We start from the raw sequence: 72,089 nt of genomic DNA on the forward strand, positions 1-72,089 counted from the left end.
TGGTGCTTTAAGAGGGTGGAGTTGGGGCAAGGAGGGAACTCTGTGGGGAATGTGATGCCATAGAGTCCACCCTCTAAGCCTTCCATTTCTTCCAGGGGAACTAATCTCTGAAGTCTCTGGAAGTTGTAATTCTGAGAGAATTCTAAACCCCACATGGAAGTTAGTAACCCTGCTTATGAAGTTGACCAGTTCTGTAGAAGGTTTTTAAATTAAGATTAATATCTACAGTTGAATTACTGTGATTGTGCATGCTAGTCATATCACTGTCATATTTAATTTCTCAGAAAGCAAAAAAGATAGAATGGTACATTTGCAGTGTAACCCCAAATAGAGTTACTCCAGTCTAAGCTCATTGAATTGAGTGGACTTAGACTGAAGTAACTCTGCTTAGGATTGCACTGTTGGTGTGTGCTGTCATTTGCATGTTGTATCAACATCACTGGATATTTTTTCATGGGAAATATATTTTTAGCAAGGCCTAAAATGATAGTCAAAGAACTCATAAACGGATACTTACACTGGCATCATAACTCACATAGCAAAAGAACAAAGTTTATTTTTCAAAATTCTAAATTAGGATGATTTTTTGAAATAAATACAATTTAGATTGCACCTCAGTACTTTTTTAAAAAAAAGTTTCTAGTCCTTATGGATAGCAAGATATTCTTGAAAAGCAGGTGGATAAGTCCAGTTGAAATTTCAGAACCAGAGGAATAGCTCACACACATTTTTCAGTTTCTGAGAGTAGCTTCATAATGCCTTGCCCCTCCCCTTAGCTTGCAGAAGCCAGAATAAATTATGCAAAAGAGCAAAGTATATTATGCAAACCGGCTGAGTTTGCCTAGCTAATATGTTGCAGAATTTAGCTCTTTTTTGAGGGTGCAGAATTTTATTTTGATTTTCTTAGTGTGGCATATTCATTGCCCTGCTGATATAATTTGGAGGCAGAACTGGCCCAACATGATTTTCATCTCTATTCTCTGTTACAATGAAAAGAAAAAGATCAGTTTCTTTATTTGGAAATGAACGTCTATTATTTTATTTCCATTCATTCTACTGGGTGAAGTTGATATGCAGGTCGGTAAGCATATTGTTTCATAATATAAATTACAACTTTAAATAGTTAAGAAAATTGGTCAGGTCCTTCACTCCCCCCCCCACCTCCCCCCATACAAATAAACATCTATTTGAACAGCATTATGCTCGGGAGTTACAAATGTAGTACATGTGAACTTATCCGGTTAAAAATCAATGAGTTTTGTTGGAGGAGAGGTGGTATGCATGTCACGAAAGTTCATCAAACTTTTACTGGCCTAAATATAGTGGCGCTGGGAGTTAGTCCCTTGATTTGACGGAGGTTCTGGCAACTTCCCTACCTGCTACCTTACTGACCGTTGCCATTGGCTGTGAGCCAAGGGCTGCCAACTGTAGATTTACCACAGGGTCAGATTGGACCAAGGGTCCCTCTAGTCTAGCATCCAGGAATCCAAAGGCATAAAGGCCAATGTCACCCCCTGCAGTTACCCACTCTAGCAGCTGGTATTCAGAGGTTCACTGCTACTGAACATGGAAGTTCCTTTTAGCTGTTATGGCTAATAGTCATGGGTGGGCCTGTCCTCGATAAATGTGGCTAATCCGGTGATACACACTCAGTGGCTTTGGAGCTGCATGCAGCTCTTTGGCATGCCAGCGATGGCTCTTCTGAGCACCGCTCCCCAGTATGATACCAGGAAATTGTTTCAGGAAACTGGACAAAGCTGTTGCACAGTGAGGGTTGGGTTGTCAGGTTGTTCCCAAATTGAAACAGCCACCTCAGGAGAAACCAAAGGATGGGTAAATGGTGGGCCTCCCTGAGGTGCAGGTCCTTGTGCCAGGGTTGGTAAAGGGCCTGTCCTCTCCAACTCCTTCCTCCCTCCCCCCCACTTCTCTGCAGCCTCTGTACTCTCCTTACAGCACCTGGGCAGCTACCAGGAAAAGAGCAAGCTGGCCACAGTGGGGTGATAATGGTTTTACTTAGCAATCTCATTCTCTGATCTGAGCTGCTACACCTCATGCTGCGGAGAGAGTAAGAAGGCAGAAAGGGACGTAAAGGGGGCACAGGTTCACCAGTGGTGGAAAGACACAACCCTACACACTCAGAGGTCCTCTGTTAATTTAAAAGGTTAGCATTATAATGTATATATTTAATATTAATTGTTGCATCTTATATTATTCTCTGTATTTGGTGAGGTGGCGTAGCAAGAAGGGGACACAGTAATCTTGTGGCTCTTTTGGTTGATGATCATTGTGAATGTGGCTCTCTGTGAGCTGCGGAGTGAGTACCACTGGTCTAATCCTATTTTAAAGCCACCTAAACGAACGTAAGTCCTTATAGAGGGCTTGGAAAGGCTTAGTTCTCACTGAGGTGGTAAGCTTGTGACTGGGTCTTATCTCTTCAGACTGCAGGTAAAGGGTTACCTGACAGAATATGCTACCCTGCACTCCCCTCTAAATAGAAAACTAGCTTTTCAGGGGGAAGGATTCCAGCTTAGCCTTCTCTTATGTTCGTTTTCTATGTTTCTCAGTGAGAAGTAGGCTGAAAAGGGACACTTTGGAGCACACTGAAATACAGTTGCCATCTTTTCTTTTGTTTTATTGGCCCTGCCCCCCTGGCCTCAGGAATAACAGTTTCAGAAATGCAGAAAATTAGCGTGTCAAGCTTTTTATCTGACATGAAGAAAAAAAGATAATGAAGTGATGAAAAAACTTCACCAATTCTGGGTAAAAAGCTACTGCCAATGATGCAGCAGCAGGACCAATAAAAATAGTTGGCAATCCCAAAATTGCACAAACCCCACAATGTGCACATATTTAAACATGAATCTTTTCTGTCAGATAACACACGATAACATGCTACATACACAAAGTGGGATGTACTGTGCATAGAAAAAAAAGGGGGGGGGGAATACAGATTTTAGAGAGCTAAGTACATATAAAAAGAAATACCCTTAGATTGAGAAGCATCTAGATTGACAAAAAAATGAAAAGCAATCAAACCTTGGTGCTTTTTAAGGCTGAGCATGGCTTTAATATTAGTGTTCATTGACAGGCAAAAAGAGACCATATTTGGGACTAACTTGATCAGCATAGTCTAACTTGTGACTCCACTTGTCCCCCAGCAAAAAGCTACCTAGCTGCCATCTATTTTTTAAACTTCATTTCTACCCCACCTTTTCCCCCAAAGGGAATCCCAAGGTGGCTTACATCATTTTCCTCTCCTCTACTTTATTGTAATATTGTATTGTTGCCCGCAAGCTGTTTGAATGAGAGAGCAATTTTAGCTGAGAATTCTTAGTGGCTCAGTGATAATAACTTTTAAGTTCAAATTCCAAACTATGCCAAAGGGAGTCAAAAGCAATTGTTGTTCAAGACAGAGGGCCAGGCAAAATGTAAAATACATGAAACACTTTGAGAATTAAAACTTTATATAATGCCCCTTACTTTTCTTCAATCTTAGATGGATAAGACTTTATTCATTAAAAACATAAACCTCAAGGGATTTTTATAAACTACAATATACTAAGAAGAAGGGCTGAATTTTGATGTTGTTATTAACATCACAGTTTAACCCAGATCTGCACAACCAGCAAGCCACCCCACCAAATGTGGCTCAATAATCTTCCTGGTTTTTGCTTCCAGCCAAGGGTGTTCCCTGGAAAGATAGTCAGTGAGCTGAGCTGCAAACAGAACTGTCCTGCTCTTGTTCATTTAACAATGGAGAAATCAAATTGGCATGGCGTGGTGATCAGTATGATTGTTGGCTGATGTATTCAGACCATGTGGCTGTTAAAGGCACAGGCGCCAGAGTCGGTAAACACAATTGGCAAACCAGTTGGTTGGGTATTTCAGGGCTAGTTCAACTTTTGCATTGGCAGTCTGGTAGAGACTGGAGGGAGTGCTGACCTTTGGGTCAGACCCTGCATCCCTTTGCTTGCCTGATTCTGCAAAGAAACCCTGCTGTGCTCCATGATGCTGATGCTAATGATTCAAGGTCCTCCTTCTACTTAGACTCCATCCCCTCTGTTCTCCCCACGAGGAAGAACAGATGAAAGAATAAGGCTTTCATCTAAGACTTTCTTGGGGGGGGGGGATTTGCTTCTTTGAAAGGAAGAAAATTAGGTTGAACAATAGCAACAGGAGGGAAAAAATAATCCAAGCAACAGAAAAGCAAGGACCGTAACAGTGGGGTGCTGTGGGCAGTCATCAGATCATCTCTTTAACTAGATCCTTGTGTGTCATTGGGATACACCAGCCATGATCCGAGCTATCTTTTTAGCCAGAACCCAACCATTGTTTCTTGCCCGTCTTTCCCAGACTCGTTTCTAAAGAAGATTTGGGATCTGAAGCCCTTTTTAACACAGCAAGGCGAACGTCCCCCTCCTGGTTTGACCTGCTCAGGAAGTGAACTGGGAACAGTCAACAAGGGTGCCACGACGTCACTGACCAAGATATCAGAGAAAGATTTTTTTAAAAGTTAAGTTGGAGTTTCTGACAGTTTCGTATGCAGCGGTTGTGATTCAAGGGCATGAAAGTTTAGATCAGTTTTGGCTGAATCTTCATGGAGGTTGATTCAAAGGTAGTCCGTCACTTTTTAAAGCTTAATTTGGAATGGTTCTACTAGCATCAGAATCTATATCCCTCAAAGGGGTGAGGTAAGAAAGCACCCCACTGTAGCATGATTATTGAATGTTGTCTTTGTGTCCTGAGCCAATAAGCCCCAAGTCCATAGAAAGCAGAAGATGGTTATGCTGTTAGGATGTCTCCATGGCTTTCCCCCAAAACCAAGGTGTTCCAGGAATCTTGCTTGGAGCTAGACTGGGGAGACTGGCTGATGCCTGGCTGGTAACCTTGCGGAGAAAGTTTTAGGGCCGAGATGGCAGTGTGCAGAGCAGATCCATGCCCAGGCATCGTGGTGACTGAGAATGGCTGCGGGTGGAAAGAGAAAAGGGCAAAAATGAGTAACATGAGGGTAGGAAACAATCCATTATCATTTCATTAATTTGTATCTCCCTTTCTACCTCAAAGGGGCTACCAATCATTCTGGAATAGCTCTGCCTAGGATTGTAGTGTAAATTTTATGAGCGGAGTGATTTTTTTAAGACTGTGTTCCAAGGAACTTTCAGAAGCCAGTCAGTGGTTCCACTGTGAGAAGCTTGGTAATGGCAGATACAGACAGTTGCTCCCCGTCCTGTCCCACCTGCTGGGCTGCCCACTGGGAGTTCTGCTCAGTGCAGCTGGCAGGGGAGGGAGTGGATGACCGGCTCAGGGATGGAACAGATCGGGGAGAAAATGCGACTGCTGCTTCTCCCGTTCCACTGAGTAATTTCATTAATGCTTTGGCTTTTTAAAAATGTTGTAGGCTCCCTTGAAAGGCAGAAAAGAGGATGTAAATATTTAATGCAAATGCAATAGGTAAATAGGGGCTTTTGAGGAGACACATTTTGTGCTGGGTGATTACTAGACCCAACCAGTTTTGTTGTCCCACTGCATACCATACAAAGAAGTGCCAAATACTTGGCAGTAGCAGATGGGCAGTGGGTTCCTCAGCAGCTAAATCTGTATGAAAATAGTACCCTGAGTATAGAAATAATCCTTTCAGACATGCTTTTGCTGTCTCTCAGGCCTGTCACTGACTGTTTTTTCTTTAACCTTTCCTCTCTTCCTGCTTTGCCTTCTGCCTGTCTTCTTACTCCACATTTTCAAACTAAGAACCCTAATGCCTGTTTTCCCTATATCCTGCCCATCATCCCATATCATTCCTCAACCCACCCCTTCCAACAGTGCCATGCCACACTTTCTCTGATTTTCAACTTCTTCCACCCATTCATATTTCCTCTCCCATCATCATTATCTTTTTCCTCAGAACAGTATATTTCCCCCCCTTTCCCAGAACTTTCAGTCTCCTTCCATCCTTCTTATCTCCTCATACTTTGTTTATACATTTCAACCACCACCAACCCATACCTTCCTATCACCCTTCTTCTTTCCAGCCCTTTCACTGCACCCCTTTCTTCCCCTCTTTATTCTGGCTTCCCTTCTCTTCAGTTCCCACTTCCATTATCCTACCCTCCCAGGCAGCAGTCACGAGGAAAGACCCTTTATGCCATTGCCCCTGGAGACTCGCTGCCAGTCAGAAGGTCGACAACGCTGAACTAGATGACAAGTGTTCTGAGGCAGTTTCATATGCAGTGCAAACTAGTCATCCCTTGACTGTTCAGTGATCCCTAGTATGCTCTCTCATGCTGCAATTTGGTGGACTGCAGGAATCCTATTCAAAATCCAGCCATTAAAGTTTCAGCCTGCCCTGCACTGTTGGCATAGTTAAAAGCAGGCATGTTGCTTTGAGCTCCTTAGAGGAGCTAATAAACAATGTCCAATAAGATCAGGCCTGGAATCTCTTGTGCAACTGCAGCCTCCCATCTAGGGACTGCGTTTTCCTCACCTGGGAAAGTGGGCTCGGGTGCCCATAATGAGATGAAATCCCCGGTTCTGTCTTGATGGGGCGCATTTCTTCGGCAGCTGTGGTGGTTGTGGTGTTGGTGCAGGTGGCAGAACTAATGGTTGAGGTAAGGCTTTCGTTATTGGCTGACCCTGAAGAAGTGATGAGACAAAGAAAAAAAAAACGTTGAGAGATCAAGTTAATGCATAAATCGGAAGCTGCTTTAGGACAGCAAGGGTCCTCTTTGTCTCTATCCTTTTAACACAGCTTCTGGTCCTCTGTGGTACTTAATTAGTTTTTTCCCATTCACTCCTGGGGGCCCCAGCCTATCTAAATGAATTCCTGATTGTTTGGGGGAAGGAGAAGCTTTTCATTATTGTATTTCTCCTGGCTGGAAAATATGCTTGTTTAATTGTTTTTTTATGCATTTAATATTGTAATTGTGCATTTAGTTAGCTGCAGTCTAATTTTGTAATACAACTTTAGTCGTACATGTTTCACTGCTTTAGCTGTGGGGAGGCACCACTGGTGCCCTATGTCTTATTGCAATAGTGAGATTGGCCTTGACTCTCATCGGTGCAGTGACTAGAAAACTAGTAAATGATACTAACAACAACATTCAATTTATATACCAACCTGCAGGACACTTAATGCCATACTCAGAGCAGTTTACAAAGTATGTTATTATCCCCACAACAATCACCCTGTAAGGTGGGTGAGGTTGAGAGAGTTCCGAGGAGCTGTGACTGACCCAAGGTCCCCCAGCTGACTTCAAGCGGAGGAGTGGGGAATCAAACCTGGTTCTCCAGATTGGAGTTCTGCTCCTCTTAACCACGACATCAAATAATATGATGGTACACTTTTAAAAATAATTAAAGTCTCTCCGAATCTCTTCCCCCACCTAGGTCCAATTAAAAGATTTGTTTAGACACCTGCCTCTGAGCAGCAAAAGCAACTTGGAAAGGCCTGGTAGGAATAAAATGCCCTTTAATAAAAGTTTAACAGTATGTAATTTACCAGGTGATGTTGTTTACCAGGGTGCCATGAAAGTCTTCAGCTGCTCATGTCCACCCATTAAAACTGTTACAGGGAGAGGTCTTTTTTTTCCCTCCAGGCCTTTTGGCAACCCTCTCCACGACATAGACTGAGTTGGTCTCGATTACTGATGAACCCACCCCAGCACCATTTTTTATTTTTATTTTTAAAATATTCACCTGCTGATGTCTTGGATTTGTTTAAGTTCTTCGGCTTACGCTTCCTGGTTTGGATCCCCTCTTTTCTCATCGCTAAGGGCCTTGGGACCTAGGAACAAGCATTAGAGAACAGCTTTATATAGCATGCATAGAAATCTTTTTTCCTCAAGTTTGCTGAGATCCATCATGGGACAAATATTCCCTTTAGACTCCATCCAACACATGACAAAATCACAAAAATTCTTATTACATGTTTTGCCCAACTCTGCGTGCCTCCAGGATGACTGAGGCCCCCAGAATTTTGTCCCCCTGCTACCCATCTCTCAGCTGCCCTGCTTCCAACAGACAGTAGCACTCAACAAACACCACCACAAACTGGGCATCTGGTACAGAATCCTGTGCAGGTCAGCATTCTTTTTTTAAAAAAAAAAGTTTTGCAAGGTATCAAGTGGTCAGAAAACTTTGTTTGTTTGTTAAATCTAGACCTTACAAGTTTTCGGTGTGGCAGATTCTAAATAAAAACATCTAAATAAAATAAAAACATTATAACCCAAAATAGAAAACCATATAAAGTACCACGTGAATATAGCAAGAGTGTGATGATCATAAAACACAACATGCACGCCCCAAATCCAATCAGTCAAAAGCTTAAGAAAACAAATCTGATGCCCGACGCTGCTTAGGCTGGGTGCCAAGTGAAGTGCTGCAGCAAGGGAGTTCCAGAGTTGTGGTGCCACCATAAAGAAAGCCCTGTCTCCGATGATAATCCCTCTCACCTCTGAAGGTGGGTGCGTGCAGAGCTTTACCAAAAATCCTAACTGTTGAGGCAGCTGCACTGCGGAGCAAGCAGTCCTTCAAAGACAGCCCTGAAGGATAAGCTGCTCTGTGAATTATATGCTTATCAATAGGGTTTATATGGGGACTTGGTGTTCTATAGGGGCCGTGGCTCAATGATAGAACATTTGCAGCTGCTTTCACACATGTTGGCTAATGCACTTTCAGTGCACTTTAGCCATTGCGTGCAACTGGATTTTCCTGTTTTACACAGGAAAATCCAGTTGCTAAAGTGCATTGAAAGTACATTATCCAGCATGTGTGAAAGCAGCCTGCTTTGCATGCAGAAGGTCCCAGGTTCAATCCCTGGCATCTCCACTTAAAAGAGGAGTAGGTGGTAGGAAAGAGTCCTGTGTGAGACCCTGGAGAGCTGCTGCTAGTCAGAGTAAGCAATACTGGCTTCGATACACCAATGGTATAAGGCAGCTTCATGGGGAAGGGGCATGGGTTATTGGGGAGCACCTTCTTTTGTGCAGAAAGTCCCAGGTTCAGTTCCTGGGATCTCCGTTTAAAGGCTCTTAAGGAGCAAATATTGGGAAAGGTGTTTTCCTCTTTAAGACACTGAAGAGGTACTGCTGGTCAGTGTATTGAGCTACATGGATCAATGGTGTGGCTTTGTAAAAGCTTCTGACTCTTTCCTTCCATCGCATCAGCCTTGCCACCGTCACTCTTTTCCTCAGATTCAGTAGCCACAAGGAATTGGTTCCCACAGAAAGGGTCAAGCATAAGGACCATTTCCAGAGGCAGGATGGAAGCAGTTGCTGCTGCTTGGTTTTGCAGCTCTTACCCCATGGAGCTTCATGTACAAGCCGCAGGCATTACAGACTGGCTCGCCTTCAGCATTCCGGCGCCACAGGGTGGTTGTACTCGTATGGCAGTTGGCACATGAGAGCCCAACCCTACGGGAGGCTGACTGTAGGAACAGAAGTCCAAAGAAGAACAATTGACTGTTAAAAACAGAGGCTAAAATATAGCAGTTCCCTATTTGCCCAATGTAAATAACTCTCAAGCCCGTATGTATTCCACTCAGTTTCCAGCATGAAATCTGCTACGCAACAATGAATTCTGCATCCTGAATGCCTGTGCTTTCTTTTTTAAAAAAATCAAGTTTCTAGGTCACATGAAGACAAAGCAAACACTGCACCTAGTACATTCTCAGAGGCAAAGATGGTGGTAAAGCAGGATTTCCAGTGTTCTGTTTCTTTGATGCAAATTCTGGGTTTTGATTGGTATCTTAGTGCATTTTGGGAACACTCCAGGAAACTGAACAGGAATGCATGTGCTCCAAGTTTTAAAAAGAACTATCTTCTTAAAATAGCTGAATTCTGTGATCCTTATAAATGGTGCAAATCATGCTTATTATGCATAGTCGCTTGGAATTTATGAAGCATTCCCCAGATGGAAGGATTTCCACCTGTGGAGTGCAGCTTTCTGACCTCCCCCTGGAGCAACAAGAGGAAATCCTTCCATCTATGGAAATGTTCTGGTATCGTCAGGTCACTGTGTTCTGCTTTTGTTCCTTATTAATCATAAGGGGCGAGGGTGGGATGACAAAGTGTGAACCCAGTAGTGTTGTCTACCACAGCTCAGTCTTTCCTTACCAGCCTCCTCTGGGGCTTGATTAGCGGTCGGTTTATGCCATTCATCTTGTGGTATAGCCCACAGGCGTTGCACAGGTAGTGGCCGGTGCCATCTCTCCGCCACAGAGGGGTTGACATGGCCCCACAGTTCACGCATTCACGACCTTCAGAATAATCCTCAAAAAACTCTGTAGGTAAAGAGGGAAAGACAAAGAGGAAATGAAATCAAAACCATCAGAAAAATGTCCTTTTATTCAGATATTTTGTAAAATTACTGACGACTACAAGTAGACTGTGCTATACATTACTGCATTTTCAATATTTGCTGTATGGAAAACTTCAGGTAGTATACAACACGGTTACAACTCAGTGGTGTAACATGCAGAAGACCCCAGATTCAGTCCCTGGCATCTTTATTTAAAAGGCTCAGATGCTGTGATGTGACAGGAAAGACCTCAACCTGAGACCCTGAAGAGTTGCTGCTAGTCAGTGTAGATATTACTGACATAGATAGTCAAATGGCCTAACTCAGTATAGTCATCCCTAACAAATTGCTTTCATTTTCAGGTGGTCTGCTATCATCCTCTGCAGTATTCAGGAGAACAGCAAGCTCTCTGTGTATTCAGGAGGAGCTCCCATGTTCTGCAGTGGCCTGATCCAGGCCAATTTGGGTCCAATCTGGGCAGATTTGGGCCTGATCTGGGCTGGATCAGGCCCACGGGAGCACGCTGCACCGCCCAGGAGCATGCCCTGGGGAGGCTTGTGCCTCCTGCACTGGCCAGGTATGCAGGGGCGGAGGGTGGGAGCGAGGGATCCCTCACCCTCAGCGGGGACTGGCAACTCTAGTGCCCTGAACACCCAAACAGTTGAACTTTATCTTCCCCACTCCTGTCTCTGATTGGGAGCCTTGCCATGGGAAAACTCTTTGTAGTTCCAGCCATTGAGCTGGGCCTAGGGTTGCCAGGTCTCCCACTATAGCAGGAGACTTCCTAGAAACCTGACTTGTTGTCTGCTGGCTTCTGAAGTACCAGTGAAAGGAAATGGCAGTGGGGGTGGGGGTGGGGTGCCCAGCATCGTTCAGGTGCACTGACATCACTTCCAGTGGAAACTGTAAGTGACATAATGGGATGCTCTAGAATTAGCAAAACTCTATGATAAGACTCTACAGTTTTCACCAGAAGTGACCCTAGTACACTGGTGTGACACCAGCATGCTATTTCCCACCCCCTAAATGTTCCAGGCTACAGCCTGAAAACCCTAGCTGGACTAGGTCGAATTATGCAATGCCAGCTGTTAGTTGCACAGTGGGGTACCTGCAAGGACTTGAGCGAGGCATCTCACTTTCCACTCTATCTTTCTCCTCACACTATTTTCTCTTTTCCTTCTCCTGGCAACCTCCACATCCTCACCTTTCTCTGCTTCCTTTTCTCCATCTCTCCGACCCACCAACTAAACTTATCTTTGCACTCCATTTTCAGCAATATTTATTTACATCATTTATACTTTCCCTTTCTCCAGAATGGGGATCCAAAGGAGCTTACATCATTCTTCTCTCCTCTATTTTATTCTCACAACAACTCTGTGATGTAAGTTGGGCTGAGATGTGTGATTGGCCCAAGGTCACCCAGTGAGCACCGTGGCAGAGTGGGGGTTCAAACCTGGGTTTCCAAGATCCTGGTCTGAAACTTTAACCACTATTCCACACTGGCTTTTGCAAGAGGATTGCTTTTGAACCGTAGCAAGTGCCAGGCCTGAGCGAATCATGCAAGTTGGGTGTCAGCAAGCAGCCAGGTGGTTGCGGATAGGCCTGGCCCTAATGAGTCCTCCCTCAAAGGCCAAAGCAGCCCCGGAAAGGGCCATACCCTCTTCCCCTGCCTTTCACTGACAAAAACCAAGACTTGAAGGCTGGTAATACTGTTGTGGTTGCCTAACATTAGTAACTGAGAAGGCTTTCATTTCTTAAAGCAAGTAGCAACACATGCTGCTTCAATCGAGGGGGGTTGTGTTAACTCCTGATTTTTTAAAAAAATATAAATTAAGATTTTTCTGTAAACCTAAGACTTTTCTCAGGATTGTAGAAAGATCTGTTACCTGTCTATGGCTCCAATCTCCAGATTTAAGTATCCACACATAGGGCCATGTTGAGAATTAGATACATTGCCAGACCCATCCTTCATGAATAGATCTATTTCCACTACTAAATCCCACTTGGATATCCTATTTTAGAAATAAATATGGTAGATTAATCTGCGCACCCAGCTTGCTAGATTGCCATATTCCAATTCTTTAAATCTTAATTCCCTAATTTTGGACAGCCACGTTTGCTTATTATGAATCAATCACATTTTTTTCTACTCTGTTCTCAGCAACTACCACGATAGATTGAGGCAGGATCAGGGGAAGCCAAAATTTCAATTTGCTTATGTCTAGATTTACTCTTACTTTCTTCTCAGAAAGCTTATCAGAGATGTAGCAAGCCTATCCGTCATAGCTGTGACTTCCCTTATTGGTTAGAACACTGAGGGCTGGGCTTGTTTCTCATTGACGGTTTGTGCAGAACACTGCCTATACATTTTGCCCGATACCTCTGGATCTACAAAGGCTAGACAATTTTTAAAAAATGAAAGTGGGAAATCTAGCTCGCCTGCCAGTCCAAACAGGCACAGGGAGGCATACCCAGAATCTGGGCAAAAAACAAGCTTTGCAGTAGCTGTGTTAGCCAAGCCTTTTAGGTGTTGGGGGGGGGGGAGGCAGTCTCTCCATTGCATTGAGAACAGAATAAAAGCAGATTCTTCTGTGCATAACTCTAAAATGTGTATTAATCAAAGAAACTATCTACAGCATCCAGGGAAAGCTTAAGGCTCTGCAAAGAAAAAAACACAATTTTCTGTGTACTGATTCGAACAGGCTCCACAGCAGCCTGTTCCAGGCCAATTTGAGCCTGATCTGGGTTGATTTAGGCCCGAATTGGGCCGCTGTGGAGTGCAGGAGTGCTCCCGCACTTCACAGTGGCTGGATTCAGTGCGGGAGCGCTCCCAGGGCGGCCACAGCCTGCACGATGATGTCACTTCCCGGAAATGGCATCATCACATGTGCGAGAAACGGGTCCAGAGGAGTTAGCTGTGTTAGTCTGTAGTAGCAAAATCATAAAGTAGCACCTTTAAGACTAACCAACTTTACTGTAGCATAAGCTTTCAAGAACCACCGTTCTGTTCGTCAGATGCATGGAGGGTATGAAGAAACTGGAAAGCTTATGCTACAGTAAAGTTCTGCAGTAAAATTGTAAAGTAAAGTAAAGCACAGTAAAGTTGGTTAGTCTTAAAGGTGCTACGATTGTGCGAGAAACAGAAGATAAGGTAGGTGCTGGGTCCCCTGTCTCCCACTGGGAGGACAGGGGGACCTGGCAACCCCGTGTTCAGGAGAGAAGGAAGCTGGAAAAGGGGAGACGCTAAGGGGACTTGCAGAGAAAGGAAAGAGGAAATAGTGTGGGAGGAGGAAATGAGATGCCTTCTGGAAGTCCATGCAGGCACCCATTTGTCCATAACTATGAGCTAATAATGGCTGAATGGAATCTCCATATTTTTCCACAAACCTCCATGTTCAGAGGATGTGTATCTCCCAATAACTGTGGATGAAAGAGGAAGGGTTGGGTGTGCCGTGTCTGCAGGCCTTCTGGAACTATTTGGTTGGCCACCATAAGAAACGAGATGCTTGACTAAACTTTTGGCATCCAGTGGGGCTCCTTTGTTCTTAAGTGGGAGGGAATCCTGGATAGAAAAGAGTATGTAATGGTAGATGTGATTTCCTGGACTTACTAGACTTTGTGAAGGGAAGCTATGCTTGGTAATAATAGCCCAATCCTGTGCATGTTTGCTTGGCAGGATATCCCAGAAAGCAATGGGGCGGACTCCCAGGGAAGTATACTTAGGAATAGAGCTTTAGAGGTGATGCCTGGAGGAACACATCTCCCCGTGAGTCTCCAGAAGCGGCCACTAGAGGGAACCCTCATCCCAGTCTATACCACAACAGCCTAGTAATCTTAATATTCTTCTGTAGGTCCACCAACAAAAGAAAGTGTTTATTGTATCTCGGCATATCTGTCTGCTCTAGGCTCACTTCCATCTAACCAGCCTCTACTGTGAGTGGGGATGGTCAGTGGATTAATTCTTCTCTTTCTCTGCACTAGATATGTTTCAAACATTCGATCCAGAGGTGCATTCTCTGCCTTCTGAGGAGGCTGCGTGTTGTGTCTCTCCATGAGTCACTGTTCTATATTTGCTTCTTTCCTGTCAAAAGCACATTCCAAACACTGACATGCATAAACACAGGAGAGTCTTCTCCAAACCTTTTCTGCTTCATCAATAAAGTATATCTCCAAGTTTTGCTCAGGAAAGTGTCTCGGAGGACTAGAAATTATTGTCCTAGATTTTGGTTGTTTTCTTCTTCCACCATCACCCTCCTGCCCTGGGTGTCTGCTTTGACCTTGAGAGGGGGCTATTTCTATGAAGGCTTTACATTTTTAGTATGGAAATCCACTTTAATAATTTTGCTTATTTGCCAAACGTTTTGGGGTTTTCAACCAACAAACTGTAGAACAACAATTGTATGACAGCAAATTGTATAACAACCTTTTAAGACAAGCTGGTACCACTGGAATTCATATATGAGGATGGGGGTTTGAGAGCCTAAATCTCCCCAGTGAGCTCATGGTGGGGGTGAGATTTGAACTAGTCTGTAGCTCACACTTATGAATGTCTAAGCACCCTGGGTGAAAGTAAGCTGGTACAGGCCAGTACAGAGTATCAGTAAGAAAGTGGCTGCAGTGGTACTTTACATCTTCTACTTCAAGCCCACCCAGTCTGACAGTACTTCCTCTGAACACAGTATTTTGATTATTAAATGAAGAAATAGGCTTCTGACACTTAACGGTCATTACAGCTGTTTATTATCCTATGCAGTGCATTCAGTTGTCATTATATGATGAGTCTGGACAGTCTTGATTGTAGCAAATTGATTGACTATTATGGTTTCCCCTCCTGTGGGAATCAGAGACTTTACTAAGGAAACTAAAAGGTCCCAATGGATCAGATCAGATAATCTGCTAGAAATGAGAATTAGTATTGTTGTTGTTATTGTTGTTGTTATTACCAGGCCCTCTTCAGACTATGGTTTCTGATTCTAGTTTAGAAGGAAAGCACTGACTGCTGTTGGCAAATTATGGTTAGTAGAGTATTATGTTTTAGAGAATCAAAACCATGCTGGTGCATGCTTTTTATGAATGGGCAGTCTACTACTGACTATGATGGGTCCAGGGATCCATGCTCTGCAGGTACGTGTGAGTAAACGAGCCACTGGTGGAACTACTGGCGAAACTGAGGTATGGCTGTGGGGAGGGGATGCTCGACAAATTGCTGCCTGGGAATCTGATAACAGTTTCAGAAGTTTCCTGCTTCCCACATGTGTTGTATATTTACGAAAACAGCAGATATTACAAAGAGGACCCCAGTTGTTCAGTGTCCTCTCACCCACCCCTGGAATATTAACCCAATCAGAATTATGGGAGTGAAACAATAACATTTAATTGATTGGTTTATTGCATTTCAACTGTGCTTTTTCTCCAAGGAGTTTAGGGAATTGTATTTCTCCTTCCTCCATTTTATCTTGCCAACAATCCTGTGAGGTCAGTTAAGCTGAGAAACAAGACAGAAAGAGGCCTTATGACAAGCAAAAGAACACTCAGAATAACATGGCTGGCAGAGAGAATTCCTTTTAGAAACATAGTTCGGCTTTTGTACTATAAAAGACAAATTTGGCCCATAATAAGTTTTTTGTTTATTAAGGATAGATTATCCTCAAACATGAATCACCCATAAAAAATACAAAGCTCTTGCTCTCGCTCTTTGTGTGTGTGTGTGTGTGTGAGTGAGTGAGTGAGTGAGTGAGTGAGTGAGTGAGAGCACACTCTTTGCATTTGCTACAGATGATTCATGTTTGAGGAATATCTACTCTTAATACACAGAACACTTATTATGGACCAAATTTGTGAGATTTGGAATGGGGCATGGGGAAAGGAGGGAAGGGAGGCCTTGCCATCTGCTTCGTTGAGGATTTATATGCAGCACACGCTGGGGACGCCTGGGATTTATCATACCCAAACAGAGGGCTGTTTGTGCTGTGTACTGGAATATGGAGACAGAATATACATAACGTCCAGGCCTGGGTTGATAAGCAGTGCATTTTTGGAAGCGATTCAGACACAGTCATGCCAGACAGAAGCTGAGACTGGAATAACTTGCAAAGCAGATTCTACGAAGGCTGACCCTGGAACTGGGCTTTTTGAACAGGCCTTGGTTTTCAGTAGCTCCAGCAGATCACATCTCATCTTGATGAGTATGATGGAATAAACAGACAATACTTTTCAAGGAGGTATAACCTGGGCTTGCCAAGCCAAATGCATCCCACCAGCCATAGTGGCCCAGTGTGAGACTGCAAAAGTGAGGGTGAGGGGTTGCCATCTCTGGGCTTGGAAATTCCCGGAGATTCTCTGTTGTTTGGAAATCACTTGGAATTCTGGGAGACCTTCAGGCCCTGCCTGGAGGTTGGCAACTCTATGTTGTCCTGACCAGAGCACACATTCCTAGATTGGTTAGTCACTTCCTGCCAATAAACAGTTTCTCCTCTGTAGTTTTAACAGCCCCATGTCTTAACCCAACCCCAAAAAAGTTTTTTACTGACATGGGGTTTGAGGCTGCATTCAGACGTCCCAAACAAACAGATTTGTGTGTGCGGTGCATGAACACAGCTTACTGCCATGGCTGTGTCCTCATCTTGCTCCATGATACTCAAGAGTGCAACTGAAAGCTTTTGAGTTTGGGAAGATTTGAATAAGGCTCCAATTCACTGTGACTTCCAAAGGCATGTGCCAGGGCCTAATGGAGTTTGTCTCCTTGGTCCCAAATGGAGATGGGAGTTGCAAGGAGAATGGTTGAGCTCATGGGCACAGCATCAAGCTGGCAGATCACACGGTGGAGTCTGGTGAGGAATGAGTGGTGGCTAGAGCCGAGGCAATGGGTGGTGCATGGTCAGTCAGGGGATGCGCTTTGTTGTTCTGTTGTGTGTCTCTATCTGTGTGCGTGTGTGTGGAGCAAACGTCCTGAAACCAGACAGAAAGTCACCTGCCCTCTTGATTCTCCAGGCATAGTGGAGTAGGGATGCACCGAAACACAGCTACAGGATTTCTACCAGGCCTGGAGTGATGAACTCATCAACCACAGCTCATGGCGGAGAGGGAGGATTACTTAAAAGCAATTTGTGCTCTCTCCCTCTCAGAAGTAATCCTGTCCTGGGATTTGCAGTACTAGTTTTAGGGGGAGTATGTAAGGCTCTGGCTGGCCACTGTGAGAAACAGGATGCTGAACCTAGATGGATCCTTAGTCTGATTAACTCCAACTTAAGTGGCTTCTGCACTGGAGGAAGTTGGAGGAAGGCTCTGCCCCCAGATCCACCAGAAAGCACCTTGAGTTGCCAATGCTTCATTTTCCTCCGGGAAACTGATCTCTGCAGTCTGGAAATCTGTTGTAATTCCAGGAAAACTTCAGGCCCACCTGGAGGTTGACAGTCCCAACTCCAGGCCTACCCCAGGCCTACCTAATGGCAGAACTCCACTCCTGACTTCACCCCTTAGTCTGATCTGGCGACTGTCCCCAGGTACCCCTCCCTTCCCATCAAAACTATTTTGAAAATGAGCAGTTCTGTGCCTGCCCCCAACACAGCTACGAGCCCTTCTATGGTCCCATGTCATTACAGCAGCCCCCGGTCAAAGATACCTTCCAGAAAGTGACAGACAGCTTTTGGCTCCCTGTAGCCACTCTAAATCCAGCCATTATGAGACCTCTTGACATTTATTCTTTCCCATTAAGTATCTGAACAACTTGGAAAGGAAATGCTTATTCAGGCAGCAAAAGGCCTGAACAGCTCCTGGCCTGAGTCAGAACAATAGGCTACAAGCGGCACCCACATCCTCTTCAAGATTTATGGGTTTCTAATGGTGCATTTTAAAATCTCCCTTTTTACCACAGAGGTCTTCCAGAAGCAGTGATTTACACTAGAACCCTCCAAAAGAGCAAGAGCAAGTTTTTATGTTCTCTTTCATCAGAAACCCCTCTGAGACTATCTGGAACACATAGGGGGTCTGCAAGGCTGAGAGCAGTTGAAAACAGTGGTAGTCCTTATATTCACAAAGCTGGACCGTGAAGCCACTTTTTACCTCTCTTCCCCTGTTTTTGTAAACATCCAGCTCTGGTGAAGACTTCTAAATAACTTGAAAGCTGGTGCTTAATATTTTGGTTTGGTTTGGTTTGGTTACAATGTTTATCTATTTTGGGAAATAATGCATTAAAGCGATTCTGCAACTAAAGTAAGAAGAGGAAGATCTTCTAATGAGACTTTGCTTATGGGGGGGGGGTATCGTGCCCTCCAATCACTGTACGGGTCTCCCCGTTTTAAAATTGTGTAACAACAAGGGAAGGATTTGGCTTCTCTGCCATGCTTGATGCCCTGCATTTAGATGGACCATTGGTCACATCCAGAACAGCTATTCATATATTCTTCAAATTTTAATATCTAGTTTTGTCAATATAACACTATAACACAAGGACCATTGTGGTTCAGACCGTGCTGGGAAGGGTTCTAATAAACTGCTGGCTTGTATATGTCATGTTGTACTCAGATTTAATCGATGTCTGTCTGTCATTCTTTGAACTAGACTGGATATTAGCGTTGCCAACCTCCAAGTAGGACCTGGTCAACTCCCAGAATTCCAACTGGTTTCCAGTCAACAAAAATCAGTTCCCTTCTCCCCTCCCCAAATCCTGCCCTCTGCCAGGTTACAACACCACCCAAATCTCCAGGAATTTTCCAATCTGAAGTTGGCAACCCAACTCGGTATTCTTTGGAATATCTCCAGCTTATTCACAGAGCTATGAAATCGCGCCAGGAAGAAGCTGTTATCACAGAAGACAGCATCTTCTCGCACAATTTCACGCGACAACAGCGTCTTCCTGGCGCGATTTCACGTGCAAAGATGCTGTCTTTTGCGATGTGCCGGCATAAGGTAAGACATATGGAAATGGCCAATGTTGGCCAGCCTCGTTGTGTTCTTGCTCTTGCTGTAATCATTTAGCACCCGTTTTTCTTCTTTTGTTTGTTTTATTTGTAACCATCCCCAGCCACCATTACTTTGTGGCAAATGAAGTCGATCTATGTCGTTTTGAGGATGTAGGGCGTGATCGGCTGTCATGATTTCCCTCATTTTTCAGTCTCATGCAGCCAATTCGGCTTGTGCCCAATGTACAATTCCAGCACAGTATCAAATCACTGAGGTGGCCCAAGTGTTTGTAGCACAAATTGTATTTCCACTGTTTAGTTTCAACTTGAGTATTTTAACCCGTTTTATGTATTTATTAAAAATCTTATTTATAATTAAATAAGACATTGTTGTTTTTTGCCTAGGAACCTTAGCTTGGACCAAAGCAACATCAGCCAGTAGAGGGGGATCCTGAGCTGCTACCTACTTATGGTCTACTTGGTGTAATTCCACCAAGTCTGTCAGCTCTTCATCTTCCTTGGACTGCCTGCCTTCCTTTTATCACTCCCAAGTCCTTTAATCTCCAGCCTCTTCTCCTATGCTCTAGGTGGCAGTGGGCTTTCAGTATTACTGTCCTAGTCCTCTGTTTACAGAGGGAAGGAAATTTAATATCAACATTCCTGCAGCTTGCAAAGCACCTTGTCAGATTGGCAGAGCACTTCTGCCAAGAAGGAGCCATACTTAAGGCCCCTGTAAAACACTTTGGGTTCTAAACAGAGTATGAGAGGAACCTCTTCCCTCTCTCAGAAAATATGGCTTTCCTAAAACAATTTGTTACGATAAGGGAAAGTGAGCCAGAATTCTCAGGACAGCCTTGATAAATGGGGCTGCCAGGTCCAAACCAAACCTGTGGAGTTAAGCAGAAATGAATATCAAGCACTGCTCACGGAGAAGGAAAACAAAATAAAATTTCTGAAAGGCTGTAATCCAGCAGAGAGGTAACACATGAGGTTTCAAGCATGCCTATGCCTGGCTATTTTCTCTAGCTTGTGCTGTAGAAATTCTCTGTCCTGCTACTAGTTACTCTTTCTCAGGCGTGCCAAGCAATTAACTAATTCATAGGTTCAAAATAACCCCTCAGTATAGGTGTTGGGTTTTTTTTGAGATACTGAGAGTAGTGTGAGAGCCAGTTTGGTGCAGTGGTTAAGAGCACGGTACTCTAATCTGGAGAGCTGGGTTTGATTCCCCACTCCTCCATCTGAAGCCAGCTGGGTGACCTTGGGCTCGCAGGGTGTTTTGTTGTTGGGATAATAATGACATTGTAAACCACTCTGAGTGGGCACTAAGCTGTCCTGTAGGGCGGTATATACATCGAATGTTGTTGTTACTATTATTATTATTATTATTTCATAATGGAACACTGCCACTCATTGCTCTAAATTTGAAGCCCAGTCTCTACATGATAGTCACATATCTGCCCATGAGTATGGTACAGTGAGGCAAGGAAGGAGGCAAGGTATTTCCTGTGTACTCTTTTCTATTAAAATAGAGTCTTCTCCTTCTTTACAGATGATTGGCTGAACACATGAATAACACATGATAGCGCCCCCCCCCCCCATCATGTCTACTTTCACTATCAGTGAGGTGATGGACCTGTGTCTGGGCTATACCACTACACACCACTGGTGGAAGTTCATATGAATGTTCTTCTACACTCTAAAAAAAAACCATATACACAGAAAACTAATAATCAGAGAGAAAGCAAGGTTTTCCTAACGTCCTAGCTATTGACACTCAGGGATTTCTTTTTCATATGGAGGAGCATTCCATTATTTGAGCTGCCACCTGCAGTCTGAAGGGTACAGCCTAAGCACAACTTTGCCACCTCAGGGAAAACATGCAGCCTAAGTGAAGAATCTTAAAGTCCTATTGATTTCAGCAGGTGAGCTAAACATGTTAATCCCCATATGAGTTGTGTAACATAAAAGGTTTAATCATGTTAGCATCATACCAAGTATGCAAAGATACTGTAGATATGTGGTCTCAGATCTTGATGGAAAATGCTAACATGGTACAGGAAAGTATCACTATGTTGAAGATTGGTTTGAAGTTGAAGACTTTGAGATTTGTTTCTCTTACTAACATTTTCTATTGATTACAAGCAGAGTGGCTGCTAGAACATTGGACTTGGAATCAGGGAGACCTGAGTTTCCAATGAGGAATGGGGCTTTTCAGTTTAGAGAAAAGATTACGGCGGGGTAGGGGGAGAGGGAATGATAGAGGTTTATAAAATACAAAGTACTTCTTTACTCGATGAGTAATCCAAGTGTGGAATTGACTGCCAGTGGATGTAGTGATGGCCACAAGTGTAGATGGCTTTAAAGGGAGGTTAGACAGATTCATAGAGAAGAGATTCATCAAAAGCTACTATCTATTGTATAATGATTAAGAGAACCTCCATGTGCAGAGACAGCAAACTTCTGAATACCAGTGCTAGGAGGCAACATCAGGGCAAGGCCTTGGCCTCCGTGCCCTGTGTGTTGGCCCTCCAGGGAAATCAGAAACAGGATGCTAGAACAGATGTACTACTGGTCTGATCTAGCAAGGCTATTTTTATATTCTTATGAGTTCAAATGTGATTATCTCTGCTCAGGGGCAGTCTTAGCCAAGAGGCAACAGAGGCCTCCAACCACCCACAGGTTCACTCCCCAACAGAGTGGGAGGGAGAGGAACAGACTCCTGCTGCCGCTTGTGTCTGTCCCATTTAATGCTCTGCCTGGCTACTTATGGCAATGGCCACTTGCTTCTGCCCTGCCCGGGGGCTCAGGCAGCTAGCTCCCAGCAGCAGCTGTTCCTGCCTGCCTCACACAGGGCAAAGGCAGGGGAGGGCAGTGGCTGGGGCAGTGATTCCAGAGGCCCACCCTGGACTTTTGCCCAGGGTGCCAGAATCACTTAAGACTGCCCCTCCCTGTGTTACATCTCTTAGCCTAATTTACCTCACAAGTTTGATGTGAAAATAAAATGGACAAACTCGGTGCAGACCACCATCGGCTCCTTGGAGGGTGGCCTACAGTTCAGAATAATGGTAAATAAAAATTATAAAACAGTCACCTCAGCAAATCCCAACTATACAATCACATTGGCCATATCTTCCTTCTTTGACTAGGGCAATCTGTAGCATGGGAATTGCAGAAACTCTTTAAAATAAAAAGGTTAACAGAATCAGGTCCCCGCTAGACTCTCAAGGCCTCCCTCAGCACTTATTCATTTTTTCTTAGCATCACTTGCCACATACTATAAAACCATTAATTCTCGGATAGTAAAGTATTAGTGAGCTGCTGTAGAATAGCGGTTAAGTGGCTGGGCTGCAAAGCAACACTCTGCTAGTTTGAATCCCTCTACTGCCATACGTTTGCTAACTCCAGGTTGGGAAATTCATGGAGATCCAGGAAGAGCAATAAGGAGGCATGGCCTTTGTCTATATTTAGACGGAGATCATCCACTAATGCTACTAGTGCTGTCTCTGTCCCATACCCTGGTCTGAATTCAGACTGGAAAGGGTCTAGAGCGCTAGAGTTTTCCAAGAAGATCTGGAGTTGGTCAGCTACTGCTCTCTCAATCACTTTGCCCAGAAAGGGCAGGTTAGAGACTAGGCGATAATTGGCCACAACAGTTTTGTCTAGGGATGGTTTTTTAATTAGTGGACAGATAACTGCCTGTTTGAGTGGCCGGGAGAAGGAGCCCTGAATTAGCAGTTGATTTACAATAGATCTCGGTGGTCCACTTATGTGATCTTTACTTGATTTTAACAGCCAAGATGGGCAAGGATCGAGCGCACAAGTAGTGGCTTGCATAGATGCCAGGATCCTGTTAAAGTCTATCATTGTAATTGGTTCAAAGCAGTCCAAATGTAGACCAGATGATGTATTAAGCATTTCTCCTATCTTGTTTGCATTGCAGCTAACATCTAGATCAGAGTATATTCATGTTATTTTATCAGTGAAAACCTTAGCAAAGGCCTCGCAGCTAATTGTCTGTTCTTGGGACTGCAAAGGTTCAGATTTAGGGGTTAGAAGGTCTCTGGATATCCTGAACAATTGGAATGTTCCAAAATAGCCGAAGCAGTGGTTGGCACGACCTCCTCACTGTAACCCCCCTTTTTCCATAGCATTTTGTCCACAAGGATCCCCCACACACTAACACTAGGATAACACTGGCTTTTCTTGAGAGTAGGCTGATGGAGGAATAGGGAAAAAGTGGGAAAGTTCCACCACCATGAATGTAAGATCCAGTCTGTAATGGTAGATTAGATAAATGTTCATCTGATCCAGCAAGGCAATCTTCATGTCCTTACTTTCAGGATGAGCTTCGGTATTTAGTCTCCTTATACAGTAGTAGGAATAAAATTTCACCTTTACCACTCTGCAGAATTTAACTGCCAACACCTGCCATGGAAAAACTAAGGTGTGTTCCTCCTTTCTTTTTGGATGCATTTGTGTTGGAAACAAGTCAAAAACAATCTCTGACACATGATTAATATGGTCTGTTAGAGAGAAGGGGAAAGGAACCTACAGAGTTTCAAACTATTCAGGCTATGATCTGGTTTTAACATTAACAATCAGTTATGGATTTTAATCATACCTTAAGGCACAGTATCACAGGTTTTAGTACCTTACAGCAAGTCTGCTGAACACCGTCCCCTATAACACTTTACAAAAGCAGACAGGTCTACCAGGATGTGTTTATTTTAAAATGGAAATACCACTGTTAGGTGACAAATCTGTGTATGAGCAAGATTGAAGTTGTATGTTGGATTGAAGAACTCTGAGCAGGTAAATAAAGAACCTTCCTCTGGTTCAAGAAACTTTTAAGGTTGTTTGCACTGGAGGAAGAATTCACACTTTTCGCAGGGGAAATGGATCAAGTGTAAACTCGCCTACCTTTTCTCCAGCGCCCCAACACAAATGTTGCTACTCAAATTATTGTCAGTTTTTTTTAACCATCTTTGTCCCTCTTTTTCTCATTGTACAGTCCTTCCTTCAGAAGTTTTGATTATCCCCGGAAAATGCAGGCAAAATACCAAAGGCAAGCCTGAGAGTTGGTTTCACCAATATCCCCGGTGGCTGACTTGCATAAAAACACCGCTCCCATGAACAGTGTACACTTACGTGCAGTGCAGTGCTAGAGTTGGAACCCTCCTGAGATGAGGCTGATCTTTCTCAAGAAGAAAAAAAGTATCTGCCTGTTTTTCTTTTCCCAGAAGAGGATCTGTGATAGCACAGGATTTTACAGTGCGAATGTTGCATTGCTTACACAAGGAGACCATTCATGTGAGCAGGTATGCAAGCAATTACTGCCGATGTGAACAGCTGTTTCCAAAAGTCAGCTGCCAGGCGCATTATTGGAACCAATTTTGAGCTTACTGGCTGGCCTCTGTTGGAGACAGAATTCTAGGCTAGGTGGACCTTTGGTCAGATCCAATAGAAATTCTTCTTCGGGTCTTTGTAACCAGCTCTCAGCCCTGTTTCTGCTCCTTCTGTCAGTATTATCAGAGGGTCATCAGATAAAAATTTCCTTAATAACAGTGTAGTCCAAACCAACTTTGTTGGGTTGGATCAAACTAGCTCTTCTGCTGATGAAAAAGGAAGAACAGGCCCACTCTGACCGCCAACAAAGGCTATGGTGTGGATCATAAGATTTGTATGTAGAAAAGCTGGGGGGGCGGGGCTGTAGTAAAGAGGAGGACTAGGTGAGATTGACGGAAAAGCGGGCTGGATCCAATTCAATATAACGCCCTAGAATGAGAAGCAATGGCTTTAAAATAAAAAGGCATGCAGTGAAAAGACACACAATCAATATCCTGTGTCTGCCCTAAAATTTTTCAACTGCCTACTTCTCCATGGTCTCACTCTAAATATTTATTCATGCCAGTCTTTCTCATTTTTGTGTCTGGAATGAAAAGTAACACCTAGAGATTTTGCTTTGGCTCTTTAAACTGAGTTTAAAAATGGAATATGGAATAAATATCCAAAATCACGACAATAATTTAAAAATTTGAGCCTCACGGTTGACCTTTTCTAACCAAATCTCACACCAACATTTGAGTTTTGTCACTCCGTGATCTCCATCTTGCAAACAAGAAGCTTCCAATTTGCAGCTCAATCCAAAATCTAAATTTTGAGAATTGGAAGGTACTTAAATTGGTCTTAACACTAATCTAAAGCACACAGCTTAGCAATTTAGGTTCATTCCACAGAGGTCAGCAGGGCGTAAATATATTACATTACAGTCACACCCGGGCATTTGAAAATCCCTGGGCTGGCTTTCAAATCATGAGAGGTTTTTTTAACTTTTGACTGTCTAAGTCAATAGGTTTCCTTTATAAACTTTGTTCTTCAGCTGCAAGGACTGGAAAACAGATGAAAGCAAAGATTCTTTACCTAATCATAGGACTTTATGGGCTGGGGCTTTCGAGTATGAGACCAAAGTCTGAAAATGTTGCGTGACAACATTTCAAATGAGCAACGGTTGATCTAAATCAATGGCTTATGGGCCTCTACAAAGCTTCCTCGCCAGGTCCCAGCAAGTCCAGCTGAGCTGCTGCAGTCGCCTAGAGGCTTAGGAAGTTGAAGTTTAACTAAAAAGAATCCAATGAGATGCTTTCGTGAATGGTGGCTGGCCCAAGACCCGACCTGAGCGTTAATGAGTGAGTGGGAAGGACCCCAAAACCAGAGCCCTTTGATAGTAAGCCTTCCTAAAGGATCTAGAGCCTTTGTATGTTAAACAAATAGAATTAACTTAACTGTAAGTCTGTCTTTGATGGTCTTATCAGGAATAGTTGACATATTTAGGCCTGTCTGTCACATGCTGGCACATGCCCCAGACACACCATTGGGGCACCTCTCTGGGCTATCTTTTGCACCCTAGTTATCCCTTGCTACAAGGAATTTGGGGTCCCCTTCTCTATTTTATCCTCCTGACAATCCTGTGAGGGCTAAGAGACAGTGATTGACTCTTCCAACCCTCTTTCTAAGCACTATACCACATAGGCTTTCAGGTGATAGCTAAAGGAGTAGAACAATACCAACCGCTTCCATCAACCTGTCGAAGCTCACAACTAAGGTTGCCAACTACCAGGTGAGGCCTGGAGTTCTCCCAGAATTACAGCTGATCTCCTCCAGAAGAGTTTCCCTGGAGCAAATGGCAGTTTCAGAGGGTGGGCTCAATAGTATATCATAGATTTTAGCTACAATCCCCCCAAACTCATCCCTCCACAGGCACCACCCCCAAACTCCAGGAATTTTTCAAGACAGAGTTGGCAAACCTACTCACAGCTGAACAATAATTCTTATATGGTGCATTTGGACTGTTCAAAGTCGTTGGTTTGGATCCCGCTTAGAATTTCTGTGTGTGCAAGAGTAGGGTGTGATTTTCTCCTCTTGCAGCAGCCCCTAATGTCTTCCCAAGTGCTGCTCCTGGGAGAGGGGAGAATCAGATATCTCCCATGGGAGCAAGGAATCAGTAAAAATCGCCCCCATGCACCTATGGAAATTCTAGGTGGGATTCAAGCCGTTACCTATGTAATTCTTATAATCCTGTTAAGTAGCTCCATATTATTATATCTCAATATTACATTTGGACATGATAAAACTGAAAAATGCTATCTTGGCTCAAGCTTCTTCTTGAAGTTAGGGTTGAAATGACATTGGAGCCAAGGACTTCCTTGGCCATACTTCAGTTCAGTATAGGATATCCCCCTTTAGCGATGCCTCCAAACTGGTGTCAGAACACAGTGGAATATATGTGTATCTGGACTGTAGAATAAATGTGCATTTTGAGATCATCTGGACTGGAGAGACCAGTTTGTTTCTCTGTTGGTGTTTAGAAGTTTGTTCCATTACGGAGTCTGTTGCTTGGCGGATTAGGACCCCCCCCCCATGTTCAAATAGAAAGCAGAATAGGGAGAAAAAATAAAGATGGCAGAGAAAGTAGAGCAGGAACTGTAAGACAGAAGAATAAAACCTTGTGCTATAAATCCTGCCTTGTGCTATCTCCTTGCCTGCACCAAGCTATAAAAATCTTACTCCACCCCCAGGATCTGTATAATGGGAATATTGCTGACTTGTTTCGGAGGACTATGAATGATGAATGCTCTTTTTAAAGAATATTCTGAAAATGCTGAGTGATACCCAAGCACCGGCATAGGATAAAGCACCCCTCTGACAGCTTCCAGACCCTAGTGTCCTTAAAGATTAAGGCAAAAGATCACATATCCTGTTGATTTCCTGGGATGGGAGGAAAAAACATTTCTAAGAATATCCTTCTCAAGCCTGTCCATGAACTTTTGACAGCATGGCTGCAGCATTTTCTTCACAAGTGGACACAGGAAAATAGTGAAATTCTTGATACTGAGGGCATGGGTGGAGCTTGTGGAAGAAGTAGGCAGGGCTACTTAGCCCCACCCACTTTGGCAAGCCCTTCCCATGTTGGTTTCTCAGGCCTACCACGGTGTGAGTGAAAAGCACGACCTAGGAATCTCCATTCCTTGTGATTCTGAGACTGGAACTAGTGCACAGCTCAATAGCTACAATTGGAGGTGTGATGTTGCTACAGTCCTGCGATTCCAGTTGTAGCCGAAATTAGTAAGATCAGGATTCCAAGGAAGAACAAGATAGAGAGAGAGCAAGAATTTGAAAACGGAGCAGTCCAATTTGCTCGGAGGGCTCAGCTGGAATAGATAACCTTGTGTTCCCAAAAGGGGTTTTGTTCAGTTATATGGGTTCTTCTTTTCAGGATCTTGGAAATGTAAAGTTCCATTATTTGTTTTTTTAAATAAGGACAAGATCAAAGAAAGAGCATTGTCTCTAAGAGACTGTATTGTTACCAAGGAAATCCCTAATTCAAATCCTCTCACTGCCATAAAATCAGTACGTGGTCTAATATTCAGCCCCCTCCCTTCTGCAGTATGTGTGTCATACCTCTGTTCTTTCTTAGAGGTTGGCTACAGCATGGTATGCTATGCGCAGGCAGCAGAACAAGGCAATAGAGCAGATTGCATTTTTCAGAGTTCTTAAACATTGAGAGCTCCCTGTAAGTAGGCACATGAGGCTGCCTTATACTGAGTCACACCGCTTGTCTATCATGGTCAGCATCGTCTACTCAGACTGGCAGAGGTTCTGCGGGGTCTCAGGGCCAAGCTACACATGACGAATGACACTTGAACAGCAAGTGTATTTCTCCCTGTTCACTTGCCCTCCACTCAATCCACTTGCCATTCAAGTGTCATTCGTCATGTGTAGCTTGGCCCTCAGGCAGAGGTCTCTCCCATCACCTCCTGCCTGATCATTTTAACTGGAGATGCTGAGGATTGAACCTGGAACCTCCTGCATGCAAAGCAGATGCTCTCCCACTAAGCCATGGCCTCTCCCTAGCACAACATATGAAAGCTTAAATATTTCTTAATTATGTACTTCTTTTTAATTGCAGGGAATTTGTACATGGGGGCGCTTTAAGAACGTGGCTTCCCCCCACTTACAGTCTAAAATGATGCATCCCATTCTATCACTTCATCTTGCTTACATATGTAGACAGAATGTATGGCACAATGATCGCAAAGTACTTTAAACGCTCTAAAGCCCTATGTAAAATGATATTCTTTATTGTACAGCTATTTATTTCAGCTGAAAGGTTAAATCTTACTCACTGAAATCAATGGAAATTTATCTATTAACTTTATTTATAGCCCACCTTTCTTGCTGTAATTTAAGGCAGATTACAAAATATATTTTAAAAAATTCAATCAGACAGCATAAGCACCCAATAAATAATGCAATAGGACTAGGATTACAGAATTAGAAAGCAATGAAAACAAGCAAAACTGCCTAAGGCATGTGGCTAGATTACACCCTACATTTCTAATCTTCATTGTTACAAACGGCTTTTTTTCAGCTGGAATGCGGTGGAACGGAGTTCCAGAACCTCTTGACAAATGGTCACATGGCTGGTGGCCCCGCCCCCTGATCTCCAGACAGAGGGGAGTTTAGATTGCCCTCTGTCTGGAGATCAGGGGGTGGGGCCACCAACCATGTGAATATTTTCTCCAAGGGCAACCCACTGAGTTCCACCACCTCTTTTCCCAGAAAAAAAAAGCCCTGATTACAATCAAAGATTGGACTAAAAATACGTCTCACAGTGCAGAGGCAGAAATATGCTAATCCCCATGCAGCTGCGACTTGTGCAGAGTACTGCAGGGGTGGGTTTGTTGTCAATTAAATAAAAGCAAAAGCAACATTTCTGGAAACGACACAAAATTCAGGAGATCTGAGGGAAATATATGGAGTGTTATTCTAAGATCACCTGGTAATGTAGTACAGTAAAATGAACAAAATTTAATGCACTGGATGGTCAGATCATACTCTGCTAGACTTGTGATTTACCAGACTTGTGATCTCGCAGGCCAACTACAGCCGAGCCTTCAGGTATGGTGGCCCATCAAGGATGACACCCCAGTTTCTGCTTTCAGCCTGGGACTACAATAATGGTTGGAAAGGTTGTCAAGTAAGGCAGGCTACAATTTGTAGCTGGTGGGCTGCTACAGTTTGGCAGATCGCAACTTGTGCAGGCCTGCACAAAACAAAACAAAATATGGACGAATAAAAAAGGCAAGCAATTATATGAGATTTTTTAAAAACAGCACAGCAGCTGATAAAGTATCTGCAGAGGTCAGACTCGATCTCTCGGCCGACACACACAGAATGCTGACCTATCCGATAAAACGGCAGAGACCAAAGCTATCAGAGGAAAATATAACTTGTAGTTTTCTGACTCAATTGATTGGGCTTTTTATCTAGAATAACAGACATTATAAGATAGGCAAAAAGCTTTAGATAAGGAAGAGAAGAGAAGCAGTCTTGAATCCAGATCAGATTGGCGGGTGGGGGATGGGAGAAGGTTCAAACTCCTATATCCACCCTGGGCTGATCAATGAAAGTTTCTTGGCAGTGTCCCAGGGTGGTGGTGGAGGGGTTCTGAAATGCAACTAAAGTTGGGTGAACTTTGAAACTTCAGAGTTTATTCTGTGATTATCATTAACTTGGTAAACGAGTCCCTATTGATCAAGTCTGAGTTGGAGGTGACAGTTGGAATGAGTGGTTTGGAAGAAAGAGAAATGAAGAATATGGTGGGGGCCGGGGAAGGATAAAGAAATATGGCAAATCCTAAATGTGCTCAGGTAGAAATACCAAATATAGGGAATGGATATTCACTTAGGGATAGATAACTAACTTGGCAACAGGAGGTAAACCTCTGACAGTAATTGGCTGAGTTGCTCTGAGGTCACAGAGCAGCAGGTTAGGAAAAAAGACTACAGAGGGATGAGGAGAAGAAATAGTGGTTGAAAAATGCCCTTGAGAAAGCAGCAGGCCAAAGGAAACAACAGGATTTAAGATTACAGAGTGGTAGCCACGTTAGTTACAGCATCAAAATAAAAGAGGAATATCTTAAAAGACTAGCAAAACTTATTCCAGCGTAAGCTTTTCTCAGTCAGAGCTCAATTTATGTGATGAATAGGAGTATAAATCCATCAGGCCTAGTGTACAAACACAACAGTAAGGCCACCATCAAGCCTAGCGTATGTTCACCAAGTCCAGGGATTTCTTGGAAGCTTTGGGAGGGGGTCTTTAATATAAGAACAATAAGGGCAAATCTGATCTTCCCTTACAATATGAAGTTTATTGGGGAACGCTTGATATGTTCAGAGTGCACACTTGGTGTCCCACCCACCCACGAAGCACTGGCTAACGGGCCAGATAAAGTGAGCATATCTCTTTGTGGACCTTACATGTACAAAGCAAAGGCTACTGCTTAGCTGAAGGCCTTCTCCTTTTTGGCTGGTTCTCACGAAGACAGATTTCCAGCACTTACTTAGATACATACTTTATTATGACTATCGCAAGAAAACATTAGTGGCTTTCTTGCAGCAAAAAATAACAGATTATACCTGTGCATGCCTTAGGGTTGCTAGTCTCCAGGTAGGGCCTGGAGATCTCCTGGAATTACTGCTGTTCTCCAGATGAAAGAGATCAGTTTTCCTGACAAAAAATGGTTGCTTTGGAGGGTTCTCTGTGGTATCCCATCCTTGCTGAACTTCCTCCTATCCCCAAACCCCACCCTCCCCAGGCTCCACCCCCAAATCTCCAGAAATTTTCCAAGCCAGAGTTGATAGTTGTATAGAGCCTCTATCTTTTGAGTCTCTACTTTGATCTCAATGCAGCTTGTTGCTTGTATATGGGAGCCGGATGGCAGCAATGACTGAGCATCTTTCCTCAGCTATCTGCAAGTAAGAGGTTGAAACTGGGAATATTATTGGAAAATGGAATATACCTGTTTCCAGGGCTTTTTTTCAGCTGGAACGCGGTGGAACAGAGTTCTGGAACCTCTTGAAAATGGTTACATGGCTGGTGGCCCCGCCCCCTGATCTCCAGACAGAGGGGAGATTAGATTGCCCGAAGGGCAATCTAAACTCCCCTCTGTCTGGAGATCAGGGGGCGGGGCCACCAGCCATGTAACCATTTTCTCCTAGGGCAACCCACTGAGTTCCACCACCTCTTTTCCCAGAAAAAAAGCCCTGCCTGTTTCCTCCCCTGTTGCCCCATGCAGTAAAATGGGGTGGGGTTGTATTCTAGGATATTCCTGTTTTTTTCTGAATTCCTGCACCCTAAGCAACTGCCTGTACAGACTACTAGGACTGGCCTTGTACACACATCTGAAATACATGACTGGACCAGTATCCCTAGACACGCGTACTTGGGTGCTAAAGATGAGTCTGCATATGTTACATTTTGCTGCCAAGAGTCCTTTGTATCCTGAAGTCCATTTGTAAGAATCACAAGAACGGAGAGCACTGCTTGCTCAGCTCAGAAACGGAGGGGGAAGAGGAAAGCAGAGGGATGTGAAAGAGCACTGTTTTGGAAAGTCAGTTCCCTTCACTGGAATTCTTTGGTCGATAGGAACCAACCCCATTTCAGAGGAGAGAATGTTGCTTGGAATGCTACATAAGCTCTTAAAATTTTCCATAGCATCCGGCTGTACTGCTTGTGATAAAATTCCTATACTGAAGGCACAGATGATCTTCAGAGCTGAAAATTCCAGCATCTTCCTTTTGCCTTACCAAGAGATGCACTTGTAGAGAACAGGAAAGGTCTTGATCCGGCCAAAGTGCACCTAATTGAGCATTCTGTTGCCAACAGCAGCCAGGCAGATTTCTCTTGGAATTCACAAGCTGAGCATGGAAGTGATGGCCTCAGTTGAAGGCATGCTGCCATGTATCAGGATGGAAACCTCTCTGTCCCTTTGCCTCTGTAAGCATATAGTGATACAAAACATCCTACCTTCAACCTAGGTACTGATGGGGACTGGATATGAAATGCCTAACCAGAATTGGGATTATGGGTTATGGTGGATGGTTTAATGAAAATATGAACAGATGGGTGGCTGAGAAGAAAGGCAGAATTCATGCTAGGGATTGTTAGGAAAGAGGTTGAATATAAAACTGCCAATATCATCAAGCGGACAGACAGACAGATCTCGTGCAGTTGTATTTGAAAATGTAATGTTGGCAAAACAATATTGCATAGCTGGAAAAGGTACACAAAAGAACAGCCAATATGATTAAGGGGTTGGAGAACTTTCCCTGCCCAAAAAAAGGCTAAAACATTTGATGCTTTTAAATTCGGTGAGTGGTGGGAGATAACAAAAGGACATGTGACAGAAAGTTTTGTAAAATTGTGCCCAGAGCAGAGAGAATTTTTTTTAATTTCCTCCTCTCATAATGTTAGAATTCAGGGTCACCCCATAAAACTAATGGATGATATATCCAAGACAAACAAAATGAAGTACTTCTTCAGGCATCATTCACGACTAATGTATAGAGTTGCCGGCCACAAGATGGCCACTGACTTAGATGGTGCTATAAGAGGAATACAGAGAATATGTCTATCAGTAATTACTAGAGAGCTGTAAGGAGTCTCCATATGCAGAGGCAGTTGTTGAAAGTGAGACATTGGCAACAGCAGGGTAGGGTTATTGCCTTCATATCATGTTTGTGGCCTACCTGGAGCCGTGTGGCTGGCTGATGTTGGGAGTATCTGGGATTAGATGGAGCCTTGGTCTGACCTAGCGGGGCTCTTATGTCCTTCTTACTGTGATCCCCTCGTGTCACCTCTTTCAGTTCAACAATCCCTTCATGTGTTTATAACTGAGGTGCTCTGTGTCATGGGCCTGAAACAACCTTTAAGGAAAAGATGCCCTTTTTTAAGCTTTGCACATAAAGAAAGATTTTTACCAACAGAGCAATGTTCTTGTTGAGAGGTTTAAAGGTAGAGGTAGGTATCAGGGAATAAGCTTTGGATTCATTCTCTTCCCACCAGCCAACTTATGTCTGCTTCATTTGAAAGAAGCCACTTTCTCAAGTCTGCAAAAGAAAGGTCAGCAAATGGAGGGGTAGGGAAGCAGAAAGGGTTTGAGCCATTAACAAGATTACGGGAAAACAGACTTTAAAGAAAGTTCTTTTTCATGCATTGTATGAAGCTGGGAATTCAAGAAAACAACATAGAAACAATTATGGGTCTCTGCCTGGGAGGTGGGGTGGAGTAATTCAATCATTGCTGGGCAAGACTTCGACTTCAAGCAGTTTCACAGTGAATATAAATGGAACTTGAATTTGCAAATCAATGCTTGCTTGCCATAAGCCCTGCTGGATCAAACCAAAGTGTCTGAATCATTGGGTGTAGCATCCCTTTTCCTGCTAAATGTGTCACATTTTTTGTCCCCACCATCTGAAATGTAAGAGGTATACTGTTTCTGCAGAGGCAGGCAATGGCAAACTACCTCTGTTCCCCTTTTGCCTTGAAAACCCTCTGGGATCATCATAAGGCAGCTGTGACTTGATGGTCCTTTACACACACACTACTGCCTCTGAACATGGAGGTTCCATTTAGCCGTCATGGCTAGCAATAACGTTGTATGAGTTATGCTAGTGCCTCATCCTGTTTCCAAAAGCAGCCAGCCAGATGTTCCCATCAGTTAATATGTTCAGGGGGCTCACAGGGTCTTCATCCTGGAATGTGCCTTCAGTATTCAGATTTAACTATAGAAACCAAGAAGAAGCTTATAGATCAACTCAGCGAGCATCCAAGCACATGCCTTTTCCCCGCTGGGTTAGCTATCTGCAATCTCCTCATACACAACTGAGGACAGGAATAGGGCTGTAGCCAAGGGGAGGCCAGTGGGTGCATCACCCTATCTAGAGCACTTTTTCAATTTTGGGGGGAAAATACAAATATACGAATCTATGGTATAACACCTTTCATTTAAATAACATTTATAGAACAGAAACCATTCTGTGGTAAATAGGGTTGCCAACTGGCCTGGAGGAAAATATTCTGTCCCTTTAATAGAGGCTTAATGGGAAAGGTCAGGTTAAGCTGCTAATGGCATGGAAGTAAATATCATCACCTGGTAAATAATATCCTATTAAGCCTCTATTAAAGGGATGGGACATTTTTCTGTCTTCCTATTGGCAACCTTGTAACGATGCCTCACAAAAGGTGTAATTATCCAAACTTCACCCACCCAGCGCTGTCTACACAGGTTTCCCCCCTGCTCAGGGTATATTTTTCAGGATCATCTTTATTGTGTTTTGATAATGCAATATATATATGCTCACTGCAGCGAGCATGGACATGATGCTTGGTAGTACCTTCCTAAGAATTACTCTAGTCTAGGCCCACTGTGAAAGTGGTAACTAAGCTCATTGAAATCACTATAGAAGTGGTAACTTTTACAATAACTCCTTGATATTGATTGTACTAATCTCTCACTATGTTATCTGTCTTGAGTCTCAGGGAGAAAGGTGGACTATAAATGACATAAATAAAAAAAATAAACTTAGATAAATTATTATTTGTTTAAAGAAAGTACCCATTTTAAGAAAAAGTTTATGGTTGAAGAGTAATTCTCCTTATTTAACTTATACTGTAAGTTCATAGATACCAAAAAAAAAAAAAACTCCAGAGAGACATTTGGGTTTGGTGTCAGAAAATCCATTCATTTCCTTGAAGCTCCTGCCTGGAAAGATGGCGGCACCATTTAGTGAGGAAAGACTGGCTTGGGCCTTGAGTAGAGTGAAGAGCAATACCAAAATGCCCCAGCACATCTTTACAGATGAAGATTTGAAATGTGTACCCATTAGCAGTTTGTGTTTAGAATTCCCATATAAAGTGGTGCTAATGCAGCATAGCTGAGATCAATTGGCAGTTTGGTATTAAATTAGACTGGCGCCTTGATGCCAAACATTGACACTGGTTCAACAAATGTTAAGGTTCAGGCTGGTCATTAGTACTGAAGGAGTCACCCACAGTTACCAACTCAGTTGCAAATCCCCCTTCTACAGTGTGCCAGGTTAATTTAAATGTCAAAAGGAAGTGCAAGACAGAGTAATCCCTACTCCTCGCTAGATCCAGAGCAGCTGTAGAAGGAATAGAGACCCACTGCAAAAAAAAGAAAGAAAAAAGAAACAGATGACTCCCTTATAATATTCACAAGTAACATAGATATGTAGGAATAAGATACGTATTTGAAATTGTCGCTGTATCGTCCAAGATCAAGTTTCTAGCTTTCTGCCATCTTTCTTAAACTGCATTAGAAGCATGAAATCAACCATGATGACAGCTATACAGCCTCCATTCACAGAGGTTTTATAACTTGGATCAGCAGATTTAAAGAACAGTGTAAAGAATATCTGTCACAGACTACCCACTCAATGGCTGTAACAAACTCAATTGTCTCTCACATTTTGACAGTGCCTTGCTACGAAGGCTTTCGTAGGTGTAAACCCCACTGAACAGAGTAGGCTTCTGACCTGCTTAAGATCACACTGTGGGGCTGTTACCTATAGTCACACTATTACTTACAGTGTGACCCTCAGTTATGCTGACTGTAACATGGTCCAATCCACCCAGCATTGGGATGCAGTTAGATTTCTCTATTTTAGCACATTTTAGTTATTCTAAAAAGAAGTAAAGCTCCTAAAAACTTTTAGGAAAGGAAATTGCTTTCATTTGCTTACTTCTGGCACAAACAAATACACACTTATAGTTAACTTTGGCAATCATTCAAAATGATTGCTAAAGTGAGAGAAATCAAATATGAAAATAATGCACTAAAATTGTAGAATGGGCTACAAGGTTGAGATTTTGGGGCGCTGGTGGTGTTTCTCACTTGGGATTATAAAGGTGTAGCTGTAGCTATGGTAGTTGGTCGCGACAAAATAAAACAAACATCCAGTGGCATCTTAGAGGATGCCATTTGGTTTAAGGCTGCCCTGATACCAAGGCATTATTTGTTTCTTTATTTCATTTATAGCCCACGGCAGATAACAAAATACAAAAACAATGCCATCAAACAGCACAAGACATCCAGTGAACAATGCAACAGGACCAGGGCTGCGAAATTAAAAGTCAGTGCAAACAAAAAGACATGTTATACAATAAACGAAGCAGAAAATTGATTATAAAAACTGAAGACAAGTTGGGCTGCTTGCCTCCAGGTGGGGAATAGAGATCTCCCAGAATTAGAACTGATCTCCAGCCAATAGAGATCAGTTCCCCTGGAGAAAATGGCTGCTTTGGAGGGTGGACTCTATGGCATTATACTCTGTTGAGGTCCCTCCCCTCTCCACCCACCCACTTTCTCCAGGCTCAAACCCCCTCCCCCTAATCCACATATTTCCAAAGCGTGTGTTGGCAACCCCAAAGACAAGGCAACAAAAGCAAGATAATACATACAGTAATCAATGCAGTAGACTACATTCCTCTATCCTGACACAAGCACCTTTCCGAATCATTCCATTATACTATAGCTCTACTTCCTTCATAAAAATGGCCGCCTGAACATTTCTGTTTTGCCTAGTCTGCACAAAGCATTACTTTGTTCCTGCTGCTAAGAACAGGAAACCTTTGAGCTTATGGACTTGGATTCAGTAGGTTGGATACAATCTGCTTTTCCATTGCTGAAAAACGGGAGAAGAACCTTTGATCACCGAATGATCCTGGGACCTGTATGTACAAAAACCGTGTGGGATGGGGGCTCTAGTAAGTAGGGGTGAAAGAGCTAGTTGGATCCAGCTGTCTGGCCTCCTCCTTCTTGTTGCAACCCCCAATGCCCTCCAAGAGCTCTGTCTGAAGGATGGAGGACACTCATTGTGGCATTTGGCATGCACCTATCACAGTGGAAAAGGGGACTCAGTAGGAATCACTCCATCCACCCCTGGGTAGAAGTGCCATTCCACCTGTGCCTTGGCTCAGTTTGCCAACAGGCCAGGAAAAAATATCTTGTCTCTTTATGGTTAGCTGAAGCTTTTAATGGCATGGAGGTAAATAGCATCACTTGGTAAATAACATCCCTCTATTAAGCCGCTAGGTCTAAGCTTTTCCCCTCCTCCACGTGATTAGAAACCCAAATAAAGCAAATAGGGATATTGTTAATTGTACAGTTTATTGCATGTATTATCTTTTTTTTTACAGCACTGTCTTCTTAATCTTGTAATCCAGTTTTGCATTGTTTATGGTATGTCATACTTTTTATTGTGTTATTTTCCAGTTATGTAATCCATCTTGAGTCTCAAGGAGAAAGGTGGATTATAAATAAAGTAAATAAAAAACAAGTAAGTAAATGACTTGCATGTTAAGTGGTAATAAAATTAGTCGGTTCTGTGTAAATTTGCATTGGGCTGAGTGATCAATAAATTAATGACACAAATTGATCTACATTTTCAGCCTTTTGTTGTTTTAAACAAAACAATGTACTTCCCCCATGCCAAAAAGTGTGTTTCTTTCCATATGTTGTCTGCATTCTGATCTCCTAAAATCATTTCAGCGTTTTGGGGTTTTTTTGCCCATTTCACACTGGGCTATTCCTAACAGCTGTTCCTTCCTCTTAGCCATTTCTTCCTACAGCTTTGGACATGTTCCATTCCAACACCTTAAGAGGTGGTTGTAGCTCCCCTTGGGACAGAAAATGGCAATGATGCTTGTAATCATTTCAATGGTATGAAACTGCCTCTGCAGGCAAAATTCTAGTGGACATTTTTTTTCCTCCTGGAGTAAGAAATGATGACTAGCTGATGAAAGATCCAGTATGATGAAGTATTACTTACGAGCAATCACCAGGACATTATTAATAAAAGAAAAGCACAATTTACAGTACAATCCTAAGCAAAGTTGTATCTTCTAAGTCCATTGAAGCCAAATGAGTTTAGGAGGGTATAGCTCTGTTTAGGATTGCACTGTTAATCATTCTGGCCACTCTCAGGTGGGGTTGCCAGTTTCCAGATGGGGCCTAGAGATCTCCCAGAATTACAACTGATCTCCAGAATACAGTGATCAGTTCCTCTGGAGAAAATGGCTGCGTTGGAGGGTGGACTCTATGGTACTATACACTGCCGAGGTCCCTTCCTTCCCCAAACCCCAGTGTCTCCAGGCTTTTCCACAAATCTCCAAAAATTTCCCAAGTGGGAACTGACAACCCTACTCTTAGGGCATGGATAAAGATGGCCTGACGACATATCATCTGACAGCCAATGCGGTAACAGGGTTAGCGTGTTAGACTGGGAGTAGGACGGCCTCAGTTTATAGCCCCCACTAGGGTTGCCAGGTCCCTCTATCCTCCCAGTGGGAGAATTGGGATATGGCGCTTACCTTTCCCCTGTTCCGCAGTGACTGAAGTGCGTGCACATGCCCCGGAGCTGGCACGATGATGTCACTTCCGGCAATGACATCATCACGCCGGCTGTGCAGCACCAGAACTTCCGAAAGTGGCGGTGGTGGCAGCAGCCGTGCAGGTGAAAGGGTGCTCCCCACACTCATAAGGGACTGAATTGCCTGCTGCGGAGCCCGGTTTTACCCAAAACTGGCCTGCTTTGGGGTGCAATTCAGGGCGCGGGGGTGCGCTGTGCTGCCTGGGGAGCATGCCCCCCCCAGGCAAGTAAGTGGGCATGGGGGTAAGTGTGGGAGCTGGGGATCCCCCACCCCGGGTGGAGGAATGGCACCCCTACCCCCCAATCCAGCATAAAACCTGCCTTACAGAATAGTCTCTCAGCCTAATCTGCTTTACAGAATAGTTGTGAAGTTAAAATGGAGAAGATGTCCATGTATACCATCTTGAGCTCCCTAGAGGAAAAGTAGGCTAAAAGTGAGATAGATTTTCAAAAATATATCCCAACGGCTCTGACATGGAAGCCCACTGGATTACCTTGGATCAAGTCACAAACTCTCAGCCTAACCTAACCTACCTCACAGGGTTTGCTGTGAGGAAAAAATTGAGAGAAGGATGTAAGTTGTTTTGGGTCCCCAATGCAGGAAAGGCAAAGTATAAAAAGGGTTTTTAAAAAAAAATATGCATGAGGCAAACGGAACACTTACTGCTGCGTATTCTGTCTCTTCAGGCACTTTCCTCTCAGACTGACTCAATTCCAAAGTCAAAGTCAGGGGACAGTTCTGCTCTCCTCACCTGTGTGCTTTGTACGTGAACAGAACATATACTTGGACAACAAACAACATGGCTTCCTCTGTCTTGTCTAGTTGGACACTATGAGAACTCATCTTTAGTTGAGGTTAACAAGCTCTGTTTATATCAGTAGGACATTAAAACTACCTTTTGATGGATGGGGTCTATTCATATTTTTAAAGACAAAGAAGTACCAAAGCAATGCAGATTAAAACCATTGTCTATTCTTCCTGAGGCTGAAAATACCCCAGGAGGAATGTTATTAAGAGGTAACTCTCTTCATTTATTGTTTTACAGTGGGAGGAACCATAAAAATAAATTAAAATGGATGGAACACATGTATATGTGTCTGACCCACATGTCTATTCAGACGAACGATTCCTTTTTTAAAGGAATCTGAGCTGAAGTTCAGCCCCAGGACCAGTTTTAAATGCCAATGATAGGCACATCAAAAGTAAAGCATAATCCTACACAGAATGTATTTTCTTATTCTCACCTCCCAACACCACCACCACCACCACCCATACCACAGTTTGTCCTAGGAGGAATTTGGCAACTCTACTTCTTAAGCACCAAACAACCACAGCCAGTAACATCTGTTAGAAAGCAAGACTTTTAAAGCAGAGGGTATGACTGGAAGACAAATTTGAAACCCAGTGCATTTGTTTTAAGAATTCAGCACAGCTCTTTACCTGTCCACCCACGCAGCAAAACCTATGCCTTTTCTTCCTCTGAACATGCAGGAATTGTTGTGATCACAGACAGGAAGAAGGGTGTGTGAGAGAGAGCTAGATGGGACATTGAAACTATCTTGACTACATTTCCCACAGTATTTTCTGCAGAGCAGCAAAAATTACAGCATTTATATCAGCCAAATCCTAATAGCCTGGTTCCATTTACAGTACAGCAGGCACCTAAATCAGAAGTCAGATATTTCTCATTTGTTAAATATCCAATGCCAAAGCCAAACTCAGAAACAGTATGTGCCAAAATGGCCCTACTGGCTTCAGTGGATCTTTGCTGTGATTTATTCCACTAGTAGTTATAAAATGCAATTTGAGAGGAAAACCCCAAGAAACCCAAACTAGCTAACTTAAAAAAACAACAACACTACAGGTTGTTCCCCCTCCATTCACAGCACATTGTTACAATTTTGAGTTCCTACCTTACAACCTCCTAAATTCAGAATAGTTCAGGACTAGAGGCGGGCACGAACTGAAATACGAACCAAAATTCGTCACAAACGGGGCTGGTTCGTGGTTTGCGAACTGGTGGTTCATCAGATCCCATTTCTGACAAACTGCCACGAACTTTAGGATGGTTCATTTGGTTCATTTTTCAATTTGTCATTGCAGACAGCCTGGCGCCAATCAATAAGTTTCCTAGGCGGCGGGGGGGATGGGCTTTCTGCAGCCCCAGAAGTGACTTTCTGCTGCCCTGGAAGTGACGTTTTCACGAACCAAATGAACCAGTTCATAAACCAGGGCAAGTTTGTGGTTCGTGAAACACAACGATCCATGAACCACACCATTTGGTATTTTCCCGGTTCGTACCCTCCTCTATTCAGGACATTTACAGCTGTCAATGAGACAAAATGCCTTTTTCAAATTGCGACGTGACTATACTTAATTAATGCTATTAATATTAGACACAATGCCCATATTATTTGAACTGTCAAATATGGAAAATATTTTGTTCATGCCTAATGTAGTCATTTGTCAGAGCAGTTTCAGCCAGACCGAGACATGGACCCAAGACATTCCAGGCTTTCACATGTGAAAACAGGAACTCATTCTCGTGGTCCCCTTAATTCTCCAGAACTGCTGCTAGAACTTCTCTCTTCTTCCACTATCACAATTTGCAGAAGGCTCTGCTCTGCCTGTTGTATGCTTTTACCCTGCAGTCGCCTGCTGCACACTGATATAAAAGCCAAGATGGTCTTTCAAGATACACCAGACAATAATTGCCCTACAATATGTTCTTTAAAAAAAAATGTATGTAGCTTCAGGATTCAAAATGGCAAGCTGTGCCTAGCATGGTGCCTCATTGTTCCTACTTATATGCCAAAGGTAAGATGTGTCAACAGTCCATATAGGCTGCACTCATATGGCACAACAAACTGACGTTAAGCTGGGATTTGCATGAATTCTTGCCAGTCTTGTACACTGCTTGATCCTCCCTCCTCCTTCCTTCCTCATGCAAAGAATCCTAGCTAGAAATAAACTCCAGTTCCCCATCATTACAATTAAATTGTAAGTCATCTTATATTACCTCCAATACATGTAAACTTTGGAGACCTGGCTACTGTAATGTACTCTACATAGGTCTCCCTTCAAGGCCAACTCAAAGACTCCAGCCGTTTTCACACGTCTTTCCCCTTCTGCAAAATCACAAAACTCACAGAATGACGGCATCTTCATGGTGCGATTTCCCATCATGATTCCGTTTCATGGCACGATATCTGACATAATCACGCCACAAAATAGAATCATGATGGGAAATCATACCATGAAGACGCCATCATTCCATGAGTTTTGTGCAATTTTGCCCGAGGGGAAAGATGTATGAAAACAGCCGCCTGTTGGTACAGAATGCCACAGTTATTATCAAGAGCCAGGCAGAGCATGCATATTACTCCCATTCATGCTGTCACTCCACTGGCTACTAATCAGATACTAGGCGCAATTCAAAGTATTGGCTACCACATATCTCATATCTGCAGGACTGCCTTTCCCCTCGTGCTCCACCTGAGCAGCTTTGTTCATTTGAACAGAGCCTTCTGTGGACGCTGCCCTGCAACTGGCAAAATCAACAGCTGCTCATACACACAAATTCTCTGCGGTGGCCTCCATCTTCTAAAACATCCTGCCTGAAGAGATCAGGAATGCTCTCTCCTAGCTTTACTCAAACCAAATTATTCAGGAAGGCTTTCTTACACAGGTAATATATGTAAAGAAGTGTTTCAGAGACTTGTGGTGGTATGGGGATAGGGATTGTAGACTATACTACTGGGTTGCTGTAAACATCTGTTGGATAGTTCTGTGCTGTTTAATATGTCATATCAATCCGCTTACGTTTTGTTTCAGCATTGTTTTTCAGCTTGGTATCGGATTTCTGCTTGTTTTCAAATGCAAATACATGTAAATCTAACCAAATAATTAAGCAGTTGATTAAAAGGCAAATCATAATAAACTTAACAGGTCTAACTCTTAGTTTATTCCAAGCATATTTTCTATTGCTGTTTGCTTTGCCACCAATCCTTTTTTTTAATTTACCCACAAATATGCATTTTCCAGAACTGGAATCAGGAAAGTATTCAGTCTTGTTTTGCTTTGTTCAGACAGCTGAGAGCCTGATCCTGTCCCATCTCAGAAGCTAAGCAGGGTCAGCCTTGGTTAGTAATTGGATGAGAGACCGACAGTGAAGACCAGGGTTGCAGAGGCAGACAATGGCAAACTATCTCTGTTACTCTCTTGCCATGAAAACTCCACCAGGGGTCACCATAAGTCAGCTATGACTTGACAACACTCTACACACACACACAAATCCTTGCCATTAGGGACAAAAAGAAAGAGTTTTTTTTAAAACAATCTAGCTGTGCTTGACATTGAAAAAATTACTTAGAATTACAAATTGACAGCAACGCTAGCTAAATGAAACTGTAGCAACCATTTCAGCTAAAACTTAAGCCATGTCCTTGGTTTTCTTTGAGTTGTCAGTGGCTTTAAAAAAGAATCGGAAAAACCATTTCTCCCAAACTCTTGTTAAAGAGAGGGAGATGCTGTTGAAATATCCCCACCCTCCGCCTGGAGCTTCTAAGTGTTTATGTTTAAATATGTATATTTAAGGGAGAAAAGAAGGCAGTGCCCCTTGAGGGCCCCTATTCTTCTTCTTAGCTTGCAAAAGCAAACACACACAGCAACAACATCTTTTATGTGGTTTAAACTCATTTGCAAGCTATTCTTCTTTCCTAACACAGACTAGTTAATTGTCTAGAGAAGGGGCAGACAACTTTTTTGGGGCCAAGTGTTAAAAAAAATTCCTTGCAAGGTCTACTGGGAAGATGTAGGTGTGGTGGAGAACAAAAACTGGGTGTGGGGAGTATAGAACTTGGCCAACAATCTCAGGGTGGGGTGGTCAACTGACTTGGAGAAAAATGTCCTGTCACTTTAAAGAGGTTTAATCGGTGGTGGTGGTTATCTTTTCTCACTGAAACTCAAGGCAGATTACAAAATATGGAAAGAAATTCAATCAGACATCAAAAGCCCCCAATAAACAATGCAGTAGGACTAGGATTATAGAACTGGGAAACAATGAAAACAAAAACAGGCTGAGGCATGCCATGAAAAGCTTCAGCTGCCAATTTCCACACATGAAACCTCTGCTAAAGGAGAGGACATTTTCCTCCAGGCCAGTTGGCAACCTTGCCTCAGGAATTTGCTTTGGCTCCTTCCTCAGAGAACCAGCCCTGTGTGCTGTTCACAATAGTCTAGCATGCTGCTGTTTAGCACACGTTCTAAGAGCTGCCAATCCCTTGACTAGAGCAAGCCCCCTCAACAGAAGGCAACACTTGGGAGTATGTATGTATGTGGACAGATGAATAAGCAGTCACATGAAAACCAAGGGGACAGGAGGAAACGGCAGTCCTAGAAAACTTAAATCCAACTGGAATAGCAACCGCCAATCCCATGATGAAGCGGAGCAGAACTTAAATCTTATTTAGAAGTCTCTGAGCCAAAAGAGATCTGATCGAGCTGTATAAAGTGAAATGATTCCCCCACCTTATTGTATAGAGAATATGCAGGTGAGGGGAGTAGAACATTTTACCTCCACTTTTTCCTCCCATTCTACCACCTGCACACTTTTGTTTCCCAGTACAGATACTGAGCCAGGCTAGGAGCAAAGTGCCTGGGAAAGAAAGGCTACATATGCAAAACCACAAGAAAAAGGCATCTTACGTGTGTCAGAACATTATTAGAGTATATCATCCCTGCAATTCCATGTCAGTTGCTTTATGCAATTAGATCCAGAGGAGTTAGCTGTGTTAGTCTGTAGTAGCAAAATTGAAAAGAATCCAGTAGCGACGAAGATGCATCTGATGAACAGAACTGTGATTCTGGAAAGCTTATGCTACAGTAAAGTTGGTTAGTCTTAAAGGTGCTACTGGACTCTTTTTGATTTTTATACAATCATAATCCATCTTTTTTTTCAATTTGAACTTGCAAATATGATTTTATGAAACCGTTCAGACCACGTGTAGACCCAAAGATAAACAATCATTCCAAAGCAAGAGTAACACTCGGGAAGGGTGGAGGAGCATAAGTCTGCACTTATTATCAGGAGGTGATTCAGTATCTCTAGCCAGCTGACAACAGGAGTGGTGTCGTTCAGCTCCCATTCATTTCAGCAGGACTTGTGCAAGAAAATGTCCTCAGTATATTTGCAGTGAACAAACTATGCACATCTCTACATCCGAAAATAACAGGCTAGTGCTTTAAACATCACAGCTAAAGAATCCTCAGCTGATTGGGGGACAGAACCACAGCACCACTTGCCCGAGCTGTCTCAACAACCATCAGTTCCTAATGGCTCAGAATAGTACAATCCTTCCTTATAAAATTGTTGTGGTAGTAAAGATAACTGAGATACGGAACGAAAAGTGCTTTAAAGCACTTCTTAGAGTAGTATTCCTTAGCAAGTTAGTTATTTAAAAGCCAAACAACAGTTAATTGATACATTTTAATTGGTTTGATAGCTGAAGCAAGTCACAATGGATGAGATCACAGCCATCATGTGACCTTTCCAACCTATTTGTGGCGCACTAACTAAAAATTTCCAGCAGGGCTTGCAATTCTTGAATGTTCTAGTGACTTTTGTAGAAAGTCTGCTAGGATTTGGGGATTAAAGGCCTTAAGATTTTATTCTTTAATTCATAGGTTTAATCAGTGAAAATGTAACGATTACACTAAAGCTTTCATATGAAAGACGCAAGAACGTGTTCCTGCCATAGGGAATATTTCATATTCCCAAACTGGACCGGGTGAGGGATCTGAGTTCAAATCCTTACTCGGCCATGCAACTCATTGGTAAACTTTGAGTTAGCCTGTCAGTCTAACCTACCTCAGAGAATTGTTGTAAAGTTAAAACAGGCAGGAGATATGTTATTAAATGTTATACCAAGCAATATTGCAAAAATGCAGAGTATATGGTGACGGCAGCAAGACTGACTTTTTGGAGCAAAACGGAAGGAAGAAAAATCTCTGAATTTGAAGGGATGGAAGAATAAATTACACGAATATACGACGGCAAAATTAACATCTTATATACATAATAGACCGACCTCAGAATTTCAAGATAAATGGAAAGTATTTCTTTGACTACTTAGATAAAAATCAAGAATAAGTAAGAATTTAAAGTTGAAATTAGAATAAGTAAAGAGATTGGCAATATGTGATTGTAATATGTGTTTATAACAAAATCATTACTGGGGATGAAGTTAGACGGTAAAGGTAGAATAGAAATATTGAAGTAGAAGTGAAAAATCAGGAATATATGAGGCAAGTCTATACAGCTATGTGAACTATATAATTTGAATGATGTTAATTTAGGTTTATGTTAAAATGTATGCCTAGCTTATGTTTTATGTAGATAAATGTAGATGTAGATTATAGTAAATGTATGATTTAGTGATTATATAATTATATTTTTGAGTTTATAAACAGAAATAAAATTTATTTTAATAAAACAGAGAGGGGATAACCTTCTTTGCCACTTGAGGTCTTTAGAGGTAAGAGAATAAAAACGTGATAGAAGGAAAAGCGGATTCTGATATTTTCTTACAGTGAGTCATAACTGCAGAGTATAATTAAACATTAAATTAATACAAGCTCGTGAAAAAAAAAGGTCCGTTGAGATTTTCCAAATTGCAAATGCACTGAGTTTTTGTGATAGCTAAATGTATTTAAATGTAATCAGTAAACCAATCCGTTACACTCAATCAATTCATCAATTACATTTCCCCCCCAGCAATTTCATCAACCCAGCTTAGAATGTGGCCCTTGCCAGAGAGGCCTGAAATCAACATGAAAAGCTGTCCTTACCTAAGTTACTGTGTCTTGAAGCTCCTGGTGTGCTCCGGTTCTGGAAGTTGTGCAGCATGGGGTTGTCAAAGGGGGAAGAAGTCCAGGTTGTGCCCAACTCTGGGCTCATATAACTTGCAGGATAAGGGCTGGAATAGGACCCAGCGAAACTCCTGGCATACTGTTCCCTGTTGTTGGCCGAGATACTGAGTGAACTACTATAGGCCGCTGCCTCCCTGGAGGTTGTGGCTGGGATGGGGCTGCTGGTCGTGAAGGAGAACCTCGGGGACACAGATGGATGAGAAGATCCCGGGTTGTAGGCCACACTCTCGGCCCCAGGCTGAGTCCAGATGGAGTGGCTGGAGACAGGGCTGCCTTGCTGGGATGACCCACTCCCCTGGAGGTAAGGCAGACTTGGGATCATGGTGGTGACTCTTGTGGTAGGGATGTAGACTGGAGACGCAGCAGCTGTGCTGTGCATAAAACTGCCGGTCCCCTCATATGCTGGTGGGCCATGGTTGGCTGCCATGGCTAGACTTTGGTACATCTCTGAAGGTGTCGCCCGGGCAGCAAAACACAACTAAGTTATCTCCAAAGCTGAGATCTGAACACTTTGGGAATAAGGTAGGGCTTCCTTCTTGCCAAAATGGGGAAGAGGGCCCAGGCAGTTCCCAATCAAGTCCAGCAATGACAGTTCTCCAGAGGATCCAGAAAAGTCCTGCTAGGCAGATGTGTATTCCCCGCTATGTTTTCCTCATTTGGCGCCATCCATCAAGGCTAGGAGAGGCTGCGGTCTTGTGGTCTTCTCCCCTCTTGTGCAGTTGGGCTTAGCTCACACCTAGGTGGGAGGAAAGAACAGAATGAGAGAGCAAGTCGAGAAAGGGGGGAGAGAGGAGGAGGTGGAGAGATCCTTTGGCAAAAAAGCAGCCAAGATAAGGTTAGAGAAGGCTGGTGGGGGGGGGCAGGGGAAGCCGGGAAGGTGAGAGACTTTCCCTAGGCAAAGACTCCTTCTCCTAGAGGCCCCTGGAGCCAAACCTTTGCCCCCAGGTACAAGTTACCCTTTTGTGTTGCAAATTAAACCTCAAGGTTGTGTTTGATCTGAAATCACATCAGACCAGATTGCAGGAGACCTGGAGTCTGCATTTGGGGTGGGAGAGAATTCAATCAAAAACTCAATTGGAGGTGGAAAGAAAAGTGGGGGGGGGGGAAGAGGCACTCCCCACCCCCTCCCTCTCTCTCATACACACATTCACACACAAACTGCATGCACACTCCTTCAAACCAGATTCTCCCCAGAGAGGACCCTTGTTTCTGGCAAAGGGAATTTGCCCATGGGTCCTTGTGCACATAGAAATTGTTCACACAAATGCACCCATGCATAGATGTGTCACACAAGCACAGCAATAGATCTCTCTACTTAAATCTGCCCCCCCCCCCTGAAACAGAGATAGATCTGCACATAATACACATCTGGATAAAAGTGCATGTTTTTCTAGTTGCTTGACCAAGGGCAAACTTGAAGCAAACAAAACCCACGTATTTTAGAGCTATTTATGCTGCAAGCCTACATGTGCTAATAACCATGCACGCTTCCAAAAACCATAATTCCCTTAAGTAAAAAAAGAGAGATGCCATACAAAAGGCATACACAGAACCGACACACTCAAAGCCATCTCCCTAATTGTAGACATGTGGGAGCATCGGGTTATTAAGGAAAAATACTGTGTGCATGCTCAGAAACACTCTTGCCTAGACACCCTGAAGTTCTGGGGGTGGGGGAGTTTCAATGCTAATTGTTATGGGAGATATGAGCCCTGGGAATAGAGTCTGCTGCGGAACTTCGGGGAGCTAGGGCTCAGGTTAAGCCTTAGGCTAGAACCCTTCTTCTGGGCACACACCAGGATTTTTTTCTGTTTGTTAGTTTCAAGGACTGTTCTGTCACAACAGCTCCCACCTGTGGACTGCAGCCTAGCCACAGGTTTATCTCTTTGGCAAGAATGGAGCCACACTGATATGCAGATCCATGCACAACCCTATAGACAGAATGATGCACATTCAGACAAACAAGGAAGACCTTCCCGTACCTGTATAAAGGGATGTAACATAGTAAGGGATGCAGAATGACATGCAAATGCATTCGGCACTCTCCCACAGCGACACGATTCACATTCCCATGCACATATATAATATACAGACTTGCCCAATGCACACATATCCACAAAAATAATAACTGCATGTATATTTGCATGCCCAGGGAAACAGAACTAGCTGAACAGTGAGCATTGTATGAACTTCTGCTGATGGTGGGACATGCTCCGCTGTTGAAGGCAAGCTTGCCAAAGATACACCAGATAGTTGGAAAGCTTTGATTTTTTTTCTCAGCTGGGGCAAAATATTCCCAGTATGGCTTTTGTCCCCACACCTTTTCACTTGCAAAGGAAGTGCCTCTAAGACCTTGGCAAAAGAGGGCGTAGGCTACAGTTCCCACCAATTTCTCTAGGGTTTGTACAGGGAGACTTTCCAGTAGGGTGATAAGTAAGCTGTGAATGGCTTCTCGTGCTCTGCAAAACACCCTGTGGGGCTGCATGCTTTTTCTGCATGCTCTGCACACAAATGCACTGCACTGTCTATCACACAGATTGTGTGCCTAGGGTTTACACTTTCACTTGAATTGAAGAACATGAAAGGGCATTCTCTGAGATATCTTTGCAGTAGGGGTCTGTTCCTTGCCCTTACTGACCCTTAGTAATTAAGACTCAGTTCTGCCTTTTAATTTCATAATCCTCCCCTATCTTGGAGTCTACTTCTTGGCCACATGTGGGTTGTGCATGTTCAAGGTATTTTTTTATTCAGTCTTCTTTCGCTTTGAAATCAAGGTCTGTTATTAAAATGGGTAAGTATTTGAGCTACACAGATCCTTTCTTTGGATACACAGACAAAGTGTTTGAGCTTTGCAGAGCCTGTCAGTGCCCAGAATGGGCAGGATTGGTGGCTCAGAGGTAGTGCCTTGCATGCACAAGGCCCCAGGTTCAACACTTCCCCCCTCCAGCATTTTCTATTAAAATAATAGGTGACATGAAAGATCTCTACCTGAGTCCCTGGAGAGCTGCTGCCAGTCAGAGCAGACAATACTGAACATGATAGGTCAATGATCTGACTTGCTATGAAGCATCTTCATGTGCAGATAAATAAGTATGTTCAGCTCACCCTGTAATCTGTGTTCAAAACCAGGGTTGCCTCCTGATATATACAAACTCATTAAAAGTGCCTCTGATCATGTGCAGAGTAATATTCTCCTTCTCTCTTTATCTCTCTCTCACACACAAACATACGGAGATTGGCCACAAATAGGGTTATGCTCTAACCTAAGGATTAAAAATGTAATTCCCAACACCTCTAAGCACACAATAGCTTCATGATATTCTGGAGGGTGGAGCAGTGAAGAAGGAAAGCTTCCTGCAAAAGGACTGCAAAGTGATTGCATCTGCTTTCAAAAGCTGTTTAGATCTCCAAAGTTAAAGTAAATCATCGCTGAAAATGGAAGAAATCGCAACCCAAGGCAACATGGCTGGTAGCCCCCCCCCCCCCCTTAGCGGTTCGTGTCTACAAACTAAATTCGAATCAAGAATTCTTTACCTTTAAAGATTAAGTTTAAAGGTTCACCGACGGGTCTTTTTAAGAGCACCAGCCTAAATTACCCTTTCGTGAAAAAATAATGAATTAAAACGTTTATTACCACTTTTAGAGATTTTTTTTTTTAAGTGGAAGGGGCTTATTGGCTGTTAATCTGGATACCGCAAGCACCTTTCTTTTCAACTGCAGCTAGCCAACCGATTTGTAGGCCAAGGTTGGCAGAAGTGTCTTCCCTTTGTTTCCAGAGTTAATTCGAATTTTTTTTCCGCTTTCGAATGAAATCGCTCGCGTTCCTGCAAATTGAATCCGCAGGGAGAAGGAAATAGGGGACCGCGTAATAGCAGCAGAAACAAGTTAAGGAACATGGCTGGGAATAGCAAAACGGGGAACTCCGCAGCGTCTCCCCAGCGCCAGATACTTAAGCCAAAGCCCGCAGTTTCTATTCCAGCTGGAGTTCCTCGTGGAAAGTCGCTGCTTCCCAATCACCCGTCGGCAATCCTATTTGTTTAAAAATACATTCTGATGCCGATTTCTAGTCGATTTAAAAATGTTTGTCACGACCTGAGAACGAGACTCTTCCCTTTAAAAAAAATCACAGCATGTAAAAATGTATCTGAAGGTAAATAGGAACGAATGGAAATGGCTTGCATAATATTATGGAGAGCAAGCTGTGTCGCCTTTTTGTTTTTTAAAAACAGTTATTCAGTTTCGTTACGCTCTTCAGGAGATTATGCAATGCAAAACTGCCATCACCGAATATGTCTAAAGATTAAAATGGAATACGGGCACGATCCTGCCCAGGTTACGTACTTTTCAACCTCATTCACTTCCCGTGGAAGAGGTTTAAAAACACCCGCGGAATTTCTGCCTGGCTCTCTCTCTCTCTTCAAGAGTAAAATTGAGTTCAAGAGCCAATTATAACTATAATTTAAATTAAACAATTTGAATCATGAAACGGTGCTAATTGTATTAGTACTTTATTGTTTTAGGCAGGTGGTTGAGGGAGGAAAATAAACAACTCGTTCATTGTAAAATCCAACTTTTTCAAAAATTACAAAATCCAACCAGATGGTTTTAAAAGAAAGAATCATTTGGTAAATTTCAAAACTGCTTAAAGCATCAGGAAAGAAACAACAATCAGTAAGGAGGGATTTGACCTCGAAATTGTTAAACGTATTTGAAAAGGAAAGGTGGAAATTTTAGTTCCAGCTGCACTAAACTAGAGAAAGAAAAAGAACCACATGAAGGCACAAGGAAGCGCAAACGCATTTCCGCTGCGAGAAAATAACTGCGCTACATTTCAAATCCTTCTCGGATTCTTAAAAACGACTTTGTGATTCTCATTCCTTTTTTTCGTAAAACGAACAAAAAGGCACTTTGCGATGGAGAACATTGGACCGGTCCTGCCACCGCAGCGCTCCTCTGAGAATATGAACCTTGGCTGGGTTTGGAACCCGCAAAAGACACGAGGGGATTTTGGGGTTTTGTTTTAAGCTGAGATAAGAGCAGATAAGAAAAGCAGACGAGGAAGATCTCTTCGAAACTGCAGGCAGATTTAACTTGAAGGGCGGGGGGGGGGGGTGCCTAATAAGAAGAATCAGCAAGAGCACGAAGAGGCCGAAATTAATCACTGTACTGCGGAAGCGTGAATAGTCAGAACAGCCTTCTCCGGTCTACCCACTGGGGTTTAACCCTAGAAAAAGTGTTCTCAGAATGGAAGTGTAAAGCTCACATTGATTTCCATGGTCATAGATCCGGAGGAGTTAGCCGTGTTAGTCTGTAGTAGCAAAATAGGTAAGAGTCCAGTAGCACCTTTAAGACTAACCAACTTTACTGTAGCCTAAGCTTTCGAGAGCCACATGCATCTGACGAAGAGAGCTGTGGCTCTCGAAAGCTTAGGCTACAATAAAGTTGGTTAGTCTTAAAGGTGCTACTGGACTCTTTACTATTGACTTCCATGGTGTTTAACCTGCCCTGTTGAGATTTATGGGACTAACAGTGAAATTCTAAACAGAGTTACTCCAGTTTAAGTCCATTGATTTCAATGGGCTTACTCTAGAGTAACTTTGCTTAGGATTTCACTGCAAAGCAAGTAACTTTGTTTGGATCGGTTAATAATAACAATAATATCTTTTAAAGCTGATCGCCACTGTGTCTGTGTAGACATGGAAACCTGGAATATCGGACTCCGCTAAAGCGAGTATTGAAGGAAGAGACTGTTATTTAGTTGTTGTTGTGTTAATATTATTGTTATCAAAACGGCCTCCGCGTTTTTAAAAACGCTGCTTCCCCTCGATCCTTCTTGATCAATATTTCAAAGCCACGATCCCCACCAACCCTCGCCTTGTCCTTAAGTAAAGATATAGTGGCGGAGGGAATAAGATACCAATAAATGGCATGTATATATTTACTTTCATTTTACTGAATGGATTTGCATGCCAGATCTCCTGCCTCATAAAAAACACTCAAAGTAAAGGGGAAGATCGAGAGCTCAGCAGGCCGAGGAAAGAGAGCCACGAAAGGAGGAAGAAGCGGCGTTAGGAAAGGGAAGGCAGAATGTGGGAGGAGACGGGCAGGAGGAGGAATCGGGGATACAAGAAAGAAAGAAAGAAAGAAAGAAAGAAAGAAAGAAAGAAAGAAAGAAAGAAAGAAAGAAAGAAAGAAAGAAAGAAAGAAAGAAAGAAAGAAAGAAAGAAAGAAAGTGACAGATGTCACCAAGCCCTTCAATGAAGCGCCACTGACCTGACTCCTGGGCCTCGCCTTTCCACCCCCTTCTCCTGCAGCTCCGGACCGGGACCCACCTCCAGCCCCGCTCTCGTTGCCGGGCGGATCCGAGTGGCCCCTTCCTCTCCAGGCAGCGGCAGCAGCGGCAACAGCAGCCCGACCTGGCTTCCTCCACCTCTCGGCGGCACCTCCCAGTCCGGCCCCGAGAGCCGCAGAGCCACCCACCTGGCCGTGCGCCCTGGGCGGGCAGTGCGCGGAGGGCTTCTCCTGGGCTGGCCTGGCGGGGCTGGGGAGGGGAGGGAGGGGAGGGGGCGCCCGGCCCTCCCCTCCCCGCCCTCCCCTCCCCGGGCCAGCCCCCGCTGCTCCCCCCCCCCCCACGTGGCGGGAAGGGGGCAGGGAGCGCGGCCGGCGCCCCTCAGCCGGCGCCAGGCTTCATTCCTGCAGGAGCGCGCAGCCCGCCCGGTAGGCAAAGTCCACGCCGAGAGACGCGGCCTCCCCTGCCCGGCCGGCGGCTCCGAGCGGCGGGGGGTCGCGGCGAGGCTTGGGCCAGGCCCGCGGAGGAGCCTGCTGGAGCCCGAGCCCTCTGCAGCCCCGCCAGGCCAGGCCAGCCCCTCTCTCGCCTGGGGAGCAGCAGCAGTTGCCGCCGGTCGGGCAGGCTCTTGAGTGGGGGGCCTGCGAAAAGCAGAGGCCAGGGTCCCTTTCCAGCAGAGGCTTCATCCGGGCGCAGGGCAGGGAGGCGCAGCCGGAACCTCGAGGTCCGAATATTTCGCTGTCGGATAAATCGCAGGTCGCCAGGACGGTCCTGACTCAGTTTGTCTCACTCGAGTTGTACACTTGACCCTCTTTACCTTCTTTGGAACTTACCTTAAGGGATCCGATCAGGTGAAAAGGTGGGGGGCTGAATTATAGAAATAAACACTCCCCTCTTTAAACGCCATCGAAGGCAACAGCCGTCATCACAGCCTCTGACTCCAACTTCCGTAAGAACCCTAGCCCTGTAGAGTTTAGGTGGTCTAGTATAGTGGTTAGTGTGGGACTAGGGACTAGAATTTGACCCAGGTTCAAATTCCTGCTCTGCTATGGAAGGTGACCTTGGGTCAGTCACACACTCTCAGCCTGGCCACCTTCCAGGGCTGTTGTTGAGAACAAAAATGGAGGGAGGGAGAACTGTGTCGTAGACCACTTTGGGTCCCCACAGAGGAGAAAAAGTGGGGTATAAATAATGAGGCTAAAGAACACTTCTGCCTGGCCTGAATGTATTGCCCTTGACTTTCTTTAGGAGACCCAAAGTCCTGGGATTATGAGAATGAGACCTATTTCTCTCTCCTGGCAGGAATCTCCCTAACTTGGTATCTCCACGCTCAATAACCAGCAGCTGATTGGGGAGAGGGGGCTGCCTCCGCTGGAGCAAGGGGAGATGTTAGGAAAGCTCTTCTCCTCTCTAGGGAGATGTGCAAACACTCACCCCCTTGTGCCGCAGTCACCAAGCCATGAACATTCACTGGGAACCCTCCTGTAGAAGAAGCCCTTGACAATACCCCACGTCTTTGGGGGCCATAGATGGAAGGGCAGCCTTGGGAGTTGGAAAAAATGCTTTCCCAGGTCAAACAGGATTTCGAAAGGGGCCTCCCTGAAGCATGCGGCTTAGCTCTCTTACTGAGTCATCCAGAGCTGTTTGTTCTACTCATATCTCCCTGTGAGAGCATGCCTGCTTCTGGACAGAGTCAGCTCCACCCGCTAGACTAGACCTTCTGGGCAGCTGCTTGGGGATCTAGAATCCCCAGGGCTTCAAGGAAATGCGCAAAACTCCCAACCCTGGTATTTTGGGACAGCACTATGTAAGGAGCCGGGGTGGTAAACTGGTTTCCGCAGGCCAAGCAGGTGCCCTGTTACTGAGCCACGGCCCCTCCTGAAGGGCCTGGTGGACTTTGACTGAAGAGACCCTCTCAATACACAAGGTTGTGGTGAGGATGAGATGGGGGAGGGACCCGATCTACAGCAGCCTGAAATCCCCTGGAGTGGAATAAAAATGGGAGGCACTTCTGTCTCCCAACTGCCGCTGTTTCCTCATTTCATATACGGAATTCAAGTCCCTTCCTTCCATTTGCCGCAGTTGGCAATCCCATGAGAAAGGAACAGGGTCGCCTTCCTTCTGTGCTCAGAATGAAATACACCAGAGGAGGGCAGAATCAATTGCATTTATTTAGTCCAAATTGCTCAGGGGAGCATGCAGAGCTCTCCCCAACTCCATTTGACCCTCACATCAACCCTGTGAAGTAGGTTTGGCTGAGAGAGAGAATGTCTGGCCCAAAGTCATCCCGTGAGCCACACCCTCATGCGGCAGCCGTTGGGTAGTGGCCCACTTCCTGATGGGCCATCAAATTTCCCACAAGTTCAACGAGGTTGGGGAACTCAGATGTATGGGAAATGCTCTAAGCACTTGTCCAGTGCCAAGTAGAAGTCTAATTCCAAGCTTTCAAGTTGCTGTCCAGAAAACAAGCCCCACAAGAGAACTCAGTGCAAAGGTAAGACCTCCAAAGAACATCTCAATTTCTGGATCCAACTAGGTTTTCAGTTAGCTAAAATGAAGGAGGGATCCCCTTTGACCACCAAAGAAGACGATCCTGGGAACCAAAGGACCTGTGATCATATAACCTGAGTAGACAAGCCACATGGGATGGGGGCAGTAGCAAGGAGGGGAACTGAGACAGAGTGGGAAAACCTGGCTGAATCTGACCCCTTGTGTTGAATCATTTCTGACCCACAGTTCTCTCTTAAAATCATGAGATTCTGCAAACCAGTTCCCCACCGCCATCGTTATTGTTGTCTGTAGTCCTGTCATTTACAGAACTGAAGATGGCAATTTTTGCCCTATGGAATTTATGCTCTAAAATTTGACTAAGTTCAAACAAAGGAAAAGGAGAAACTATTACTTAGGCTTAGATTCAGTGTGTGCTGGGAGGGTGCATTAAGGCATCATAGCTACAAAACCTAGTTCCCATGAAAAACAAGCAAGGTTTTCTCAGGGAAAGAGGCACCCTTATTGCCCAAGAGCTGATACTAGTCACAGTGTCACCACACACTCCCTGTCAATAGGTATTGCTACTGTGCCTGCTGAGTTGCAGACGTAACTAAGGTTTGTAAAATTAAGAAAGATGTGGAGAAAGTGAATAAATACAAACAATACTAGAATTTGGGTGGCACTTAATGGAGTTAATGGGCAGTAGAGTCAGGAGAGGCAAAATCATGCAGTTTATCACACCACACAGACATGATTGGTGGAACTCACTGCCACAAGAGATGATAGCATAACTTTCTAATGAGGTTAGACAAATTCATGGGATTCTGGTCCATCAGCAGATATTAGCCTCAAGAAGTCAACACAGAGCCTCTGGGGTCAGTGGCAGAGGACCTCTTGGGACCAATTGCTCAAGGCAGGCAACACAAGAGCTTCCTTTTTTTGCTCTGCTTGGCCACTTTAAAAGAAGAGGCTGGGCCAAATGAATCCTGGTCTGTCCAAGCAGGGCTGTTCGAAAGAAAAGTAGTTTAGAAATGAATGAGTAGAGCTGGAAGGTATGGTGTGAGAGGCATTGAGTTCATTCTAGAATACTTAATTATTCCCTAGAAAAATAATAGAAACAATGTCACTTCGAATTTCAGCTCATAATGATGTGAAAGCCTTAGCAGTGGTCCACCGCCTTCAAAGAGACCTTATAAACACTCGTGATTTTCTAAGTGGTAAGCCTTTTCTTGTTCTTTTTCCCTTTCCTTTCCATGTTATGACTTGTTTAAAAGAAAGACCTTTTATTTTGTTTCTATTATTTTTCCATTTTATTTATTTATTTATTTATTTATTTATTTTGATTTATACCCTGCCTTCCCCACAGATGGGCTCAGGGTGGCTAACAACATTCAAAAATACATTAAAAGTCAAGAAACCATAAAATCAATAATTTTTAAGAAGTCCCCTCTGCTTTTTCTGATTTTTAATTTCAGCAAAAGAGAAAAGGATGCCTCTATCATGGCAGGACATACCATTCCAAAACATGGCACAGGCCAATGCAATGTTCAATAGCAGAGTGTGCCAGTTTCATTGAAATGGACAAATCTTGAATCCTATTACAGCTTTCTTCCCAAGGTGGAGATACAACTTTCTTTCAGTAAGACTGAATACATTACTTAACCATTGTTGTCAAATACACAAATATTTCTAAGCCCTCACCCCCTAATAAAACATACAGTGGTTTGGCAGGTATCCTAGTACTGGACATTTGCTCTGCATTATGTAGAATCAACTTCCAAATACGCTTGAGTATTTGTGTTTTTGAAATTCCATCTTATTTATTTACTTCATTTATACTTCACCTTCCCCCCCAATGGGAGCTTATGTAATTCTCCTCTCTTCTGTTTTATTCCCACAGCAACCTGGTGAGGTAGGTTAGGCCGACAGTGTGTGGCTGGTCCAAGGTTACTCAACAAGCTTCCATGGCAGAGTTGGGATTTGAACCTGGCTCTCCCATATCCTAGTCTGACATTCTGACCATTACAGTACACTAGCTTTCTGTGTCAAAGAAAATGGAAGAAAAATGTGCAAAGAACTGTTTCTCCAACCTTTGCCCTGTTCCAGTAGCACCTAAAAGACCAACTAGATGTCCAGATATCTGACAAAGGGAGCTCTAACTCTCGAAAGCTCATACCCTGGAAATCTAGTTGGTCTTTAAGGTGCTACTGAACCTGAGTCTTGATCTTAGGCTACAGACCAACATGGCTAGCCACCTGAAACATTTATTCTGTATCTCCTAAACCTGTTTCAGCCTATGTTGAATTAGATACCACTAGTTTTTCCATTATGCTGAGCTGACATTAAGACGTTTATTTCAGATGTTTAAATCAATGTATTCGCGGCTAGAAAGATGTCCTTCCCTCCCTCCCTCCCTCCCTCCCTCCCTCCTGCATAAAGCCAGGTCTTGGTGATAGAGATGTCTGATAATGGGGAAAGGGCATTGATAGTCCATATATTTTTCTGAAGCCCTTCCTGGAAATCTGATACTTCACTTAGCAAGGCAAACTGGCTGTGGCCCTGACTTCTTGGAGAGGAGTATTCAGAGAGATGGGACTGCATGAAAGGAGAACAACCACCTGACATCAGACTCCAGAGCCATAATACACACAGTGGACATACAATGCAGAAAATGAGCTTGCTGGTTTTCAGGGTGGCCCACGAGCCATTTCAAGCCTGCTGTGATTTTCCCTGTCCTGCCCAGCACCACTATTTCTTTTCTTAAGTTGTTGCCCCCAGTGCCTCTGGTGCCAGTTTCTTAATTCAAGGCACTTGGATCGACTTCTTTTAAACGTTTGGATTGAGAACCGAAGCAATAGCCGGTTAATCTCAGCCAAGGAAGCAATTCAAGGCATCTGAGCATTGCCCTGGCATTTGCGCCAAGGCAAGAATCCCAGAAGAACAGGGTCTCAGAGGACCTTCCTGGTAGTTCCTCACCCAGGCCCTGATCAGGCAGAGGCCACATGGCTTCATCACCACCTGAGCTGCCTTTTCTGCACACAGAACTCATTCTCTGGTGGCCTCGATTGGCTACAGCTCTGGCCGTGTCAGTATGGCAGGCAGGTCTAAAGGTTGATAGGGCAATCAAAGAGCAATACTGTGGTGTAAAAATCATCATCTATTACCATGTGGCCTTCAAATCCTGATAACAAGAAAGCAGGTACCGATCCTGGGTCTCATTTGCTAATCGCTTGTTTCCAAAATGTGGATGTGCATGTGAAACCCTTGCTATCCATTAGCATAGATGCTAACCATCTTCTGCTTTTTTTCCCTGCTGAGTTGATTAAATCCCTCTAGTTTTTTTTTACTACTTCCTGATTCACGTAAGGCAATTTAAAAAAAAAGTTGGACTTGCAGTGTAAATAACAAATTTTATAAAGAAAGGTAAATGTTCCTCTTGACTAAAGACGAAGAAGAATGTGGTGCTTGGAAAATTCAACACATCAGTAGATTCAAGGCTCTGAGGATCTGACCCAGCAATTTGTGACAGATGGGAGCTACTCTGTCACCTACAAAGATTTCTCTGTTCCCTGATTGGAGGGAAAGGTTTACTGGTACCTCCCTCTTCACTGACTTTACTGAAGCAAAAAGACAGCCTCCAAGGAGTTTTCCGTGGAAGGACTCCACTAGATGAGATGTGGGATATCCCTGATCAGGTCTCCTCTAACCTTTAGTTTTCTTCAAAAGTAATTGGGGAGTTTCAATTTGGATCAGGGCCAAGTATGAAAGAGTTCTGAGCACAGGGACTCTGTTTTAAGCTCACAGACTTCTGTGGACTTAGAAAGGTGCAGCTCTGCTTAAGATTGCACAGTAAATATCAAACTGGTAATGTGGTGCAGAGTGGTAAGCGGCAGTACGGCAGCTCAAGCTCTGATCACGACCTGAGTTCGATCCCGGTGGAAGCCAGGTTCAGGTAGCCAGCTCAAGGTTGACTCAGCCTTCCATCCTTTCAATGCCGGTAAAATGAGTACCCAGTTTCCTGGGGGTGAAGTGTAGATGACTGGGGAAGGCAATGGTAAACCACCCCATAACAAAATGTCTGCCAAGAAATCGTCCTGATGTGACATCCCCCCCTGGGTCAGTAATGACTTGGTGCTTGCACAGGGGACTAGCTTTACCTTTAATGTCTTTCTTGGGGGGCTCAAAGCAGAAGACAAGAAGTATCACCCCTACTGGCTGATGTTCAGTGGCCCATATTTCACCCTGATTAGGGCCATGGCACTGGAATAGAAGGGGCTGACTCTTTGCACATATCCTGGATAAAAAGCTTCTCTCCTCCCATGTGCTAGCCTAGGAAAGGAAAAGGCACGTTGACTGACTACCCCCTCCTTTGCACTGGAGTAGCCCAGCAAGGAGGGTGTGACTTCTATTGAAAAAATCGGAGGGGAGGGGGGAATGATTAACCCCTGCACTGTATCGTTGACCCAAATTCCCCTCCCCTCCCCATGGCTGCTTTTAAATAAAACTGACATTGGGAGATCTGATCATAGATCTTTTTGTGTCTCATCTTCAGGTTGGAGAGAGAGGACAGTTTATAGGAGAACTGAAACTGGCACTTCTTTTCTCCCACTGTCCCCTCAGATTAAACAGGTTGGGCAGTTTTTTTCTGAAACAAGGCAAGAACCTGCAGAACCTGTCTTCCAGATTTAAAAGGAAGATGATTGTACACATCACAAGCAACCCTTCCCTTTCCCAAACCACTTGCAGCTCTAACCCCCACCATGTATAACTAAAATGTTGACAGTCGTAGAAACAACGGAAGTTGTGAGAAGAGAGGGGAATGGGAACACTGTGAGGGAATTCTGGTATAGGTTAGTATTAAGAAGCTAAGCCAAGAGCTTAGTGGTAAAGGTGGGCTTTGAGGTAGGATTAGAAGGGAGAGAGATGGGTGCCAGTCCCACTGGGCTTCTGGGAAAGCAGATCTTGGCATAAGGGACAGCAGAGGGAAATGGGAAGTGCCATTGAAGAGAGCAAAACACTTTGGGGTCGAGAAGAGAAGAACAGAGCTATGCAGGAAATCAGAACTGGAAGGCTGGGTGGGCTAAGGGTATTGAGAGCTTTGCACTATTCCACTGATGCTGGCCCTGTGCAGAACCGGAAAGTGAAAGGATTGCTGTCCAGAGGTCCAGAATCTGCACTCAAGGAACGTCCATGGATTGTTTATAGCTGGGTCTGTTTTATTGAGTCACACGTTAAGGCTCAAAGCAGATAACCACACATTTCTAAAAGGCAGCTCTTTGACCATGGTGGCTCCCACTCTGAAGAAAAAGAGGCAAATGAGGGGATATGTACATAGTCTGATATTTATAGACGGCGTTTCTCAAGGGCTCAAAGCACTGGAATTGCTTATGTTCTCTTTCAACATTTCTTCAACTCTGTATTGGATTCTTGCTAATGCCATGTCTTTGTAAACTTCTATTTATTTACCCTAGGGCATTGTTTATGGAAATATCCTTGATATTGATTGTGCTGATCTCACATTATGCTGGGCTCATTTCTAGGGGGAACGTGCAGGAACACAGTTCCACAAGTTCCCCAAAGAGGTCACATGTCAGGTGGCCCCGCCCACCTGAATCTCAGCCATTTGGGATTGTTTTGGCCTGGTTTGGGGCTGAACCAGCCTGGATCGGGCCTCTGACAGGTGGTGGATCACTCTCCCACTCAGCAGCGGCCTGATCCTGACCATTTTGGCCCCTTTTCAGCCATTTTCAGCCCCTTTTGGGCCCAATTTCAGCCCTGAATGGCCAGGATTGGGTCCAAAATAGCCAGGATAGGTGATGTCAGGGGGTGTGGCATATGCAAATTAGTTATGCTGATGAGTTCCTCCAGTTCTTTTTCTATGAAATGACCCCTGACACTATGTAATATGCCTTGAATCTCAGTGAGAAAGGCGGACTATAAATGACATAAATAAATACATACATGTAGTCCTTACAATGTTCCAGTACAGTAGATCAATATGATTTAGCCTAGAAATGTGAAGCGATAATGAGGGGGAGAGGAAGATGAAAGCAGCAGAGATGAAATTGGAGCCCAGAATGGATCCATTCACATTCCATATTCTTAACTAGTCCTGTATCGATGATCACCCTGCACAGAAAGGAACATCTGGGGAAGGAAAGGGGTCACTCATGCCTTCTGACATTCATTCTTCATGCATTCGTGGCCTTATTTTACACAGAGACCTATAACAACAACAACAACGTTTGATTTATATACCACCCTTCAGGACAACTTAATGCCCACTCAGAGTGGTTTACAAAGTATGTCATTATTATTCCTACAACAAAACACCCTGTGAGGTGGGTAGGGCTGAGAGAGCTCCAGAGAGCTGTGACTAGCCCAAGGTCACCCAGCTGGCTTCAAATGGAGGAGTGGGGAATCAAACCTGGCTCTCCAGATTAGAGTCCCGCGCTCTTAACCACTACACTAAACTGGCTCTCTATACTGGTACAGCTGATTGCACGCAGGTTCCCCTCTTTTTATTTATTTATTTATTTATTTATTTATTTATTTATTTATTTATTTATTTATTTATTTATTTATTTAATGCCCCACTCTCCCCATGAATGGACTCAGGGCGGCTCACAGCATGCATACAGTACAACAAGTTAATTATAAAAACTATACCATCTGAAGTAATTTAAAAACAATCCTTAAAATAGTTCATGCAGCCCATTTGAGATCCATTGCAGTGTAGTGGTTAGAGTGCTGGACTCGATCTGGGACCACCCAGGTTCAAACCCCCAGTAGGGGTGTGCAAGGAAAAAACTTTCGGCTTTCTTGTTTCGGGATTACCCGAAACAAGATTCTCTACCGTCATTAGCCGAAAGCCGAAACAAGAATCTCTTTCGGGATTCGGGATTCGGCATTATTTCGGCATTCTTTCGGGATTCTTTCGGGTTTTTTTGTTGGGAAAATGCCTCCGTCTTTCAGGACGCCTGGAGGAGGCATTTTCCCACCAAATAAGCCCAAAATTGGTGGGGACCTTCCTCTAACCCTTCTCTAACAACTACCCAAGTTTCAGACAGATTGGACTTTGGGGGGCCATGTTATGGCCCCCCAAAGCAGGTCCCCCCATCCTCCCCATAAGAAAGCAAAGGAGCAGCATATTGTTAGCATGCTGCTGCTGATCTTTCTTCATTATTTCCTATGGGGAAAAAATGAAGAGGCAGGCTTCCTTTGCCAGGGGTGGCATTTTGCATGCAAAATGCCCCCCAGCCCTCAGGGGCCCTTCTCCCACCCCTCCTCCCACCCCCCACCAAGGCTCAGCCTGCTCCCACTTGGGGGGGCCATTTCATGGCCTCCCCAAGTAGGTGCTCTAATCTCTACCACTGACAGCTGGGGGAGGCTTGTGTTGCCAGGGGTGGCATTTTGCATGCAAAATGCCCCCCAACCCTCTGGGGCCCTTCTCCCACCCCTCCTCCCACCCCCCACCAAGGCTCAGCCTGCTCCCACTTGGGGGGGCCATTTCATGGCCTCCCCAAGTAGGTGCTCTCAGCCCCTAAAGTCCACCCCTCACAGCCCCACACAAACCCAGTTCCCCCACCCCAGCTGCCACACACAGACCCAAATCCCCCCAGTAGCCCCTCACAGACCCAAATCAACCCCCACCTGCCCCACACCCACCATAACCCCAGGAACAGGCTGGCCTGCCCTCCCCTTTTGGGAACCCCTAAACTCTCTTTCCCAGGGCAGTTCTGCACAGACAAGGGGTGCCACAATGGTGGCAGTGCCAAATCGTCCCTGGGAAAGAGCACCTGCCCTGGCACACAGACAACCACCCCCCTGACCCCCCCACCACCCGCAGAGAAGGCTGGCCAGCCTGCCCCATTGTTCCCTATGCTGGGAACCAACCTCCCATCAAAGAAGGGAACACAGACACACAATCATTAAGTTTAAAAAACCTTTATTTTCTCATTTTCAAATTACAAGTGGTCAACAAATCACAACATATTACACTTATTGTCCCTCATAGCACAACACAACACAATTAACTACACATCAGAGAATCTTAAACACAATTTTTCTTTTGAAATGGACAAACAGTAAAGTTTTGAACATTACAACAGGTCACATAGTGAGCGGGCACAACAGGGCATGGAAACAGAAGATGATCATAATAACTACCAGCCTAATACAACTCTCCCTCCATAACATGACTTAATGGGGGGGAACCACTGCAACAAAATCCCCCCCCCAACCCTCTGGGGCCCTTCTCCCACCCTTCCTCCCATCCCCCCACCAAGGCTCAGCCTGCTCCCACTTGGGGGGGCCATTTCATGGCCTCCCCAAGTGGGTGCTCTGCTCTCATCTCTACCACTGACAGCTGGGAGAGGCTTGTCTTGCCAGGGGTGGCATTTTGCATGCCAAATGCCACCCTCACCCTCAGGTGCCCTTCTCCCACCCTTCCCCCCACCCCCCACCACATGCATTCCTTGACAATTAAGAAATCTGGAGTTAAATATAATGTGCATGTAAGTCCCTCAAAGACAGAAGCAATATGGAGGTAATGACCCATTTGATTTCCACAACCTCAGACACAATTAGGGATCCGTTTCCCCTTGGTGGGGGATCCCCCACTCTCACCTATCACCCCGAAGGGGGAAAGTCAGTGAATGAGCCTTCAAGGTACGCTCCAGGGGCTGCTGCCGTGATGTCACTGATGTCATCTGGCTGCCCTGAGAGTATGCCTGTGCTTTGCAGTGGGCTGATTTGGGCCCTACAGGCCAAAGCAGGATCCCTTGTGGCCCAAATCTGCCTGCTGTGAATTGTGCGTGCTCCCCAGCCTTGTGTGATGATCACATCACTTCCTAGAACAGACATCATCATGCCAGAGCATTGCCATTAAATGATCATGCGTGTGTGAACAGACCCTAAGTATCCTGTAGGCTTCAGTGATGGTATAGTAATGTTTTCACTCACATTATAGAGAGAGAGAGAGACAGAGAAGGGGGGGAGGCACTGAAACTAGATTATTTCTTCTATTTTACTGTCCCCTTCCAAAGCCAGGGTGGCATTGGCACAATGCCCCCCTCCCCCCGGCCAGAGCCTTAGTACCAGTATGCATTGACAGGCCCATGCATCATAGTCCTTTTTGAGACCCAGCCAAGTTGTGTGCCTTTTGGAGAAAAATGTTCAAGTTGCTGGTGGGGGTATGAACAATTTTTAGATATCCACTGTAGTGCAATGGCTAGAGAGTTGGTCTAGAATCTGGCAGACTCTGATTCTGTGCCTTGTAGGCTTGATGGATGTTCTTGGCTCAGCCTAAGTAAACAATTGTGTTGTGTTTTCCAGAGGCAGTCTAGGTGATTTTGGGGCCCTGGACAAATGTTCTGGACGGGGCCCCAGAACCAGTGCCGCCCCACCACTGGCTCCTTGCCAAGGCCAAGCAATTTGGTCACCTAGGCCCCAGATAGAGTGGGCAGGAGTGCGTTGTTTCCTTCCTCCCCCCCCTCCACCCCCTCATACAACTAAGAAGGCCATCGGTGGAGTCACTCCAATGTGAGGCATGGAGCAGCTGTCTATTGTTAGCCTGGTTGTGATGAGGGTGAAACAAATCAAGGGAGAACAGCAATGTGTAAACCACTCTAGGTTCCCATGGGGGAGAAAACCGGGGCATAAGATAAACCTTTAATTTGGTGGGGAGGGGGTATATACATTTCATGTGTATGTGTCTGTATGTTTTATGCATTCAAATCACTTGTGGTGTACTTTAGAATTATATTGAGCTCCACAGTATCCCAAAAACCTTGTCCATGTATTGCAAACCGAAGTCAATCTACCACATCTAGGGTATTCTTCTTTTCCCTACTGCCTTCAATTTTTCTTAGCATTATTGTCTTTTCTAGTGAACCTTGTCTTCTCATGATGTGACATAAGCACTATCATCAATTGATATCTTCAAGGGAGAAAGCAGGCCTGATTTGGTCTGGATGCCACTTACATGTCTTTTTCGGAGTCCATGGTACATGTAAATTGAAACTTTCTTCCCACTTCACAGTGTGAATGCTTTTTCCTCCTATGAGCTTTGTCTAAATTTTACTGTACTGATACTGCTCATTTGGCCAAAAGGCCTGCCCTTGATCAATGCCACATTAAATACTTCATAATAAAAATATGTTTTTAGAACCATTTAAAAGTGTCCTTAAGTGCCATACGCTGATTTAAAAAAACATAAGCTAAATGTTTGGGAACACAACCAGATATGTGAATGACTGAAATGCAGCCCAATCCCACTGCTACTTAAAATCCATTTTTGATGGAGGTCTGGATTGTCTTACATTGGTGTCATTGGGCTTGGAATCAGGAACCTGGAAGCGTTCCATGGGGGCTACAGCTTTCATGCCAAGGCTAAGAGGGTGGGAACAGGATCTCTCTGGGGTGGCAAACTCTGGCCTTGGAAGTTACTGGCAATTTGGGGGTGGGACTTGTGGAAAGGAAAATCTGAGTAGGGATCTCCCCCAGAATCCATGGTCCGCATTTGCCCTCTAAAGAGATTGCCCTTGGAAGCAGCCAGTTTCTCTGTAGGGAACTACTCTCTCTAACCTGAACTCAAGCCCAACCAGGAGTTTGGCAGCCCTAGGAAAATTTCAGAAAAAGATGGCAAAGGAGGGCCAGCAACTGATAGAGGCATGGAAGCCCACACCAGGACAGTAGCAGGGGCCTACTTGGGCACAAGGGACAACCAGTGCTCTCATCCCCCATAGTCCACTCCTTACAGCCCCACACAAACCCAGTTCCCCCACCCCAGCTGCCACACACAGACCCAAATCCTCCACTCAGCCCCTCTCAGAACCAAAACCACCCTCAGCTGCCCCACACCCAGTACCCCAGGAACAGGCTGGCCAGCCTGCCCCATTGTTCCCTATGCTGGGAACCAACCTCCCATCAAAGAAGGGAACACAGACACACAATCATTAAGTTTAAAAAACCTTTATTTTCTCATTTTCAAATTACAAGTGGTCAACAAATCACAACATATTACACTTATTGTCCCTCATAGCACAACACAACACAATTAACTACACATCAGAGAATCTTAAACACAATTTTTCTTTTGAAATGGACAAACAGTAAAGTTTTGAACATTACAGCAGGTTACATAGTGAGCGGGCACAACAGGGCATGGAAACAGAAGATGATCATAACTACCAGCCTAATACAACTCTCCCTCCATAACATGACTAAATGGGGGGGAACCACTGCAACAGGGTCCAGCAGAACCTATGTCATTTCCTGTGGCTGTGCTTTCAGTTCAGACACACAAAGCTGAACTGGGCACTTCCAAGGCACTGGACAATGGTATTTCTGGAGCAGTTCTGCAGAGGTCTCCCCCCACCCCCACACCAGCCTCAGAATTTACCTGGGAACATCTGTGAGAGATCATCATTGGCCGGTGCCCATCCACCACTCTACCCGCATCCCCCAACCATGCAAACCCAACATTAACATCAAATTTTTTTTTTTTTAAACATGAACATTCAATCAACTTTTAAAAAACATAATCACAACATTTTTTTTTGGTTTTTTTTCCTTTTTTTTACATGAACAGAACATCAACTTTTAAAAAACATAATCACAACATTTTTTTGGGTTTTTTTTTTTTTACATGAACATTCAATCAACTTTTAAAAAACATAATCACAACATTTTTTTTTGGTTTTTTTCCCTTTTTTTTACATGAACAGAACATCAACTTTCAAAAAACAGTACAACAATTCTTCTACAATTTTTTTTTACAAGGATTTCATCTGATAAAAACACCTAAGCAATCCCTATCTAACCTGTTTCTCCCTCCAGTAGCAATCCATGTTTCTGGGGCATTATTTTTCATAATAAATTTGGTCCCACAGGGTATGTCTCAGTGATGGGAGATGTTTTGAATACCCTGGGGGGGGGGCTTTCAAATTGCTGGGTGTTTTCCCTTTGCCACTGGTTCCTAACCACCCTCCCTCTACTGGCCGGTTTTAACTGTATATACAGGGTTTTATACAGGGGAGAGCGCGATTCCAAAGGATTGGACTCATAGAGGATGCAGGCCACAAGTTGGGCTCACCTCAGTCACTCTCGAAGTCCAGTCCTGAGAAATCGAAGAGGCGAGAGTTGACCTTCAGGAAGGTCAACTGCTCGACTCTCCATGGGAGAAGGCGAGTGCGATGTGGGCCGACAATGTCGCCCGCATGTGAAAAGACGCGCTCGCTCTCCACGCTCGTCGGAGGGCATGAGAGCAGCCGCTGCGCCTCGAGGGAGAGGTCCGGCCAGACCGACTCCTTCCTGGCCCAGTAGCTGAGCGGATCGGTGGAGAGCGACTCGCAGGGCTCCGCGAGGTAGTCCCTGACCATCGCCTCCGCCGGATCCTCTCTCACGGTCCTCACGACCCCAGAGGGGACGAGGGCCCACCGGAGCATCTCCATCTCCATCGGCACTCCGGTGGTGGCCTCGGGGGTGGCCTGCGCAGAGGGGGCGTCAGAGGGACCCGCACGGCAGGGCCCCTCTTGCGTCCCCCCTGTCGACAGGCGTCCCCTCTTGGCCTGCCTGCGCCTCACCCAAGAGCAGAGCCCGTCTCTGGCTTGGGTGAGGTTCCCGTCCCGCTCGGCGAAAGTGCCCTTTATGCGCGGGTCACACATGGTCGCCAACATGTATGACTCTTCCTTAGTGAGAGGAGTTAGCCTGGCAGCTATGCCCTGCTGCAGCCTTCTCACTAATGCGCGCACCGCTGGAACAAGGTCAGCACGGGGCGCGACCCGGTCTGCAAGGGTGGCCAGATTCCTCTGGAGCGTGTGCACCAGGGGAATGACCAGACCGAGGGTCGCCGTGTCTGACGAGACCGCCACAGTGAAGTCCTTGAAGGGCTTCAGGACCTCCACTGTCTGGGTGATGGTGAGCCAATCCTCCCGGTTGAACTCACCCACCTGACTCGCACCGCGGTGCTCGGAGAGCCACGCGTGGAGTGCGGCCTGCTGCTCCACCAAGCGCTCAAGCATGGCGCAGGTGGAGTTCCAGCGAGTGCTGACGTCAGTGATCAGAGCGTGCTCTGGCACACCTGTCCTGACCTGTGTCTGGCGCAGTTCGTGCGTGGCCTTCACGCTGCGCGAGAAGTGACCCGTGAGCCTCCGACATTTCTGGACAAGTAACTGGAGTTCACGGGTCCGGGTATCCACGGGTTCCTTCGAGGAGCCCAACCCCAGCGCATCTCTCACCACTAGGTGAAGCTTGTGAGCGGCACAGTAGACGCTCTCTCGGCTCACTAGATGCGCCGCTGCCCTCATGTTCTTGCCACCGTCCGTCACCATGCATCCCACGGTGGCGGGTCCCTGGCCTATCCACTCGTCCAACTGTCTCCTTAAGGTGGCAGCGATGTTCTCCGCCGTGTGGGACACGTCGAGCACCTCGGCGTGAAGCAAGGCCTTGCAGTAGCCGGCCTGGCGGTCTCGCATCCTTCCCTGTCTAGCTGTGCTAGGCACCTCCCCCCGGCCCCCACCCAGAACTGACTCGGGTTCCCACCAGTGAGCAGTAAGCGAGAGGTACGCTTGCTGCACACTTGGGCAGGTCCAGATGTCCGATGTGAAGTGCACAGTTCTCCCGGCAACCCGGGACAGCTGTGCCTTCACATGATCCCTGGCAGCCCTGTAAAACGAGGGCACCACCGATCTGCTCAACGACGTGCGAGCAGGGACGGCGTACCAGGGAAAGCAATCTTGGAGCAGCCCTGAGAAGCCGAAGTCTTCAACTACGGAATACGGTTGCCCATCCACTGCTATCATGTTGACGATGTGGCGCGTGATGCGCCTGCTCGCCCTCCGGATCCCCTCTCTGGGCACACTAGCGCCCTGCATACCAAGCATCTCCGGGAGAGAGGCTTGGCGTCCCTTTCCTGCAGGTACCCTTGGGGGGAGAGCACCAGAGGAGCCTGCCTCCTTCTGGCTAGCTGGCGGCCGTGCGGCGCCACTCGAACCCTCCTCCCGAAGAAGCACCGCCTGGTGGTGCCTCTTCATATGGTACCTCATCCCAGACGTGGAGAGATGCCACACATCTTTGCCACGGCTGACGCGCTGCCTACAATGCAGGCACAGGGCTGCTCGGGGATCCTCCGTTGCCTGGAAGTGCTTCCAGATTTCGGAGGAAAAGGGCATCCCACGCTTCCCAGGAGAAGCGCGTTCGGGACCACCCTGCGGCACCTCCTGTGAGGTGCTCTGGCCGGACACACCGTGTCCCACTCTCGGCCGGGCAGGTGGGGATGGACGAGGCTGAAGGGGCAGAGATGTGGGCTCTTCCACCACAGTCTCTGCCTCTTCCTCCCGCGTCCTCTCCTCCTGCACAGCCGCGAGAGGCCTGCTGCTGGCCTCAGAGGAAACTGGGGTGGACCGCCCCAGGGGGGGTCTCACGGGCAGTTCCTCCAACATCCTCCGGGTTCCTGGGGGTGAGCGGGAGCGCAGGGAAAGTCATGTGCTCCGCGCCCATCCCAGGAGACACCACATGCTGCCCTCCTCCAGCAGCTGGCTCGCAACCACTGGAGGAGGAGGAGCCTCAGCAGCAGGCCCCCGCCCAGTGCCAGCCCCTGCCTCACGCACCCGGGTTGGGGGTGGCCCTCCAGCAGCTGCCTCAGGAAAGAGAGTCTTGCGAACCCTCTTCCTGTCACCAGAAGCCAGGCTGGGTGAACGGCAGGCAGCGCAGGGGAGGGCCTCCTCCGCTCAGATGGAGGGGCTGCCGCAGCAGGTCCCCCTCCCCCTCCCCTCCTCCCCTCTAGATTTCTCCCTAGCCTTTCCCCCGGGGCCCCTCTCTGCTTTCCTCTTCCGACATACTTTCCCCTCCCAAATTCAACCCTAACTAATCAGAAAAGATTTAGAAAACAAAGGTCAACTTTGTTTTCAAGACCTAACTAACCTGCTCTAAATCTGTGCTTCTAGTGGCTCTGTGACTTGGAGATGAACAATCAGAGTGCCTTTTTAAGCAACCCTATTTCTGTCAGGGAACCTGAGCCTGCCAATCAGCTGAATTCCTCTGGAATTGAGCTGGCCCTAAACCCCAATAACAGGTGACAAAGCCTTAAACACTCACACACTAGTATGCCCGGGCCGGCCTGGCACCACCACGGGTGCCAGAGATGGGCAGTACCCTAGTTATGGGGGCACTAATGGGAAGCCTATTGACAGCTATTACAAATTTTTATATATATATATATATATATAGAATTCAAACCTAACACTCACTCACTAATGCTTTCCCTGCTGAGTCCCTATTTAGTTTTTTAAAAAAAACTAGGCTCGGTTTCCCTAATAATTATGTTGAGGGCAATTATCCACTGATCACCTACCAACTGGCCTACCTACCTAAGAGACACTATTTAGCGGGACCGATGTATCTGTGGTATGTCGGTGTGGGGTGTGGATGTGGTGTTTTGAAGATGAGCCTCCCCCCTCCCAAGCTAGCAAGAACCCACCCCCAAGGCCACCCAAATGTGAACCCGGACTCGCTCACACTAACACCAGTCCTGCAGTCCAGCGATGTTCAGGCGGTCTTGCAGCTGGTCCTCCTCTCCTCCACGATGCTGTCAAGAAAATTGGAAATGTTAGCAGAGTCAACACCACACGCCGCACACGCAACCCCCAAAATTCAAGGCCCCGTTGCACAAGCCAAGTCAGCCCCCCCCCCCTTAAAGGCTAGGGCCAACCAGCAGCAAAACAAAACACATCCACCCAGCAGAGCTTCTGGCCTGTGCAGGCCAAAAGCTGGCACACTCATTTTTTAGTCCTGTGAAACAGTAGTTCATGCCCACCCCACACTCAAACTTGAAAAATGAAACATGAAAGAAAGCAGGCACTGCGATCAATGCTGGCCCCCCTAACCCCCAAACAATATCCTCTTGCCCAACCAGAAAATGCCCCCCCCCCCCCCGGCCCAAGCCATAAAGACAGAGCCAAAGCATATGCTCGCAGGTAGGCACAGCAGCAGACATAAGCTCAAAAACCAAATTTAACAACAACCCTACCAGTCCACCAGTGCAGATGTCCAGCAATGTTGATCCTCCACGCAGAGATCTGCAGGCCGATGTCCACCAAGTGCAGTCCAGTCCAGAAGAGGTCCACCAACGATAAACAACCTGAATGTGAAGCAAAACAGTGAGTGCCAGGCCAGCAAACGGGAAGGGTTACCAAAGCCGGAGCAGCAGGGGCCTGTGTGTGGGCCGAAGGCTGGCACAGTTGATCAGGACGGAGCCTGTTGGGAATCCTTGCAAGCAGGGGACCAGACACAGAAACGCAAGCCACACCATTCCAGATTGTGGAGCACAACTGTGAGTGCCAGGCCAGCAACCAAAAAGGGTTACCTTGGCCAAAGCAGCATACCTGTGTGTGGCCCAC

At 45.0% G+C, this 72,089-nt stretch overlaps 1 protein-coding gene across 1 annotated transcript; it reads right to left on the reverse strand.

Annotated features, from left to right (window-relative positions):
* Positions 1-995: 995 nt before the first annotated feature.
* GATA4 (GATA binding protein 4) lies at positions 996-53,307 on the reverse strand. Its single transcript, XM_054989885.1, has 7 exons — positions 53,187-53,307; positions 46,833-47,649; positions 10,107-10,273; positions 9,293-9,418; positions 7,693-7,780; positions 6,482-6,630; positions 996-4,965 (listed from the first exon to the last, which is right to left on the reverse strand). The coding sequence occupies exons 2-7, from the start codon at positions 47,356-47,358 to the stop codon at positions 4,783-4,785; spliced, it is 1,239 nt and encodes a 412-aa protein (XP_054845860.1). The 5' UTR covers positions 47,359-47,649; positions 53,187-53,307; the 3' UTR covers positions 996-4,782.
* Between the last annotated feature and the right edge of the window lie 18,782 nt (positions 53,308-72,089).

This window comes from Eublepharis macularius, chromosome 1 (assembly GCF_028583425.1).
Source record: "Eublepharis macularius isolate TG4126 chromosome 1, MPM_Emac_v1.0, whole genome shotgun sequence".
In the NCBI taxonomy this organism is placed as follows: domain Eukaryota; kingdom Metazoa; phylum Chordata; class Lepidosauria; order Squamata; family Eublepharidae; genus Eublepharis; species Eublepharis macularius.

Excerpts from the sequence above, each read along its gene's own strand:
- GATA4 (XM_054989885.1), bottom strand. The coding sequence starts at position 47,358 with ATGTACCAAAGTCTAGCCATGGCAGCCAACCATGGCCCACCAGCATAT. Across the intron at positions 10,274-46,832 it reads TTCAAGACACAGTAACTTAG|AGTTTTTTGAGGATTATTCT; the intron begins GTAAGGACAGCT and ends CTTTACCTACAG. Across the intron at positions 9,419-10,106 it reads TCAAGCCCCAGAGGAGGCTG|TCAGCCTCCCGTAGGGTTGG; the intron begins GTAAGGAAAGAC and ends CTGTTCCTACAG.